Source organism: Falco peregrinus, chromosome 1, assembly GCF_023634155.1.
Source record: "Falco peregrinus isolate bFalPer1 chromosome 1, bFalPer1.pri, whole genome shotgun sequence".
Lineage (NCBI taxonomy): Eukaryota > Metazoa > Chordata > Aves > Falconiformes > Falconidae > Falco > Falco peregrinus.
In genome coordinates, this window is record NC_073721.1 from 107,569,826 (window position 1) to 107,630,773 (window position 60,948).

The 60,948-nt window shown below is 42.8% G+C and overlaps 3 protein-coding genes and 1 long non-coding RNA gene across 6 annotated transcripts; 2 read left to right on the forward strand and 2 right to left on the reverse strand.

Annotated features, from left to right (window-relative positions):
* Positions 1–14,488: 14,488 nt before the first annotated feature.
* CHRNB4 (cholinergic receptor nicotinic beta 4 subunit) lies at positions 14,489–29,163 on the forward strand. Its single transcript, XM_005240739.3, has 6 exons — positions 14,489–14,739; positions 18,401–18,546; positions 20,337–20,381; positions 20,502–20,611; positions 23,658–24,630; positions 26,697–29,163. Exons 1-6 carry the CDS (start codon positions 14,685–14,687, stop codon positions 26,835–26,837), a joined length of 1,470 nt encoding a protein of 489 aa, XP_005240796.1. The 5' UTR covers positions 14,489–14,684; the 3' UTR covers positions 26,838–29,163.
* On the reverse strand, positions 25,073–32,606 carry LOC114013045 (uncharacterized). The gene is made up of 3 exons (XR_003555887.2): positions 32,499–32,606; positions 30,970–31,100; positions 25,073–25,602 (listed from the first exon to the last, which is right to left on the reverse strand). It is a non-coding gene; the product is annotated as an uncharacterized LOC114013045 (long non-coding RNA).
* CHRNA3 (cholinergic receptor nicotinic alpha 3 subunit) lies at positions 32,174–42,287 on the forward strand. 2 transcript variants are annotated; one of them, XM_055791109.1, is made up of 6 exons: positions 32,174–32,714; positions 35,541–35,680; positions 35,760–35,804; positions 37,013–37,122; positions 38,349–39,360; positions 40,853–42,287. In XM_055791109.1, exons 1-6 carry the CDS (start codon positions 32,660–32,662, stop codon positions 40,979–40,981), a joined length of 1,491 nt encoding a protein of 496 aa, XP_055647084.1. In that variant the 5' UTR covers positions 32,174–32,659; the 3' UTR covers positions 40,982–42,287. The 2 variants fall into 2 exon arrangements, with proteins under 2 accessions (XP_055647084.1, XP_055647092.1); XM_055791117.1 differs by lacking the exon at positions 35,760–35,804.
* Positions 42,288–42,431: 144 nt separating this feature from the next.
* CHRNA5 (cholinergic receptor nicotinic alpha 5 subunit) lies at positions 42,432–60,653 on the reverse strand. 2 transcript variants are annotated; one of them, XM_055791137.1, is made up of 6 exons: positions 60,178–60,648; positions 50,965–51,116; positions 50,055–50,099; positions 48,644–48,753; positions 46,850–47,681; positions 42,432–44,468 (listed from the first exon to the last, which is right to left on the reverse strand). In XM_055791137.1, the coding sequence occupies exons 1-6, from the start codon at positions 60,293–60,295 to the stop codon at positions 44,307–44,309; spliced, it is 1,419 nt and encodes a 472-aa protein (XP_055647112.1). In that variant the 5' UTR covers positions 60,296–60,648; the 3' UTR covers positions 42,432–44,306. The 2 variants fall into 2 exon arrangements, with proteins under 2 accessions (XP_055647112.1, XP_055647117.1); XM_055791142.1 differs by lacking the exon at positions 42,432–44,468 and having other exon boundaries at positions 46,879–47,008; positions 47,388–47,681; positions 60,178–60,653.
* Positions 60,654–60,948: the final 295 nt, after the last annotated feature.

The window sequence follows — 60,948 nt, forward strand, 5'->3', positions numbered from 1 at the left end:
ATGTTTTGTCTGGCGAGAAAAGAGTTAACTGTTAACCATGAGATTGGAGATGTGCTTTCTCAAGGCCAATGTTAAACCATAATCTCATGTTACTATGACAACCTTTGTCTTCATCTAGACTTTAGTGTAAAAATAGTTTAGTTTTGTAATATACAGCTTCTTGCTACGGGACTGAGAGCATAACTGTTTGCTTAAACCAGCCTTGAAGTTGAGAATAAAAGGGCTGTGTTACTTGTCGGAATTTGCGAGCCTGGATGGAGCTGCGACTCCCCGGCCGCCCAGCACTGTTTTTGCTTTCCCACCTTAATAAATACTTAGTGAATTTATTTCGGACTCTAGTTATTTCAATTTCAACTATAACAAAAGTATTCTTTAGGGGGTGCTTAAAATTCCTGTACATAAAATGGTTGATAAAATTCAGGTTAAGCTGCCTCTTGCTCTATTTTCTTTTTAAAACATTTATGTTGAAGCCATTTTAAATTCTTTGTCCTGACACATCTAGCCTTTATAAAGAAACAATCATTATAAGCGCACTGGGAAGTTTTTCCTCCTTTCTCAGCCAGTGTAACTGGTCTGTGGAGAAACTGTTTTCCAGCACCTTGACTTCCAGCTGCTTTCATTTCAAGTTCTAAGACTGTTTAACTCTGTGTTTCAGTGACAGCAGCCCAAGCACATCATCTTCTAAAAGTGCAAGGATTAAAGGAATTCATGTCACCAAGAACTGGGAGGATGAATGTGGTTCTCTGGACACACCACAGCTCGAATGGCAAAGGATTCGCCCTTCTCTCAGCTGCTCACATTCAACAACTGTCTCCAGGTGAAAACAGCCTCCCACAGACAGTTGTTACAAAAATTAATCGTGCTTTGAAGTAACTGAAACCTTAACAAAATGTTATTTAGGTAGAACAACCAGTCACGACCAGTCAGGGCACATCTGTAGGAAACAAGGTAGGGGCAGGCAGAAATACCCACCCCCACTCTGAATTTCCAGTGGCTGCAGGTGCTTCACACCAGGCAGGTCTCCTGCTCCCGGTATCGGGAAATGGCCATTTGAAGTAGAGGAACTGGAAAGAAAGGAATACAAATACTTTAGAAGCTCTGGGAAAGCCAAGCAGTGGCAGTCAGAGACTGGAAGCATTCCACCTCAGAACATCTCCAGTTCTGTGACTGGGATGTTTACAACATATACAAAATCAAAGCATTTTGTCTGGAATGATGACAAAGTATTTTTTTAAAATTTTCAGCAAGAAAAATCCTCAAAAAATGAGTTCAACATTGATCTAGCCCGATCTGTCTGTTTTCATGCCAATCCCGCTAAATTGATTACTCCTATTGCCTCAAATGGGACAGTACAAAGCAAATCGCAGACACTGGTCGAGCCTAGTGAAAATGGGATTGCTTTTGTTCTCTTGCACACTGGCACGCTTTAGACTGCCACAAAAAACGAGCAGATGGAAATGTAGATTGCACTGGGTAGAACTCAGAATAGATTTTTGGCTATCCAAGACATAGCTGTCTCTGGAAACTCAGTTACGTATAAGAAGTTGTAAGGTTCCAGTTGAATTCTAAACATATAGCACCTTTACTGACAAGCAAATGTATCACATGTTTATATTTAGCTCATGTTCACATCCAGAGGGACTGCTGCTGTATGGTATGTGACAACAGGGAAACTATTGTTTTTGACCACACACTGAGATAGACATGTCACAAAACCAATCTGACAGAGATTTTATGGACAGCTATAGAGGACTCTCACTCACATACACAAGTTAATTATTTAGGATACAAAAAACCCCAGGTCACATACTAAGCCAGATACTTTGTTAATTACCTTCTTTGTACTACTTACCAAGCAAATAAATGACCCAGTGAGTCAGACCTGTTGCTCACTGAATCAAAGGTATCACCTATTCAGATACATTATCTCTTCAATAGAAACATGGTTTCTGAAACTAGAGGCAATATATTGTCTTATATGTTGTATAACATGAGCTATGCTATAGCCATGCTAGCTGAAGACATCCCGGGACAGAAAGGCAGCATTATGAGCCAGTAACCGAAAGAACAAAGGTGATGCTTTAATAAACAAGCAAGGATCAAATAAAATCCAGAAGGAAGCAATCCACTGAGCATGTAGCGAGACCAAGACCCAACACTGTGGACATCAGAGCTGTGAGCAGCTTGACAAATTACAGAAAGAACTACGAGAATGATTTATGGCCTGGGAAAAGAACCTGCTTTATAAATGAGACACCAAGCAAGCTAATCTATTTTGCTTATGCAAAATGAAGCTAGAGTCTAAACTTAGCTAATAAGGGAGATTTCAGAGTGCAAATGGACCTTTGACAAGGACATAAAGACACAGAGTGGCTAAAACATAGAAACAAGGTGCAAACTTCAAACGATTTAATTAACTGTCAAACCTTGCTACCTAGGGATAGAGTTATTCTTCATCATCTGAAGTCAAGATGTTAAAAACTGTGGAAGTTTTAAAATTATGTTCTAGATTAACCTGAAGTTATGCATGAGAGGTAAGAATCCTGTGGTCTGTAGTAGGGAGGACACTAGATGACGCGTTCTGTTTTTAGTCTACATATCTACAGATGTCACACGAGTACATAATTGTTAAATTCTTACAGAGTGAATCTTTCTGTGCCTACATTAACACATACAGGAACCAAGAACATAGATAATTCCATCTGCTGTGTATTAACATACTGAACTCTACAGCAAACAGCACGCAGTGGGTAGCAAACCTGTCATCTATTTATTGGAAGACTATTCTGAAACTAGACCCAGCCCTTTGCTAGGATTGAGGAAGAAGTCAAAGCAGCTCATTTCTTAAATACTGGGAAGGCTTGGATGTGATATAAATCCATCCCACCCTCTAAGGAAGCAGCACAGAAATGTGACTGAATTTTTAAGAACTGATAACTAGATTCTAATCCTCATTTTACCACCAATTTCTCACACAATTGGTCTAAAGTTCATTCTGTCAGTTTACTTTTTTTCCTGACCTATAAAACAGGACTAGTGGTGCTGCGACTGAGTTACGGCAGTCAGAAAATAACACAACACAAAGTAGCAAGCAGCAAAAAGCTTTACCATTGGTCAAACTCCACTGCCCACCCGGTCCCTCCATCCTCCGGAGAGCAGACCACACTCCTTGGCTCTGCTTCATCCAGGTTTTCCTCCCCTACTCCTCAGAGCTATTTAACCACTTTGCTGCAGGCTCACAGCTGCACATCATCAAAGCAAGGCCACAGCTGCATATTATCAATGTCAATCAACCCACTGTCTTCGTTCCCCTACATAGTGGTACTTCAAGTGCCTAGCAAAGTAGGTTGATATCTGACTCAGATGTGCTATGTGAGTATTAAACAGGGAGCCATCAGGTCTGTACAAGGAAAAGCTGTAGAGCGAAAGATGCTGTGTTGGTTAATGAAGCCAAGGCTTCATTAGCTTCAAGGTACCATTAGCTCTAAACTGGATGATGAAAGGTGGAGGCAGGAGCCTTGCAACAAGGCCCCCGAAACAGCCATCCTGGGTTTACACAGCTCTGCTTTTCAGGACTAAAAAGCCTAATCAAAGCATGTTGTTACTTACTCAGCTTGCACAAGGCACTGGCAGCAGGGAAGAGATGGCCTGTTCCCAAACACATATGGCTGTTTTGTAATCAAGCCTAAGCACAACATCCACCGCTCTACAGCACTTTTAAAAGCTTCATAGTGCCATTATTGGATATAGCACAGCAAAGCCAGTAACCAGACATGCATGTGAAATGTATTAAATACAACAAACAGATACACAGTATCAAAATAAAGAGCAGCTCCTACCCCAAATCCCACAGTCTACAACCTGAAAAATATCCTAGAGTGAAAGGAAACTACACAACTGGTGGGAAAAGCTGCCCTCCTGGTACTCCTACAACAGTGGTGAATGGAGGAGAAGAGCACAGCTGCAGGACAGAGGTCTCAGCAGTACACCAGGAGACAGCACCCTGTCCTGCTCTGGGGCTTCAGCAGATGGATCTGAACTGGGTGGGTGTTCTGAGGGCCATATTAAGCTGATCCACGCTGAACCCCAGCGCCAGCACCCTTCCTCTGGATACACACAGCACCCATACAGCAGCATCAGCACACAGGGCCATGCTGACTACCTGCTGGGAAAAAAACACAGATACAATAAGTGCATGTGGAAGGTAAAGGTAAGGTCACAGAAGCTGCTGGATAGAGGTCCCCCAGAGAGCTCTAGGGAACCACATGGGCCTGAAAATGGGGAGACAGTGGCAACCCACAGCCATTGCAGCGGTGTGCTGCAGGCAGGGCATCCCATGGCCACTGCAACAGTGTGCTGCAGGCAGGGCATCCCATGGCCATTGCAGTGGTGCAGCGGTGTGCTGCAGGCAGGGCATCCCATGGCCAGTGAAGTGGTGTGCTGCAGGCAGGGCATCCCACGGCCATTGCAGCGGTGCAGCGGTGTGCTGCAGGCAGGGCATCCCATGGCCAGTGCAGCGGTGCAGCGGTGTGCTGCAGGCAGGGCATCCCATGGCCAGTGAAGTGGTGTGCTGCAGGCAGGGCATCCCACGGCCATTGCAGCGGTGCAGCGGTGTGCTGCAGGCAGGGCATCCCATGGCCAGTGCAGCGGTGCAGCGGTGTGCTGCAGGCAGGGCATCCCATGGCCAGTGAAGTGGTGTGCTGCAGGCAGGGCATCCCATGGCCAGTGCAGCGGTGCAGCGGTGTGCTGCAGGCAGGGCATCCCATGGCCAGTGAAGTGGTGTGCTGCAGGCAGGGCATCCCATGGCCAGTGCAGCGGTGCAGCGGTGCTGCAGGCAGGGCAGCCGCGCTGGCCTGGCTGGTTAAGGAACTGCAAATAGCCCCCAATAGCCCACCGGATCAACCCGGGCTGTCACAGTGGCTGGCTGCTGGAGAGGAGGACCTTGCCTGTTGTTCAGTGTCAGCACCTCGATACACACCCACCCACCCACGAAATGTCAATCATTGGTGGGGGGTTTCTTGCTTGGAAAAACAAACAGCTCCTGAGTTCTCATAAGCACAACTGCCACAAAGGAGAATAAACCTCAGACGTGGTTACAAAACTGAGGCCCTCCTAACGATTTCCCTTCAGTCATAACTGATTACATCCACACAACAGAATCCCAAGACATTGCTAATGACAGTAGACTCTGTCAGTATGTGAGATGCTATGAGACTTTGCGAATTAAACCCCATTATTGTCCTAAATTATAGATAAATTTCTCCCTTTCCATGGTGATATGCAACATATTTTTTCTTCAGGGCAGTCAGATGATGTCAGCACAAATTACTGCTTTCCACACAGTGCAGATGATAGAACCGGAGGCATTAAAGAAGCTTACAGAAACCAAATCTGAAGAGACAGAAGGAACTGCTTCCTTTGACTTGGAAATAACAAATGTTTTTGCTGTGGCATGTTGGGTAAGGCGAAAGAAAAATAACTTAACTTAGGACACCGATGGAGCTTCAAAAGATTCATGTACTTAAAAATCAAAATTCAGGTTTGGATTATTGCTCTATATTACAAAAAATCCAATAAAGTGCCTATCTTTAGATGCTCATATTCCTCCATTAAATATATACTGATGTGTAATACTGAGATAATAGGTTATTGTCTAGCAAACTAGGGAATTCTATTTTCAGCTTGGAAAAAAATGAATGTAAGATGTAATTTACAGTGTTTTCCTAAACAGTTTCTTATTCTTTTAGTGTTTCCTAGTAGATCACAGCTGAAGGTAGGGCAAAGGAAACGCTAGTGGTTACAAGTTTGAGAAAGGTTCACAAATTCTACAGGGGGCAAGGTTTGCAGGAGGTAATAGCATCTTTTACTGGATCGAGTGATATGATCAGAAAAATCCCCAGGTTGTCAAGCATATGGATCTATACAACTTTTTGTTACTTGATGTGCAAATCTGCAAGTCCAACAACGGGGAATTACTTCATTATCCTGCAGTTTTCCTTTCTCATCGTTACCGCTCTCTGTACTAGACGTCAAGCTCTTGGTTGCCATCTGCTGTTCCCTGTTTACACCTCACCATTTTTATTAGCGGGGCCAAGTCATGACAAGCGAGTTTTAAAGAACTGTTAAGAACAGACACAAATGCTGCTTCACACACAACCTGCCAGAGACAGGTGACCAAAAAATCCTCCGGAAGGCTTTCTTAGTGACGTGCTGCCCAGCGACCCATATGGAGAATATGTGACCTCCCCTCAAACCCAAATGCAGAGCAGGAGCAGAAGTCTAGGTTTAATAGTAGCAGATCCACTAGATTTGCTACAGACCATTTCGTGACTACAGCACTGGCATGAAACCATCTGTGAGTCTGTTTTCCTGACTGCCAGGTCTGTGCTCGATGCCATGGTGACTGGCAGCATCCCCTGCTGCCACGCACTCCTTGATGGCAGCGTCACTAGGACAAGATACCGCCTGGATTTCCACTTCAGCCCCAGCACCACGACCTTCTCCACCCAAGATGGAGTTCCTGTCTCCCAGCTGGCTGCACTGGTACCAGACTCCTGGCACTGGTAGCAGGCTCCTGGGCTTGCAAGTCTCCCACTGCCTGCTGCTTCCCAAGCGAAGCGGATATAAAAGCGCCAGATCAAAACTATTCCGTTTGGAGCCTCCGTCTAGGCAAAAATTAAGGCTGTGCCTGCGTCTGCACCTGTGAGACCTTTTCCTCCAGGGTTTTCAGTTCCATCCCGCTCAGCATGACAGCAGGAACAGCCCTGACTTGTATCCAAATGCCTTTTAAGTGACCTTGAGGAAAGTCACTCCCACTGGAGATTTTATCCTTTTTGCACTCCCATATTTACAGAACCACATGCCCTGTACAACTGTCCTGGCCACATTCCTTTATATTTAACATGCTTAATTTTTTAAAGAGTTTAGAGAGATTAAATACATCCGTGTTATATGTTAAATACTTTCCAAACAAAAGCCAGCTTTGTCAGGGCCTCTGAAACTAAAATCACGGCGAACATTGAGCTCTGTCCTACCAACAACAGGATCATAGAGCTTCTATTTCAAACTTCCACACTTCCACTGGCAACTGCCCGGGGTTGTCCAATTGATTCTTCTCAGAGCCAACCCACTGTCTGCACTTCCAGAGTTTCAGCATGTGCCAGGGAACAGAAAGAGCAGCCACCTCTGCTCCCTCGTGTCAGTCTGTGTAGACTTCACAGTCATTCTCACTACTCTGTGTAACCACCAGAAGGTTAGGGGAACCCGAAGAACTCCACACAGGAGGGTCTCACAGGAGTCATACGACTGGGCTTCCTGCTGGGCTAAAGCTGATTCCAGGCAAGGATCCTGCTCTCGCTGACACCAGCCATAACAAAGTCAACTTCCAGCAGAACGTTGTTAAACCTGAAACCGGATTTTTATTTTCCATTATGTCTCTTCAAAGCAATTTAAATAAGAAAGAAATCTCACGAACAACCTCCTGTGCTGCACTGGGAGGCTGGGTACTTTAAAACTGCAGAAGCCTGAAAACTGGAAGTTGGAAGTCCAGCCAGTCCCCAATCCTTCATGGGTTTCTTCCAACTCTTAATGTGATCTTAACAATTCTCACTTTGAGGTAGTGATAATGCAGTTATTGCATAAGCTGTATTCATCACTCTAGCCACATCTGGACCTTTGTCTTCAAGGAGAAGAAAAAAGAAAAGAAAAAAAAGGATTACAAAGTTTAAAAGATATTAATGATTATCAGTCCTGATGGAGCAGTGTTACGAGGCTAGCTGCCTAACAGAAAAACCCATATCTGTTCCATTTGCTTGTTGAGGAACAAGCAAAAGCCTCTTTGGTAGGGGATGGTACTTATCTAAACGCAGCCCTGGAGACTCATGGTAGAGCTGAGAGCAAAGCCCATGTCTTCTGGCTCTCAGTTGTATATCCTAAAGTCCTCTTTTTCTCTGCACTTTTCAAATTCCTCATTTTGAAATGCAGCAGTTCCTAACAAAAAGGTTCGTCTCAAACAGTACAATTGTCCTCCATTCTTCTGCTCCGCCACTCGAAGGGATGTGCAGATACAGATGGTCTGACTGCCTCCATCCTAAGTGTGAGAGAGAAACTTTTGGACTCGGCTACAAACAGTTGTGGGTTTGGGTTTTTTCTGGCAGACAAGTGATCTCAGTAACAGAAGAATAGCCCACACATGCCAATGGCCCATCCTATGAGCCCCCGCGTACAAAACAGCCATCACCACCCCGGCATGGGCACCGCACAGTGAAAGCAAGGACGGAGGCAGCAGTGTGCAGATCTGCCTCAGTCAAGAGCGAAAGCCAGAAATCGAGCACAACTCTTCACTATTTTGCAGTCACGTGTGCTGCACCACAGCAGTTCTGTGTTTCCCAGATGACCATGTATGCACAAGGAACTTACCCATTGCTATTAGCATCCTGCAGTATATAGAGGCATCTGGAAAAGAAAAATCATTTTACTGCCAAAAATTCAGTGATCCTTCTAATACAACTCTGTCCGGTACAAAATTGGCCAACCTCATAGGCAAACCTCACATCACACTACAGTCTGAGCAAGGTCTGCATGTCTGGCCCTGCAACATTAAATTCCACATACAGCTTGCAAATATCATGTGTGATTTATTCATAGCATCTACTCTGAGTAGACAGTAGAACTTTTCTCAATAGCTTACCAATTACTGCAGAAAGCACAGTAGTAGTAAATGCTATTAAAATGTCAATCTGCATAGTTGAATGTGTATTTGCCTTAGCACAGGCTTTACTATCTTTACTCTTAGGATAGTCATGTTTTGTTTCACAGGAATGTTACACGCTTTGCAATTTTTGGCACCCCTAGTAAACTATTCTTTGCTGTAGGATTTTGCTATAGGATGTTCCAGATGTTTTGGTAGAAAGGTTTTTCCAAAAAAGCTGAAAATAAATTGTTAACAACCGACTTTTACGTTTAGTTTGATAAAGCAACATAAAGTGATCAGGATTACAAGGGACAATTCTACTGAGTCTGGAATACACGTTGTAAATACTAAAAACTTAAGACTAGACCTTTGCCAAGGATGTGCCAACATAGATAAATATAAAAAATAGATCTTTCTACTCCTGGAATTTACATTTGATTTTTTTTACTTCAAAAAGTAAGAGCACACAAAAAATGCTTATGCTACGTATAGAAACACACTGGCATTGGCAAAGATGTGTTCTTAAACATGTACATATTTAGCCCCTTTTTATTAACTTCATACAAAACGAGGCATTGCAAAAATGGCTATGACTTCATTTACACTATTTTCAAAGAAAATACAACTGTTTGCCAGTTAGATATTGGGCAGTCAACAGGTTGCTCTGCCACAAATCTCAAAGCATGTAAGAGGAAGAGAAAGAAACTGATAAATATAAAAGCATCAGCTCCAAAACAGCGTAACTACTCCCAGCTGCTGCTTCTGCGGTGCTTTGAAGAACTCTCTGGATCTTTACACTTGTGCATTTTGGAGGTTAAAGATGCTGATGATAATCAGTGAGTGTTAGAGGCTTTAATATTACTGCCTTAAATATTCTACAAACATAACGCACCTGCCAGCTCACAAAACAGGATGACAAATTTCAGAAATTAACCAGAAAAGGAAATGTTGTTTTTCCAGGAGTGACTGTGTCTGCCATCAGACATATTCCAGAGCAGAAAGGTGGCTTTTCATTGATCCATAATCATTCAGATTTTGACAATGAAAACTGGAATCGCATCCGTTGTTACCAACTCATTTGTACACATTGTCACAGTGCTATTAGTGGCGATTCTCTGGAACATTTTGTGGGTTTGGAGCAGATTCTAATGTGATGACATATCAGGCACCAACATACGGTATCATCATTTGAAAACTTCAAGGACTGTTATTTTCCTGATCATCTGGTAGCATCCACATCTCTGTTTCCCACTGTCATTTGCAGAAGTGTGATGGTGGTATACCTTGCCTGAAGACATCTGATTACAAATACCTGTACATATTGGTTAGAACCCATTTGGCAAGGCAAATTCAATTACAGAAGTGCTGTAGAAAATGGACTTTGAGACATAATTACCCAAATAGACATGGCTCATCACTGTAGAGCAAGCCTCTGGGTGAAAACCAGTTCTCCAAAGTAAAACATCTACTAATCCAAAAAAGCTTGCTAAATTCTAAAGCTTTAGATTACAACAGACTAAATATCCCATATACCCTTGCCCTTCCCACTGATTTCTACCAACAGCTGTTTTGTGTGAGGACCTAGCTGGGCTCATCCAGCTGGGAACTACAGTGCCGCAGGTTTGTTTTGGCTTGCAGACTTCCCATCTGCACAAACTCCAGAACTGGTCAATGAAGCTGCAGCAGGACAGCTTAACCCAAAAACATTGTCACCAGGATGGCTGAGGTATCGCACCTCCCTAATGGGACTGTAAATGCATGGGTAAGGGAAAACAAATCCAGGACTGCAGAATGTTAGCACAGCTGTTTTAATGAGCTCATTTAGACTGCGGTGAGTAAGGAAAACTATGATTTTGCCTGCAGGGAGCCACGCTGGATATTTGCAGAAGTTACTTGCAAGAAGGTCCATGTTTCAACCAACCAGAGAGCAAAGTATGCCTGGCTGCTGCTGGGCTGAGCCAGGACCGTGGCAGATACCACTGAAGTTCACTCACACCTGAGGTGCTAGAAAAACAAAATTTGCCATTCGTTGACATTTACTGCAGCAATTTGCAACCAGAAAGTGACAGCTGTTCTGCTAGTGCGACAATGTGAGTCCTGTGTGTTCTGTGAGGCCAGTATTTAACAAGCTGAAGTCCCTTATCAATTCAGTTTAGCCGTGAGCTCAGCACTGAACTTCATTTCAGTGTCACAACTACTGGAAACTAATTGTGGCTTTCCACCTGGAAGCATTTATTTTTGCAACCTGTCTCATTAAGGAGCCCAGCTGCACCCCAGGTTGCTTCCACTTTGGAAGCTCCAGCACTTCTGACTGGTTCTTTCCTAATGCAAGCAGCAGCTTGAAAACACCATAAAAAATCCATGAAAGGGGACTGCCAGTTTTCCTGGGCACTTGGACATCTTGCATTTCCTATGCATCGAAGAGCCCTGACACCCTAAGGCATGCAAAGCATTACAGTACCAGGAACAAACCCCCAGCCAGCGCAGTGGATGGCTCTGCCACGCTATTCCCATGCTTGCACAATGCATTAACATGCAAACCTGGAATATCACATACTCTAAGTTCTACTAAATAAGCTTTGCATTTCAGGATCTAAACTTAATGAACAAATGGAATCCTGCAGCATCACTGTGGGGAAAATGATCGCATAGCTCAAGTGATCAAGGAATACCTTCAGTGATCTGTGAAAATGAATGAACGCAAGTGAATGGCAAAGGAAGGAATATGGCTAGAGAGAGGAAAACCAGCTATGGTAATTCTGCCTGCGCACCTCAGCTTCAGCAGCAAAACCAGTGCAATCAGTGAATGGTCTGTGACCCTTTGGCTCTGTGATGGCCCACTTCAGTGAAGTGATGCCAATTTGTTTTGTTACTCCTTGAGCTGCTACTCAACTCTAAGGCATCAAGCAGCGTAGGTGGTACAAATGCAGACCTCAAGGCCCATGTACCTGTTACTCCTGTACCCGCTGCAAAAGCACAGAGGCTGGGTTGGCGGACGGAATATTTGCCTTTGAGGAGAAATAGGTCAGATATCAGAAAGTAAAAATTGAGAAACAGATGCAGTCTTTCTTCCCCAGCAGACCGGTCCTTTGCTCAAACATAGACCCTTAGTAACTGAAGGCAGAGCTCCTTGAGAGCAACTTCCCCTACATTACGACAGACAACACTGCCCAGCAGGCTCAAGTGTGTAAGAAGGTCTCTGACCATGCACGCTTCTGACAAGGTACCAGCCAAGCACACTGTAGCAAGAAGTGGAGGGCTCAGCAGAAGCACTTTGCTTGGGACACACCTCCTAGAGTTGGTGACTGTTAGAAGAGGGTAATTTTCTGTGGGAAGGCTCCATTTCTACATGCTGTTGATTAAATTCTGGAGGAAACAAAGAAATAGCATTATATTTTCACGCAGTTTGTCTGTTCACAGGTACTCGCTAGGATTGCACTGGCTGTTTTCATCCAAGTAGATGTCCCCACAATGACTGTTCCGTTTGTCTCAAGAAACCATTCTCCTCCCCCTTAATTGCCACATTATTTTGAGGTAAGAATTTTAGCTCATATTTAGAATCATAGAATAGTTTGAATTTGAATGGACCTTTAAAGGCCATCTAGCCTAACTCTCCTGCAATAAGCAGGGATATCTACAACTAGATCAGGTTGCTCAGAGCCCCGTCGAACCTGACTTTCCGGGAATGGGGCATCTACAGCCTCACTGGGCAACCTGTTCCAGTGTGCCACCACCTCATCGTAAAAAATGTCTTCCTTATATATAGTCTGAATATATGCTCTTCTAATTTAAAACCATTATCCCTTGTCCTATCACTACAGGCCCTATTTAAAAATTTGTCCCCATCTTTCTTGTAAGTTTAAAACCCTTTATGTATTGAAAGGCCACATTAAGGTCTCCCAGGAGCCTTCTCTTCTCCAGGCTGAACAACCCAAATTTAAATCAATTCCAACTAACAAAGAGCAAATAAGAGAGAAAACGAAGTGATGAAAGCACAAACCCCCCAGACTTAAAATAACAGGCAGGAGCTAGCACAGGGGATCTCTGATACCAGGCTGGACATAATCATTTAGATCAGCAAGAAAAACAGCACATTTATGTCAGAGCAGCTAACAATAAGGCAACAGGGTGTTGTAACAATTGTTTGAGTATACAGTAATCATCAACCATCAATTCCTAGATAGTCCACAGAACTTTTTACCATCTAAGATATTTGAATAGCCTTAATATGCAATAAATCCACCTCTGAATAAAGTGATCACGTGTGTGTCTGTGTATATATATATATATATATATATGTAAGGTTAGTAGTTATAAGAGATTAAAGTTCTATTCTTTTTAAAGTTAAAAAAAAACCTGAGAGATTATAACTGAGGGTGTTAAACATATATTAAAAGAAATTGTTTGAGATGGCAGGTGAAGGAAGGTGAGAAAGGACAAGCCATCCTTCTCATGGTAGAAGGCTGTGAGCTTTTTAAAGAACAACAGGGAATCCTCAGCGGAGGTTATGGCATAGTTGACATACCTTGAGTTTTCAGATTAAGGGAAGGCAATTGCACAAGTCGCTACATCAAGGCTGAGTTGTAACAGTTCGCTTTATCCAAGCCGAAGTCTATTACTTTTTGGCTCATTTCTTTAGGGTAAGAGGATGGATTCAGTGAGACAAACGGAAAAGCACCACTGTTTAGAGGAGTTACATAGATTGCAGATAGTAGAATTACCAAAAATTTTAGAAGAGTCTCTTTATGTATTGGGCTACTTCTGATGGCAGCTCCTTGAAAGGCAACAAAGTTATAACATACTGGCCTATTTCGTGAAAAAAGAAGGTGGCCAAAATGTTTAGGGAGAAGGCAATGAGTTGTCCAGCGTTACACTGACAGCTTGCCTAAAACCAGCAGTAGGTGACCTTCTCCAAACCACCCCAGCCAGGCAGCAAGCGCGCTAGATGCAGAGGTCTGGTATGTTATCCTGGTAAACCAGGAACACCTGCGTCCCAGCAAATGGTGTTAGACTGCTGGGAGATGAGACCAGCAGAACTTCATCCTGTGGCCAGCTGAAGCAGAAAGGAACCTCAACATGGAGATAAAACAGTATTTAGAAAATTAGCACCTTTTCTTCTATCCAGGGACTTCAGCCTGTCCTATAGGGCTTGCAAAGGACATATAAGATCTTCTTTCCCCTTCCTTCTACACAAATCTTCCCGTAGCACAACCCAAGACACATCACATGCTATATTCTGCTGAACCCTTCAGCTGTAAAAGATGACATCCATAGAATTTCTCTAAAGCTCTCTGGAGTGTCTTTATAGCTATTGCTGCTTCTCAACAGGTTGCTTTAGCTTTCTTTCAAAAATCCTGTCAAATGCTAATGCAACTAATTCTCTGTTCCTCTCCTGCTGCTCCCAAAAAGGCTTTTGGAGTACTAGTTTAGAGAGATCACATGTGCGTGCCTTGGAGTGAAAAAGGCTTGGCAGTAGACAATCTACTTTTGACACAGGATGTTACCCGCTGCTAGGGCTATAACTTATTGACACATCTTTCACTAATAGGTCTTATGGCACAAGGTTATATCCAGCTCTTTCCACACAGCTATTCCCACCCACTGCACTTATTAGTCCACTTACTAGAAAGCCTTCTAAATGTTACCTAGTAGCAAGAATTAAGCAGTTGTGTTTTGCAGATCATGTTCCTTAGCTTGCTCTTTCATTTCCTTTTATTCAACGTGATCACATTATGTTCCCTCTTCTTATGTGCTTTTCCCTCTTCACAAAGCTCTTTAAACAGCTGCAAAGGGGGAGGGACCACTACGCTCACGAAAACTCCACTTTGCAGAATGCTTCTGCCAGGTCCTACTGTCTGTCTCTTTCCAGGCATGTAATGCCTCCAAGATTCAGGTTTGCATTTCCATCTCTTCCTTGTGCACCCCTGACAACAGAGCCTAGTGCCAGCTGCATTAACGGAAGAGCAGTAATCCTCCTCTCCCCGTTACTGCCATGAGGAATACGTACACCCTCTTTCTCTTTGTAGTGGGCTCCTTCTATCTGAACGGTAAGTGATCTTTTCTTTCAGATACAGCTTGCAGGACAGCAATAGCTTTTGGGGCTAGGAGGCAGGACTGTGATAGAAGCTCTCGGGCGATTTGTAACCATCGCCTCAGCAGGCTGCAGACTTTCAGAGGATGCATGAAATTGATAATTTCACTGTTGTTTCTGGCTCGTTTGGTATCAGCAAATCCACTAGGATGGATATGGGCAGACAGTAAGTTGGACGTAAAATGGCAGAACAGTAGGAGATGACAATGATAATCACTAAACAATACCCCTTTAGATGCTCCCAGGATCATCTGTGATGGGAAATGCAGGTATTGTGCTGAGAGTGAAAAAACAACAACAAAAAAATGAACCATGATGTGAATCATAAATAAGACAGATCTCATCCCTCTATAATTATTGGATCAAGTTTATTTATTTTGTTTGATTAGTATGTGAATAGTTTTAACTAAATTGAAATATGTAATTATATGCTAAAAAAGCAGAAAGGTACATTAAGAACATTTTCTTTCGTCCACCACAATTTCTTGCATGTGTTTTATACCAACACGCACAGCCCGGCAGCAGCACAGAATAGTGTATTTACCGTGGGAGCTTCTTCCCACAGGGAGACTCCACAGAAGTGTTCAGAGTGGAACTGGCTGAAATTGAACCGAGACAAAAATCACATCTTTCCCACAATTACGTACTCACCCCACAGCTGTTCTGTTTCTTTCATCACTGAAAGGCAACTTTAGAAAACATCTGCTTTGTAACAAACGAAGAGTGAGGGCCTACTTTAGATTCCTAGATTACACACTCTTAAACCCATTAGTGTTTCCTTTTTATTTGCATTAATTACAGTGTAGAAATTAAAACTGTCTTTAAAATACTGTAAATTCACCACTACTTCCATTGGAACAATAAGTGCTCCAAATTATCATGCATTGCTCTAAGAGGTTACATAAATTTTTTTACTCAAGAGTATGCTAAGAAGTAACAACATCATGAAGTAATTTCAGAGAAGATAATGGGATTGTCTTATTGCTGCTTCTCACTTGCTTTTTACTAACTACAGATGGGAATTTGTATGTCACCACTGTCCACGTAAGTTATTTGTGAGAGAGCAAAGAATAAAAATGACAACATATGCTACAATATATTATTTCTATAACAAATGCTATTATTCATTAAAATAACTGAAGTCAGGGAAACAGAGGAAACATGCCTTATGTCAAATTTTGCAATGCAGACAGCAGTAACAGCGTGCTTGCCTATATTTGTCAACATTGCTCCTTATTCTGTTCTGTGGAAATCACTCCAACCTATTTGTCATTACACTGAAAACAAACAACATAACACAGGATGACTAGTTATTTCATTTCATGTATTTAAATAAGACCATGTAAAAGGGAAAGTCTGCACAGGGGAGCAAACGAAGTTTGTGGTTTTGTTTCTCCCGCTGTGAAACTGGAAGCATCTGGATACAATTTTATTTTTTTTTTAATGGTTATACTCCTGCAGAGAAAGCAAACTTATTGCAGAATGTGCATGGCAAGTCATGTGGCAATTTGCTCTCCTTGTCGTGGAGCAGATGTGTAGCATGTTCAGTGAAGCTAAAACAATTTCTCTGGCTCAGGATCCACCCCAATGTGTTTTCTCTATTACTGCTTTCAGTACACAAAAATACTCCACCCCCAAATTTGGACTGCTTCATCATTCTTGTTAAAATAATTTGTCTAGAAGCATCAGTCTATGCTCTGCAACATTCCTGGTGGTTAGTGCTATTTGGAAAAAAAAAAACAGTTTACAAGGGGAACTGTGCACTTCTGTTTCTTCCAACTTGGAGAGGAGAAAGGCGTTTCAAATGCATGGCTGCTGACATCATCAAATGCACGTAAGGATGAACTTGAATGCCTGGCAATTTTGTTCTCATTAGGTGCCACCTGGTTAATATATAGATTTGTAACGGAAAATAGATTACAAACATTTTACAAGAATCACTCAGTTTTGTGCCTTATTGACAGAGGTAGTGGGTTTAGCAGCCTCTAAGGCAATGCACTGCTGACATCTACTGGTGCTCGAGACAGGCACCTGGGGGAGGAGGGAGCAGCCCCTTCCGTCTTTATTTCTCATTATTAAGTTACTTAAAGGTTGGAATTTTATAAAGGGGTGGCGATTTTATAAAGAATTATTCATTACAGGAACCCCTTCCCTAAGAACAGATAATAATTTCTTAAAGGGAGCAATTATTTAAAAATAATTTTTGATAATTAAGTCGTGGTTTGTCATTCACCTGCATAAAGTTTATTGACAGAGTCGGTCCCTCGACATCCGAGCTGCTCTCGGCAGGCACGCAGGGCCCACCATACATTTGGGGTTGCAGACCAGACAAATACGATTGCTAAAACCAGATTTAAGAGAACAGGATTATTACAAACTCAAAATTATCTTTCTGCAAATATTCTGTGGTTTCTGCTTCTTACTCCCTGTTTAGCAAATACTCCATATGCCTTTCTCTGGATCTCACGGATACACTGTAACATTAAAAAAAACCAGAAGAAATTAATGTACCACAAATTGCATGGCCAGTGGGTTTTACTGTGTGGAACTGCTCTCGGGAATAATGAAGCAAGTATGCTGTAGGGACACTGTCCTCATTTCTGCAATATCTAGGGTAAAGTGCCCTTTCCTATGGAAGAACCATTCTATCGATTGGGTTACAATCTGTTTTCGTTAACACCTGTGTCCATCACTTTCAGCTGTATAACACAACACAGAATTACTTGACATACAGCAGAATCTCTCCAGGTCAATTCTGTTAGCAGGATGTTACCAGGACCTCAGGCATCATTATTATTATGCGGCCAACAGTGGTTTGAAAAGCCCATGAGAATGGCTTTACAATGGCCATGCAAGAACATGGGAACAGATGCAGTCACCTTTGGGGCTGTGCCGTAAGCCGTTCTGCTCCATGGAGGATGTTCAGGCTTGTTCGATAGCATCCTGCTGATACTATACTTTGCAGTCACTGAGCTCCAGCTTTGGCTATCTAACATTTGCCGTATTTGTGCTAGTTCATAAATTGGGTTTTGTTTCCACATGCAATAAGGCTTATATACTGCACCAGGTTTTTAAATAAAATAATTCTAAACCAGAAACATCACCAGCTACCAAAGAGCACCCAATCATTAAAGAGCCCCTGTGACTCCTGCAGCTCAGCCCTGGGTTTTCCCTGCACAGATCAGTCTTTCAGTTTGTACTTGTGCCTGCAACCACTCTCCTATGACACTAAAGCGAGAAGTCCCAGCCAGGCTCCCTGCATTTGGACCGTTGAAACATTCTCCCTCTGTTATTAAGAGGGTGCTTTGCTCCCAGTTTCTGTTTCAGAACGTACTCTCAAAAGTATCTAATAATCTGAGCTTCATATTTTACTGTGAAAAACCCCAAGGGGTTCTGACTGATCTGCTTTGATCTATGCTCTGTGAAAGCCAGTCATCTTCAGCAGAACAGATATCGGTGCAAGCACCATACCCTTCTGTTCACACAAGCCTACAGTCTTTAGAAAGTCAAAACCCCTCATTATTTCATTAAAATAATCTGATGCACAGAAATTCTGTGATCCCTCCATCATGTGACTTGGTCTCCCTTCCATAATCCTGTTACGTGATGTTTTACAGGAAGCACTGCAGCAGATGCTGAGGAAAAGCTAATGAACCACCTACTGAGTCCTGACAGGTACAATAAGTTAATTCGACCAGCTGTCAACTCATCCCAGTTGGTATCTATAGAACTGCAGGTTTCCCTGGCACAGCTCATCAGTGTGGTAAGTTCAAATTAGGCTGCGCCTTTTAATTCATTACTACCCACACAGCATTCTAAGTCATATTGGTATTACTATATCCCTGTTATTTTGTAGTTTACATAATACTGCTTAGTAGGCAGGGCACATACATGCAATTTACTGGTTTTATACTTCAGAATGCAGCTACAACAGGGAGATCAATCTATGCCTAAGCAATAAAGGACAGCAGCCAGATCTTCATCCAATAAAATTGCGTTGATCAAAAAATTTAAAATCGTCCCACTGATTCCAGCACAGCTACAGTAAGTTACACCAGGTCAGGATCTACCCTTGACACGCACACAGTGCTAAACCATCTCCTGCTGTTTGCATCAAAGAAACGTGGCTGAATGGCCTGAAAACAAGCAACAAAGCCAGCTCAAAATTTCACAGTATATCAGGCACATCAGCAAAGACTACAAAAATATTGTAAAGAAAAGGACACATTAGTTCCAGCTGGAATAGTTTAATGTGGTTAAAACAATCCTCATGTAAACAACTCCTCATCTTCAATAAAAATTAACTCCAGTGGGTCTGACAGCCATTCCCACTCACAAGGTTAGCACACGTGTAACAGTCCTTCCAAGGTACAAACACACACCTCAGTGCCAAGGGAGGTTTAGCGTTCACTGCAGTGGGAACAAGACCCAGCTTCTTACTGGGAATAATTTCCTGAATCAGGGCTTTCAAGTCTGCTGCTCTCTCCCTGGATGAAAGAGGAGTTACAGGTAACTGCCCCCCAGCCAGAGCGTGGGTGGCTGCGACTGACTGCTGCAGACTTGAGGAGACCTATGTAACTTGTGCTCTGGAACTCAAGAGGAAAAGCGAGAGAGACTGATGTAACGGAAGGGAACAACAAAGAGATGAGCCTCCATACATGTGCAGGCTGATGGATTGATGGATACAGGTTATACTGTCACATATGGCAGATGTCTCTGGGACAAGCGGTGGGCTCCCTCTCTCCAGGACCATTCCACCTGGACACAGACATGCCTCCTCACACAACGCACCGCTACTACCAGCACAACGTCCTCCTGGGCTGCAGATTCTGGGCATAAAAAGTGAGGTGGTTTTGCTCTGACAGGCCCCGGCAATCAACAACCTCCACAGAGTAGATGAACAGGCAAGGATAGAGAACGGCACAGCTCAGTCTCCATCCCTCCGTGTCCTCACTCTGCCAGCAGAAAGCAAAACCAGGCATTCCACAGGCTCAAACAATCTCAAACACCTTCAGGATCAGAGAATTAATTTGGTTTCCTGCAGAATTCCTCCTGACTCTGAGCTCCTACCTTGTTGCCTCCAGTGGAGCCCCTGCCCCACGCTCTGCTGCAGAGACCCCTGCACCGCTGCCCAGCACAGCAGCTCCGTGAGGCAGAGCCTGCCAGCTGCCAGCCACCGCAGCCTTACACAAACCGCACACAACTTCATCTGGCCCTTCCTGGTGCTCAGATGTGTCTTCTGTTTCAAATCAAATCCACAGGGCGGGGAGGGGAATACCAGCTCAGCAGGGTGATGGTCATCGCTCCCAAATAGCCACACTCACTCCTGTCACAACAATACCGCTCGCGGCCCTGCACTTGTGGTGTTATTGTTCATCACCATGTGCACAGACTGGCCATCTTACCAGCCGGTAAATCAGACTGTCCCAAAACAAACTAGAGGAAATCATGCTGTGCAGTTGGAAATACTCTCCAAAGCCCACAGAATAAATTTTACTACTGCAATGAAGTGAAACATTTTAGAGGACAACTTTTCTCTCTTTTTCCCTGCAGAACGAACGGGAGCAGTTCATGACTACAAACGTCTGGCTGAACCAGGTAACCAAACCCATGCATGCCTTGCAACCCACCACCGTGACAGCCTTCATCCAGCGCGGTGACTGTTCTGTCACTGCTGGTCTGGACACTTCCATCACTACTGTCCAATTCTTCTCGTAGGAGTGGACTGATTATCGTTTGGCTTGGAAGCCCTCTGACTATGAAGGCATAAATATGCTGAGGATACCTGCAAAACACATCTGGTTGCCAGACATTGTACTTTACAATAAGTAAGTAAAACTTCTGTAGTTTAAGCAGACGGTCAACAAAATTTTAACCTTGTATCAAGAAACAAGTATCAGAACCAATGAAGTAGGTCTGATAAAATTCTAAACCTGAATTTTACAACTTTTAGCTATTGTATCTGGCTGGGGAACTGGCCTCCGTGATAACTGTAGTAAAGCAGGGCTTTGGTTAACGAAATTCCAGCAGACCTGGACCATGTCTGCAGCGTGAGCCGTTACACCACCAGAGGATCCATGACAAGGCTCACAATTAAAACACAGATCTATATCAAATTAGACTGTATGAAAAGCATGAACTGTAAGTACAAGCATAGCCCTACACTGGCCATGTTTGCAAGATGACAAGACGTTTGGAATTCTATCAGACACCTTAGGTTCTGAGCTACCTTTTTGTGTCCTACCTCCCCCCACCTCCCTTCCACCACAGACCCCAGGGCATAAATCTGTTACAAAGTTCACATGTATCGGAACTCCATGGATTAATACTTATTTACAAAAACAAATCATGTTCTATTTTCATAAAGCATTAAAAAATCAATTTAAGAATATGTAATAAATCTGTCAACATTTGACCCTGTTGCGTTACAGTACTGAGAAACATAAAAGCTTGGTGCTAGACCAAAATTCATAATCGTTCTTTCAAACAAGTAACTGCCAACTTTATTTTGCTTTAAGTGTCTATCAAAGCTTTGAAGTGGATGGCATCAAGTCTTTGAGAAAAAAAAATAATCCAAATTTAAATATAGTTTCATGATACTTTGAAAACCAATGAATTCATGAACACGTGATGCTTTATGAACATATACAGATGGGAAACCTAGGAAGTTTATATATAACTGAGTTAAGTCCCTGGAATCCTACTACTGGAAATCAGATTTGAGAAATACTTAAAACTACTGCATTAGTCACAAAATAATTCAGCCAGTGGATTAGGATGTACTCTCTCTGGTCAAATCTTGTCCTGGTAAATTTTGCCCCTGCCCTCAGCTTCTTTCTGTCCTTACTTCCCAAATGATACCATCTCATGGATTGTTAGAATGGAAAGAAACAGTTTTAAAAGGCTTCTTACATGTAGGGGAGCAAGCTTTTTGCCCCACCATATTGGATTTTTACATTAGTCCAAAGCTTCAAATCAAAATTGTAGATAAAGGACAACCCCCTGTAACTTTCTGCTGCTGGAGCACTGTTTCATAGGCATCAGTCAGTTCCAGAAGGTGCTAAGGAAAACACAAAGAGCATCCTCACACCCAGAAGCTTTGTCCATATGTAGCGGGCACACAGGACTGCAGAGGGCACGGAGCACCAGCAGCCCAGCTTCTGCCCCACCACTGAGCCAGGGGCAGCCAGCTGAAGAACCTACATATTCTCAGCCCGGGAGTCTACATACATTGTACGGCATAGAGTCCAGATATACATTGTATGGCATAATGGTATACCTAACTCAGGGAAGTACAGAAACGCGAGAAAGGATATACAATTTCTTCACTAAAAAATAGCAATTTTGTTGGCAATGAACGAATGGCCCTTGTACGCTGCAGCCGCTTGGTTCCACAGCTGCTTGCTGCACTGCCTCCATGAATTAGCTACGAGGGGCCGAGCGCTGCGCCAGGCACCAGTGCTGGCACCAGGAGCCCCTTCCAGAGCCAAGTGCAGCTGCTGGGGAGAACAGCTACACATGCGTCAAGCCTTGGGTACGTGTAGCACTTCCCTACTTACAAAAAAAAATAATACCAACCCTAGCACTGAAACAGCTCTGTTTCCCATGATGTCTCGTCAACAAACAAGTGATTCCTTAGATTTTTAGTAACGCTTAAGGAGCACATTTCTACGCAGGTAACAGGGTCCCACCTAACCACAGTCGGCTGAACTTCACTCATTTACACTTGCAGTGCGTTTGGTCTTACATTTCTGCAGATAACATACTGTCTTTAGGTTATGTGCATTCCTTTACATACAGACTTGTTCATCAAAAGGAGGCATGTGGGATGTACCTAATCCAGACTCTCTGCAGTCTAACAAAGTGGCTAACCCAGTCTTTAACAGAAGTGACTGATCAACATAGGAACAAACCTTTGAGTATCCTTATCTGTCAAGCACGACAGTCACTAGTAGTTGTTCCTTCCGGCTGTCACACCTCCCTTTGGTAGTCTGACTGGCCAAGTTTATAAGGTGTTGCACAGCACACCTGAGAAGATGCAGTGAACACACTTAGAAACACTAAATTCAGTATTTATCAGCAATAGACCACTTTTCTATAGGTTAAACAGCCCTAAGTTGTTCACCCAGAAACAATGGACAGAAGACAGTGACAACTGACGGATGATGATCTTCTCCCTGAATGACAGGGCCCATCACCACACCAAAGACTCTCCTGGTGGAAGTTTGGCAGCTAGAGGAGACAGAAAGCCAAGATCATTTGTGGGCACTAAGAACATTGTGGCTTGTCTGTTCTGGTTTTGCAATAAGTAAATATTAACTGGACTGACACAATAGAATATAAACCATATAATTACATTTCCTCTGCCTACACTATCCCTGCATTTATAACTAACAGTGCTCATCCTTATTTCCTCATCCAAGTCATTTAGGAGTGTCGCTGTGTGCTCTTAGCAGTGGCTGTGGTCCAGATCAAAGACACTTCCCTTTTCATGTGGGATGATCTCATTTTTCCTCAGCCTTCAGAGATGTAGTAAGCCTTAATTACTTTAACAAACATTTACAAAATGCTTTGAGTTCTTTGGATGAAACAGATATGCATGTTTATTATTTAATACTAATTTTAAAATTTTCTTTTAAGTGTTGGACCAAATATCAATTCTCTGATTGGGAGCAATGCATACATTAATCTCCCTATCAAGCTATAAACTCCCCGCAACACAGATTTCAAAATCAAAATACTACTAAACTTTGATCCTAGAAACAACTGAGGCCCACAAGACCAAGAATGTCAAAGCTCTTCTGTTTTAAGCCATGTTTTTCCTCTTAGTGCTTTATTATCTTCTCTCCTTTCTCTTTCCCCCCGTTTCACTAGTGCGGATGGCACATACGAAGTTTCGCTATACACAAATGCAATTGTAAAGAATAACGGAAGCATTCGCTGGTTGCCACCAGCCATTTACAAGAGTGCCTGCAAGATTGAAGTTAAGCATTTCCCATTTGATCAACAAAACTGCACGTTAAAGTTCCGGTCTTGGACATATGATCATACAGAAATTGATATGGTGCTTAAAACTTCCATGGCAAGCATGGATGACTTTACGCCAAGTGGAGAGTGGGACATTGTGGCACTCCCAGGAAGAAGGACTGTAAATCCTTTGGACCCCAATTATGTTGATGTGACATACGACTTCATTATTAAGAGGAAACCTCTTTTTTATACTATCAATCTTATCATTCCCTGTGTGCTAATTACATCCTTGGCCATCCTGGTGTTCTACTTACCTTCAGACTGTGGTGAAAAAATGACCTTATGCATATCTGTATTGCTTGCCTTGACTGTGTTCTTGCTGCTGATCTCCAAAATTGTCCCTCCAACATCTCTAGATGTTCCACTGATTGGGAAGTATCTCATGTTTACGATGGTACTGGTGACCTTCTCAATAGTTACCAGCGTCTGTGTACTCAATGTCCACCACAGATCTCCAAGTACTCACACTATGCCTCCTTGGGTCAAGCTGGTTTTCCTTGAAAGACTCCCAGCCTACCTGTTCATGAAGCGTCCAGAAAATAATTCTCCACGGCAAAAGCCGTGCAACTGCAAAAAGACAAAAGCAGAGCATCCTTGTATGGAGCCAGCCGACTTCTACAAGAACTCTACCTATTTTTTGAATACAGCCTCTGCCAAAAAATATGATACGAAAATCACTGAGACTCTTGACAATGTCAGCAGTCATCGAGATTTTAGGTTAAGAACAGGCACAAAATTTTCTCCTGAAGTCCAAGAAGCAATTGATGGAGTCAGTTTTATAGCAGAGCACATGAAAAGTGATGACAACGACCAGAGTGTAAGTAAAAATGAGAAATCATCCCAGTCTTTCCAAACTTCATCTCCCAATCCTCCTCTGCTCTTCACGCTGTTCTTCAGAAAGCCTGTTTGAACTTCCCAGCTATCTGAAGTTTTTAGAGAGGTTCTGGCTACAGCTTATAAGAGGAAGTAATTTTTGCCGTTAAAAGAACTTAATGAATAGAAATTTAATAAACACCGATATTCTCCTGGAAAGTAACGTGCCTATTTCTACAAAGGGAGAATGCTGATTGCCCACTAAATCATAAAATACCCTTGAAAAACCTGTGTTGTCACATTCAAGTAGTATTTAGCGGGGCGGGGGGGGGGGGGGGGCGCAATAGTTCTCAGTTCCAGGTCAGAAAAAGAATATTTTTCTCCACTGTGTGTGACTCAACCCATGGCGAGGCCGTGCTAACACGGACAACCTACCTGTACCTCAAGCGTTCATTTACCTAACAGGGCATAGAAGGAGGATTTAGGAAAATTGGTAAAATGCCTTTGCAAACACCCTCTCCAGGCTATATATCCATCCATACATGGCAAACACAATGGGTAGGATCGAAATCCTAATGCCAGCAGAGCTGACACTTTTTCATTTTAGTTAAATCAGCCTCGTTACTGGCTATGGGAAGTACTTTATCCAGGTCACATTCAAGCAGTGCTGCTGCTGCCCTTTTCTCTTGCCCTGCTCACAGCTAGCATACTAAGGCTGATATAAATAAACTGTGAATAATGCTCAGAAAAACTCAGATGGTTCAGAGTTTTGTTAAGATGGTTAGGAAAAATCATCCTCATACCTACCAGTGTCCTCTTTCTGACCCAGATCCCAGTCAGGCTCCAGGTTTTCTATTTCTTTTGTGCTCTCCCTCCTTCAGCCGAACAGATTAAATAACGTCTGATTTCTGATCTTGCAGATGTCCCTCGAGGAGCATGCTGCTGAGTAGTTTATGTTTTATACTAACTGAAATTACTGTCAATATAAATAAAGAAGATCAGCTATTAACATTAGACATGAGATATTAAACATTGAGACTGCCTGAACAGAAGCAGACTTCATAGAGCAGAAAAAGAATTTCTAATAAGTCAGAAATTCTTGCAAGAATGTGTTGTACACTAAAGGAGCTACAAAGCTTCCACTTGATATTAAGTACAATTTTCAAAAGTATTTTATACATTAAAAATTAACTGAATGCTTTTCACTCAGAGCCCTCTGATGTTACATATCACTTTCTAGATTCCTAATTTTAATCTCTGCTCTCTTCCTTCATTATCATGGTCTGATAAGAACTGTTCATGTGCATTTCCTATAGTCTGACTTCAGAAGCACACAATTCCCATTATCAGCAGTGGAAATTAAAAAGTGTGCACTGAAGGAAAAATACGTACTGTTCTAATATAAGACATGAGGTAACTGACAAGCATAGTAAAGTCATTGAGGTAAGGATGTCCTGTGTGGAACTAGAATCAATGAGAAAGCAAAAAATAATCATTCCTGAGATGCAAACAAAGTTTGATATAGTTCCCCTTTACAATAACAGCCGGATAGTCACTTCAGTCTGAGAACAGAATCTCAGGCCATGACTTTCACAGACAACACGTGCAAGGCAAAAATGAACTTTAATAAAAGCAACAGTATTAATATGCATTAAAACCCTTGATTAAGTTGACTGCTGATAAGAAAAGAACTCTGAAGCTAACCTTGTTTAACAGCAGTGAACACCACCTATTTCTGCCCACTGAAATTAACAGCATCTGCAAACTAAAATTAAAGAAAAAAATCCTTAATTGGATTATACTGTGCATCCTGCTGGACTGGCTTCTGCCAGGTAGCCAAGCTCAGTACCTGATGCATCAAAGATGGCTGAAAAATATTTGCAGTATTTTTCTCCACTGCCCAGAATGGTTGTAGGAGAAAAATCCCTTCCCAAGTCTAATGTCAGTTTATCCCCTGAACCTTGAGATTTGTTTCCTTTCATTTCCATAAACAAAAGTTCAGCATTAGCAAGAGGAAGAGCAGAAGAACAAGACAAATTGCTAATATCTTTAATTGGCTTTTTCTTCCAGGTCATTGAAGATTGGAAGTATGTTGCCATGGTAGTGGACAGGCTGTTTCTCTGGATATTCGTCCTGGTTTGTGTCCTGGGGACTGTTGGTTTATTTCTGCAGCCACTTTTCCAAAACCACACTGCTGCCGTGAACCCTTAGTTGTCATTTAAAATTGTCAATACCTACATAGATGTTGCGTCTCATTCTGCTCTAAGTTCCCCTCTGCTAAATCCAACAGAGATGCCAACCGAGTTGCTCTTACATCAGATTTAGAGTGGGGGAATGGAAAGTAGAACTTGACTTATTGTGATAGGGGGAAAAAAATCCAGATCAAACAGAAAACTATTATTTTTTCTGAGTTCAGGACTTCTGGTGATATCTTGGCCCTTTTTTTCTTCAATTATTTGAGGTCTGAACAGTTCAGAGAAAGGTTTTTACCATACAGTATGCCATCCTGGCACACACGGATTATTATTTTAAAAAGTATTTTACATACATTGGCTCAGAAAGGACATTTTCTTTCCTTAGAATACTGCAATCTCCCTATTACAAAGAAGGTATTGTTCTGACATTTACTTCCTTCAAATGCATCAAAACTATTTGTGTCAGATTTATAAAGAACTTTACAGGTGGAATCACTGTTTTGCTGTTTGAGTATGATATTTAAAACTGAACTGAGAAACTGAGACATAGTGCTGAAGTAACCACTAACGGGTTTCTCACCTTGCCATGTCTGATAAGCTGCTTGATCAGCAGAGGCCAAATTAAAATATTATAAACAAACATGTATATACTCTGTTCAGTGATGAGATATAAATAAAATGTAAAATTTTCCTTTATATAGGCTTAGTCCTGAAATGTTCCTGCAACTTTGACGGCTCATGTAGTTGGGCTCATGTAGGTGTTCGTGAATCTAAGGCTAAGAGCACAGGAAAGCATCTAGAGAAGGCAACTGCGGAAGGCAGCTGGAATGAGAAGACACCCGAGAGCAAAGACCTGCATGTTTTGCTGGGGAGATTTTAATGTGGATTTAAGTATAATCCTCAGCAAACCAGCTAGGCAAGCGCATAACACACGTAGTCTTAACAGCCTTTGGCAAAAGAAAGTTCCAGGCCCCAGACTCCTGTCACAGGACGGCCCCACCACGCTGTGCTCCAGGTACCTTGTAACCTGCAGAAGGAGAAGCGGGCTGTGTTCCTGGCGTTTTTCCAGCTAAACCAATCTCAGATTTTCCTTGGGGTGCTGTCAGGACACAGAACAGTTTTACCACTGTCGATAGGTACAACTGATGACGAGCGATCACACTGTGTAAATCCAGTGCTGCTAGTGAAGGGGATTTGAGGCTCCTCTGTCCCAGGGGAGGACGAGCTAACACCTAAACCTGTGTCCTCCAACAAGCCACAGGCAAAGACAGCTCTGGCTCTACCTGCCCTCATCAAACCTGAGCTACACTACCTAGATCACCATTCCCAGGCAGCTACAGACGACTACGTAGATTTAGACATGCCGAAACAGCTACACCAGCCCCTTTCCAATCGTACAGAACAACTCCAGGACCTTTGCTGACTCCTGTGCTCACTGCCCCCGTGCCCAGGCGCTGAGCTCCCCAGCACTGCTGCCACACACCCACCCTGAGCGCCCAAAGGGCTCTGCGGGGTCCTGAGTACTGCAGCACGGCCTGGTGCTGGCGCCTGCGGCAGATACAACAAAAAAGCATCCGAAGTGGAGCGGGTGAGGCTATGTGAGCAGCAGCAGTATCTCCTTTAAGTCACACGCCAGAAGAAAGAATGGTTTTAACAGTTATCCTCCCCTCCGTTCCCCTTCCTCTACGCACTGTAACGGTGTCCATCACTGAGGACAGGCGAGAAGGTGAGGGATGACTGTAGGACAGGCCTATTAATGCAGGTGTGCCCATGACCACAGCAGCTCCTCTCCCAGCGGGCAGCAATGCTCTGGTCATCTCTCCAAACATCAACCGTTCTGGACATTTCCTATGGTGACTGGTGGGTGGCACAAAGTTTAAAAGGGTCAAACCTGCTTTCCCCACCTCAAATGCCATCTTCTCTTCCTCAGACCTAGAGAGCAGAGCTATTTCTCTGTGGGCAACGAAACAACAGCTGTGAGAGGGGACGGGGCACAGGTAGCCCCCTGGGAGCTGTGTTAAGATCAGATCTTAGTCAACTCAGGTGATGATGAGGAGACTATTTTCCCACCTTTGTCTGCGGTATTGATGTGCCCTCTCTAAAAAGTCAACACTGCTGGTCTTCGTGGTTTGCTGCGCGGAAACCCAGCAGGAACAGTCCCAGATAAACTCACCCGGACACGGGCGGTGCACATGTGTGGTGGTGGCACTTGTACATGTTCTGACAGGAGACGGGACTGGTCAGGGTTTAAGAGTTTTGTAATAGAGGGAATGGGGAGGGAGCCAGCAGAGGCTTTCCCTCGCTAGTAGGGAAGCAAAGCACGCTGCCGTTGAAAAACAGCTTTAGTGAAAAATGCATTTTGAATGACCGCTTTTCTTCTTTTTTTAATGAAAAGCATTACTGTAAAAACCCTGACAAGTGGAAATGTTGTAGTTTAGTTTGTTTGATGAACTGTGACCGTATCATATTCACCGGGGGCAGGGGGGGTAGGGGCTCTGCCCCGGGGGCGTGGTGAGGGGGGGAGAGGGGCTCATCCTCGGGGGGGGGGGGGATGGGGCGCACCCCCGGGGGCGGGGGGAGGCGGGGGCACCCAGCCAAGGCCACCCGGCAGCCGCGGCCCCCGCAGCCCCCCCCGCCTGCTGCCGACCCCGCGCGGGGCAGGGCCCCCCCCCCCCCGCTCCCGTCACCCAGCACCAGCAGCGCTCTCGGCTCTGTCCTGCGCTCACCCTCCTGCCAACCGGCCCCCCGCCCCCTCCTCACCCCCCCCGGGTGCAGCTGAAACGGGCCCCAGCGCCCCCGCTGCCCGGGCTGAAGCCGTACCGCCCGGCGCTGCAGCCTCCGCCGAACCCCCGGCACGGACCGCGGCTCCCAGAGGGTCGGCAGCTCCGGCAGCAGCGACCACCGAGCACGGGCGGCCGGAGCCCTCGGCCTTGACAGACCCAGAAGCTTCCCGAAGGCACCCGCCGGCCCCAGGGAGAGCCCGCGGAGCTGGAGCCCCTCACCACCAGGGTGGGCTCGGGGCTTCCCATGGCTGTGGCCACCTCATTCCTTTCTTAATCACAAGTGAAACAATATACTCCTGCCTAGCTGTGTTCTTGGAAACCACTGCTGCGTTTTTTTAAAAAAGTTTCCAGAAATAATTAAATCCATGGAATAGTTCAGAATGGAAAATTTCACACCAAGTCCTAAAATTTTGAAAAATCTGACCTCCTAGAACTGTGCTTTCAAAATGGGAAATGCTATTTTCGCCTAACCCTCAGCAGCTCCACCTACGTAATACATAGAACTGTTCCCAGTTTAACTCGTCAAAGATCTGTAGGGTTTTCCGCTTTGATTTTTTGGCAAAATTTCGAAAATAGATTTCTGGAGAAAAGGAAACACTAAAAATGTCATCTTGCAGGCTGATACGAATATGATAAGGTCACAGTTCATCAAACAAAATACACTTCAACATTTCCACTTGTCAGGGTTTTTACAGTAATGCTTTGCATTAAAAAAAGAAGAAAAGCGGTCATTCAAAATGCATTTTTCACTAAAGCTGTTTTTCAACGGCAGCGTGCTTTGCTTCCCTACTAGCGAGGGAAAGCCTCTGCTGGCTCCCTCCCCGTTCCCTCTATTACAAAACTCTTAAACCCTGACCAGTCCCGTCTCCTGTCAGAACATGTACAAGTGCCGCCACCACACATGTGCACCGCCCGTGTCCGGGTGAGTTTATCTGGGACTGTTCCTGCTGGGTTTCCGCGCAGCAAACCACGAAGACCAGCAGTGTTGACTTTTTAGAGAGGGCGCATCAATACCGCAGACAAAGGTGGGAAAATAGTCTCCTCATCATCACCTGAGTTGACTAAGATCTGATCTTAACAAATCTTAACAAAAGAAAAACACCCCTAAAATTGGCATGTTAAAAAGCAAAGGCTATGTAGTTTGTTACTGCAGATCTCCTTGGGTAGATCAGTTTCCCCCATCCATACAAAATCTTCTTCTATGTCGTTCTGCAATGCAGTCATGGTGACGTGTTCTTATCATATCACTCTCCCTAGCCATAAAAATAATCCTACCACAAACCTGAGCTGATTTCACCAGGAGCTCTAGCATGTGTTGTTAGTAAAATTTCAGTAACTAGGCAAATTAAGCTAAAATACCTGTACCTCTTGATGCAGCGGCTCTTTGCAGCCTCTGTAGATTAGATGTTTCTAAATTATTCAGGCTTCAGCATGGACTTTTGGGGATCATGGGTTATGAGCTGATCTTTGAAGCTTTAGCTCATTTCTAGTTGGGACTAAAAAGAAACAAACAAAAATCTCATTTATAATGCTGCTTATACGTGGAAACCAAGACAGCAAGAAAGGGAAAACGTCTAGTCTCAATGGCCTGGAAAGGCAAAAAAAAAAAAGTATCCACAAAGGGTTAAAAACTAAAAGACCAAGCGGCTGAGTTCTCTGGAAAAAATAAATAAAATCAAATGGACAGTAAAGCCCATTTCCTCCAAGCTAACAGAATTACCGAAATTATCATAAGAGCATGTGTCTGGGGATGGAGTGAGTGATGGTCTGAGAGGCAGAGCAAACAGGATAAACAAGCTCTTCGCCCAGAGCAGCTGAGCTGAACCCAGCCTGGGGTTTTTTCTCCCAGTGCTGCCTCTTATTACCGTGCCAAGTGGGGTCACGGCTTATCCCTCCCTAGCAGGGAGCGAGGCACCTCTCAGGTGCAGCTTCCTGTCCCACAGGGCTTCTCTCTCGTCATTTCTAAAGCCAAGGGGGGAATCCCACGTTTTTGTCCTTCCTCCTCCTCCCCCCTCCGCACAGACTGCCCAGATGTGTGCAACCACCACCACATGGTGAGCCCTGCAGCACCCGGGCGTTCAAGCAGGCGGCACAAAGGGCCACAGAAGTTCACAAGGAAGCTGACGGGCACCTGGGGAACGAGCCACTTTGCAAATCATGGTTTCACAACTGAACTCCAAACACAACTCCCTGTTCTCTCCCACCTCCTTGCCCCTGAACAATAAGGTTTTGCGGGATCAGCCTGGGATCCTATGCTCTTAACCCCCTTCCCAAATTTCACCTTCCCAGTCCATGGAAGTAGGACCAGTCCAAAGACAGTTATTCTCAACAGTTTGGTCAAGTTCGATCTCCAACACAACCCCCTGGCTCTTGCCAGGTTGCAGCTGCCACGTGTATCACTCTGGGCTTAGATCCTGTCAACAGTTGCACGTGCCTTTGATTACTCCTGGGAATAGCACATCCTTTTTATACAGTCAAGCACCTAGCACACGTGCTTGCAAGATGAGACACAGGCAGGAATAAAAACCTCAACATTAACAGCATAATTGGAAATTCAGGTCCCATGATCTCAGTTCACTGCTAAATCAGGCATCCCTAATGCCAATATCCATTTCAGCATAATTCAATTATAAGATTTTTATTAATTAAACTTCTGCTAGTAGGTTGGCATGAGCGTCTGATAGAGAAGGATCCTGAATAGCAGTTGACTAGAAAAATCTCCAGTGTTGTCAGATTACCGGGTTCGCTTATGCACCAGTGTAAGGACTCCTGCCTATAATCCTTGCCAGAAGATTGCTCTTTGCCTACAACAACATCTGTTTTCTCTGCAATTTATCTGCTCTTTGCAGTGCTCTGACAGCCTGGGTAGCTGGGAAGGGGGCAGCACAGCAAACCTGATGGGCGCTCACTGCGCAGAACGGTGCTCAGGGTCCTCTGCTCCCAGGCATTTCGCACGTCGGAGGAGTGGAGCTTCTGTACTTCCCATCCTCGTACAATCCTGGCAGCCAAGCTCATCTCCAGCAGCCTCTGCGGACAGGCAGTAACTCGTAACGCCATGGAGAGCACGCACACTCTCTTTCTAACTGCTGCTGTTTGCTTTCTCTGTCAAGGTGAGTGATCCTTCATTTGTTTATTCTTTGTTGGTGAAGGGGGGTGGGGGGTCGAAAAGGTAATGGCTTTGGCACAAATTATTTTTCAGAAGTGCTGAAGCTCACTCCAAACTAATGGAAAAATCATACAGAATCCTAGTACAGCTCTTTTTGTTACATAGCTCGTTGTTGGTTTGGGTTTTTTTGGGTTTTGTTTTGTTTTTTTTTAATTTCTCCTTGTAAAGTAGGTAACTAGTCCTGATTCAATGTGCCAAACAGGAAACCCAAAGCCATTTTAAAATTGAGAAAGCCCCTTACATGTAAAGGTGTGGTTTTACATATTGTAGAAAAGACCACAAGAAGTGACAATATTAAACAGCTTATTTAACTTATTTAAAGTCCTGCAAACAGTGTACCTTCTCTCTGCAGGTGTGCAAAACACCAAAACACTTAAATAATAAAAAAAATTAATGCACTTCTCTGGATAAAGTGGATGCTACTGTATCAATTAGAGTGCTGGTGACATATAAAAAGGCTTGCAATTTGGGTTTGACTATAATAAGAGATTCATTAAGATCTAGCTTTAAAATTATTTACCTAAAAGATCTGGGAGTATTTATTCCAGGAAATCTTGATCTGATACAAGATATCAATAAATAATAAGGGCGAGGCTAGCAGTTAAGAAGTGTAAAAGAAATGTATTCATTTTTTAGTTAGCAAGTTGGCTTGAATGATTTCACTAACCTGAAAATAAGATTTCCCTCCAAGCAAACAAGGGGATGGGGCGGGGTGGGGAAGTGACCAAAAACCCCCCAAACCAACCAACTTTTGGCTGAACGCAATTTCACAGGAGGGGGACCCTTTGTCTTAGGGAGCTCTTACAAAGATCAGAAAGTAACACCTGCTTTGTAAAACACTACAGATCAGTCACCTGCAGATGCTTCTGCCTCCCACCTCTCTCAGCTGGACAACAACTGTCTGGCAAAAAACCAAGCACGTCCTGGCAAATGTCTGTAGGTTTGTATTTATTTCAAAGGAACTGTAGAGTATGTTCAACAGACTTCAGGTCTGTGCCTTTGCCAGAGTCGCATAGTGTCATCCGTAAGTGACAAAACAGGTCTTTTTTTTCTGTCTTTCAGTTGGAGTGCTTGAGGATGCAGAGTCCAGAAGAGAGTTTAAGAGAGTCCCCTAAAATTAAAAGGCTTTTAAAGAGCCCAGCTGTCAGGACGGTTATTGCCTAGCTAGCTCCGAGAGCAGAAAGGCAGCGGGAAATACGGCTCCCACGCCTCACCCCAACAGCTGAAAGACCTTGTTTCAGAATTTCAGTTTGCAGCTTTTCAGTTGGCCACAGGGCACCTCAAACATCAATTCTCAGTGGCTAAACTGGCAACAGGAATGTATTAGAAGAAAAAATCACTTTGAATAACAAATGGGTAATTAGCACATTCCTTTCAATGGGCTGAGAAATCTTTTAATATAATAAGTTAATCATTTTTTTAATCCTATTTAAAGTATTTTAACAGGCAGGCTGTTATCATCACTATAATCACAATATCGTGACTCAGGCTGGAAAGCACAGTTCTCATTTCCTGGGAATCCTATCGCAAACACATAGCAAAGAGATCCTGGGAATCCTATCGCAAACACCCAGCAGCCTACAGGCACCCTGGCCAGCCGGGTTCTGCTTCCCCTTCCCCTGCTCCGCGCCCCTGCCGCTTCGGCAGGCCTGGGCACCGGGCCCGCGGTGGGAAAGCAGTTTTCCACCTCCAGTTCCCCAGGAACTCCCCAAAACTCTTTTCCGAGCCCATTTTCAGAGATGTGTGTGCGAAAAGCTCTGTCACAGCATCGCCCTTCTTCTCCCAGCCTGAGCAAACGCCGGGCACGGCACACTGCTACTGCTGCTGCCACTGCTACCCGCTGCGCCAGGGCGCTCCCCGGGCATCGCGGGGATGCTGAGCCGCTGACAGCCCGGGGACACGGCGTGGCCAGCACACCGCCCCCCCTGCCCCCCCCCGGCCCAGCGCACCGCCCCCCTGCTCCCCCTGCCCAGCGCACCGCCCCAGCTCACTGCTCCCCTGCCCCCCCCCTGCCCAGCGCACCGCCCCAGCTCACTGCTCCCCTGCCCCCCCGGCCCAGCGCACCGCCCCAGCGCACTGCCCCCCTGCCCCCCCTGCCCAGCGCACCGCCCCAGCTCACTGCTCCCCTGGCCCCCCTGCCCAGCGCACCGCCCCAGCTCACTGCTCCCCCTGCCCCCCCTGCCCAGCGCACCGCCCCAGCTCACTGGTCCCCTGGCACCCCTGCCCAGCGCACCGCCCCAGCTCACTGCTCCCCTGCCCCCCCCCGGCCCAGCGCACCGCCCCAGCGCACTGCCCCCCCTGCCCCCCCGGCCCAGCGCACCGCCCCAGCTCACTGCTCCCCTGCCCCCCCCGGCCCAGCGCACCGCCCCAGCTCACTGCTCCCCTGCCCCCCCTGCCCAGCGCACCGCCCCAGCTCACTGCCCCCCTGCCCCCCCTGCCCAGCGCACCGCCCCAGCTCACTGCTCCCCTGGCCCCCCTGCCCAGCGCACCGCCCCAGCTCACTGGTCCCCTGGCACCCCTGCCCAGCGCACCGCCCCAGCTCACTGCTCCCCTGCCCCCCCCGGCCCAGCGCACCGCCCCAGCTCACTGCTCCCCTGCCCCCCCCTGCCCAGCGCACCGCCCCAGCTCACTGCTCCCCTGGCCCCCCTGCCCAGCGCACCGCCCCAGCTCACTGCCCCCCCCGGCCCAGCGCCCCCCGGCCCAGCCCCGCGCGGTGCCGCTGCCCCGGGACGGCGCCTGCCCCCGCCCGCTCACCCGCCGCTCTCCGCAGGCTGCGGCGGCTCCGAGGCCGAGCACCGGCTGTACGCGGCCCTCTTCGAGAGCTACAACCAGTTCGTCCGTCCCGTCAAGAACGTCTCGGACCCCGTCATCATCCAGTTCGAGGTGTCCATGTCGCAGCTGGTGAAGGTGGTGAGTACCGGCTCCGCGGGGCGCCCGTGACCGCGCGCCGGCGCCCCTCACCCCCCCCCCCCCCCCCTCTCTTTTCCAGGACGAAGTCAACCAGATAATGGAAACCAACTTGTGGCTGAAGCACGTAAGTAGCGTTCACCGACAGACGCCCCCTCACCGGCACCCGCTCACCGAGACCCCCTCACCGACAGACACCCGCTCACCTCCTCCGCTGCGCGGGAGGCGCTCGGGGCGAGCGGGGATACCCAACCCTCAAGGGCCGCGCCAGGGCGGGGAGAGCGCGGTGCCCCCCGCCGAGGGCCCGCAGACGGCGGGGGGCACCGGGCCGGCCGGGCGCCCTCGGCGGGGGGCAGGGGAGCCCCCCCCCTCCCCCGGGACCCCAGCAGCGGCGTCCCCTCCCCGCCGCTCTCCAGCCGGTGCGTAGCGGCGACGGCCTCCCCGGCGCGCTGCTGCCCCCCAGCGGCGGCCGCGCAGCGCTGAGTGGCGACGCCCGCCAGGCTGCCCCGGCAGCCGCCCCCGCGCGGGCACCGCCGCCGCCCCCCCCCCCCCCCCGCAGCACGGGCACCGTCGCCCGCGGCCCTGCACGGGGCTGGGGTGCTGAGCACTGAGGCGGGCCGGGCAAGGGCAGCAGCCGTGGCACCCCCCGTTACCCGCCGCCGCTGCTAAGGGCCCTGGTGCGCTGCGGGCTCCCGGCGGCGCGCGGGGGGCACCTCAGAGCGCGCTCAGCACCCCTCGGTGCTGTTCAGCGAAAGGGAGAACAAACGACAAACGCTGACTTCACTTAAACGGGGCTTTATGGGTTAAAAATGCAACTACTCACCCTTGTGGTCAGCTTAATAACCAGCTCAGTTCCTGCTGTCGGCTTTATAGTCAACAGTGTTAAACTGGGGCTTGAGCAGCCCTGAGCGAAGCCTGTTACTTACTGAGCAACGACACCTGCACCCTTCCTAACCCAGCGCCTTTGCTCAACACTCACACCTGGCACCACAGCCTCCCATGAATTTGTTTTCACCACCTCACAGATACCTGGTATTCTCAGACCAAAGTCATTACTACAGGCCTACACTCTCTTTCACCTTGTTTCAGCTCCTGAGTGGACGTTGCTGGGACATGGAATTGCATGTGTCAGTCATACCTAGATCAACAGGCCCACCCCTACCTCCATGTGAATACACACCAGACATAATGTGTTTGCTAAAGAAACACCTAATCGCTGTAGTATCCAAAATAAAACAACCCTAGAAGTGATACGACAGCATGTGGTTTGAGTCTAGTCCATTGAATTTCCATTTCTTCACAAACTTAATATACACTTATTTCTTCCATAATCAGATCTGGAATGATTACAAGCTTCGGTGGAATCCAGCAGACTACGGCGGTGCTGAATTCATCCGAGTACCATCTGGCCAGATCTGGAAACCAGATATTGTTTTATATAACAAGTAAGACTCTTGCATGTTTATCTTCTTAATTCGGGAAGAAAGGGAGTGATGTTATGAAGTAGAAAAAAAAAAAATCAGCCTCAGGTGCACCGAGTTAAGTGGAAAAGCTTGCTTTTCAACACGCCTGTGTCCCACATCGCCGTGTTGCTGCACCCACCTCCATGCTACACCAGCATCCCTGGGCAGGAGCCAGCTCCTAACCTGGAGCGGCAAGTGAGCAGGCCAAAGTGAACTTTGCTTTTCCCCTTCACAAGCCCCCACTTTTACTATTATTTTTATCACTGTCTACAAGGGAGGTGGCAAGAAGTTCACTTAGAGTGGAGAGTTCTTGTCTGGGAGTCAGACCATTAACTGAAAAAACCCTGCCAATTCTAACTTTTTAAGTTGAACTAACAATCTGACATCTTTACGATAACAGCATTGACATATAGAAGCCACAGGTAAAGTTCACTTTGGATGTCAGTTTCTGAGACTGTGAGGCGCCAAACCGTAACTAAATGCATCCCTTATCTATGGAGGGAGGCAGCTCTCAGAGAAAATGAACTTTCCTACACAGAACCAAAACTTAGGTCTGTGGAACAACAGCCACGACGTTCCTTTTCTAAGGGTGGCCTCAAAACTTTATAGTAACTTTTTAGTTTTACTTTGTTACGGAAACAAGTTAAATTGTCACGTGGATCTTATGTGATCTGTGTGATCACAATAGCGGTCCAGGACTTAAAACACACCTCACCTTACGCAAAGATACACTCCAACCCTAATCCCTCTTTCCATAGTTACTACCTGCACTGTCCACAGAAGAGGTAGAAATACCAGTGCTGCAGGTATCCTCTTATCGGCCCTTGGGTTCTGATGGGCTGGATCTAGAACAGAATAGAATAAAATAAATAGTTCAGTGGGAAGGGACCTACAATAATCGTCCAGTTGGACTGCCATCTGCAGTGTCCTGTTGCAGTTTTGACTGTTGATTGCACTGAGCCACGCTATTAGAAGGGAGACTATTTCCTTTCAAATTCCCGATGGTAAATTTATACAGCTCTTTATTTCAGTTTAACTATGGAAATTTATGACAGCTGCTAACTCAGTCCCACACATGAAATTCAGCTCCATGTCAACATGCAATTGCTGACTTTCCCAAAACAGATAAGTTGATGTATAGATCTGAATGTGTAAAACTACCCGTAGTAGTTGCATTCTAATTTTTGTTATTTTTATTTGATTTACAGTGCAGTTGGGGATTTCCAGGTTGATGACAAGACAAAGGCCCTGTTAAAATACACGGGTGACGTGACCTGGATACCTCCGGCTATATTTAAAAGCTCATGTAAAATAGATGTAACCTACTTCCCATTTGACTATCAGAACTGCACCATGAAGTTTGGTTCCTGGTCTTACGATAAAGCCAAAATTGACTTAGTTTTAATTGGCTCTACAATGAACCTGAAAGATTACTGGGAGAGTGGAGAATGGGCTATTATTAAAGCTCCTGGGTATAAACATGACATTAAATACAACTGCTGCGAAGAAATTTATCCAGACATCACGTATTCTCTTTACATTAGGCGTTTACCTTTATTTTACACTATTAATATGATTATTCCATGTCTACTGATTTCTTTTCTGACTGTATTAGTTTTCTATTTGCCTTCAGACTGTGGTGAGAAGGTGACACTCTGCATATCGGTCCTTCTATCTTTAACAGTGTTCCTTCTTGTTATCACAGAAACCATACCTTCTACTTCCCTGGTAATTCCACTTATTGGGGAATACCTCCTTTTCACCATGATATTTGTAACTCTATCTATTGTTATTACAGTATTTGTACTTAACGTGCACTACAGAACACCCAAGACACATACAATGCCTGCGTGGGTGAGAACCATTTTCTTGAACTTGCTTCCCAGGATCATGTTTATGACAAGGCCTGCCAGTGATGAGGAGAATAATCAGAAGCCAAAACCATTTTTCACTTCTGAGTTTTCAAACTTAAATTGCTTCAACAGTTCTGAAACCAAATGCTGCAAAGATGGCTTTGTATGTCAAGATATGGCATGCAGCTGTTGTCACTATCAACGAGTGAAGTTCTCCGATTTCAGTGGCAATCTCACAAGAAGTTCAAGCTCTGAGTCTGTAGATCCTCTGTATTCATTTTCAGTTCTGTCACCAGAAATGAGAGATGCTATTGAAAGTGTAAAGTACATTGCAGAAAATATGAAAATGCAGAATGAAGCCAAAGAGGTAAGAACATATTTTACTATTACTCAAACTGCAGACACCATTTGTCATTAGTGTGTTTGTTTTGTTAGAAAAAGAAATTTCATCCCACTCCACGCCCCACCCAAAAAGAAAAAAAAAAAAACAACACAGACCATTATTTTTATACAAGTAAATTACCCAAGCTGTATCACAAATATGTGCAATTCTGAATGTAGATAATTTTGGAGAGGAGCTCTATAGCACAATATTCTCTTTATTGACAACACATATACCGAGTGAAGCATGTTAAGGTAACCATTACTAGGAAAATATACCGGAGCATCCATCCTACAAGGATCTTCCAAGTTATAATCCTAGTAGTGGAATGTGCTGACTCTGGCATTTAGAAAGTTACACTCTCCCTTCCACAACTTACCGTCAATAACAAATAAGAATAAATGTCCTTCACAGTGATGATGTTGCTTATTCTGCTGCTGCTGCAAAGTGCTGTAGCTAAATGAGACAACAGCTGCAAGACTGGGACCATCATCTTTCATCAAACTGCATCTTAATGCAATAAAAAAAATAAAGTTTTCTTTTTATCATGGTCCTCAAAAGAGCAGTAGTCACACCACCACAATCGTCACTGAACTTAAATCCTCTGCAGTATGGCACTTAAAGTTAAAATGAAGTTATTTTGTTTATGCTGAAATCAGAACTTTATTTATTATTAGTTGGTATAGAAAATACAGGGTTGTTCTGGATTTAAGGCTGCCTTAATGAATAAGTTCTAAGCTAAAAAGCACAAAATTTCAAAACCAACAAATGCATTATTTATCGGCCTTTGTAAAGAAAAATGAAGTAAAAATTCAAATTGTAATCTCAAGAGTAACTAAAATGATCACCTAATGTTACTATTAATATATAATGTATATACTACTTCAGCATCACAATTGTTATAATGCCCACTGTAAAAAAGGAAAAAGTTAGAAAAATCTGTTTTTTGGAAACTTGGTTCCCTCTCTACACGGAGGGCAAGGAGGTGAATTTTATACCACGCATGAGAACAATCAAATTTCAGTACTACACAAGAAATGTACCAAATAATTATATACCAATTAACTTTCGTTCATCTTTTTACATACTGCCTAAAGAGCAGTAGGAGCAGACTGTTTCAGTAAAGTTTTCTGGACAAACCTGATCTGACCTAAGAACATAAAACATAAAGCTAAGAACACTGTCTCTTTTGGCATATGGAAGCAGAGTGGTATCTTGTGAAGTTCAGTGTCTTGGTGAACAACTTTTGTTTTTAGTAGTAGCTTTTGGGTTTGCCACAAATAGCATATTTAAATAAAGCTTCTTCAAGATTAATTCATTTGTCAATGAAAACAGATATAGAAGTTGTGCACGTATGAAAGACATCTACACATGAGAAAAAACCCAAACTGTGCTTCCTATATAAAATGGTACTAATTGCCAATGCAAGTTATTCAGCTAATAAACATGCCTACTTGCTATTCGATTTATTTTTCAGATTCAAGATGACTGGAAATATGTTGCCATGGTAATCGATCGTATTTTTCTATGGGTTTTCATCCTGGTATGTATTCTAGGAACAGCAGGATTGTTTTTACAACCTTTGATGGCTGGAGATGAAATGTAAAGATGAAATACTATGTTGTGAAATCAAATAAAACTTCTGCCAACCAACTCTGCACCCCCACCCCAGTACCTCATGTCTCTTCTATGTGTAGTAGAATAAGGGTCTCTTGGCCTCAACTTTGCTTGACTGAGAAGGCTTTGTTAAAAATGGGGGGTGTGCATGAAATTTTAACCTTTACGACAGCTAATTTCAAAGTAATATAAGCTATGCTTGACAGCTACTTTTTGCAGTAACTGGACAAGATGTGGGTAGTACGTTGAACTTCACAGGAATAGTTTAAGAAGGTGTTGATAAAGGAACTGAAAGTTACACGAATATTTAGAAAGTCAAGACAGGTTGAATGCTATGGGCTACTAGATTTGTTTCCACGAGTCTGGTGCCAAGTCTCTTTAGACCATGACAGGGTGTTCTGGGGTAAGTTCGTACTGAGTTGAATGAATGCCCTCGTGAGGACGAAATGGTTTAGGAAGCATATATACTGAATTGGGACAATGTAGACATTGCCACCTGGTGTATAAAGTGACTCAAACAGTGGAAGGAAAGGACCAGGCAGGTTTATTACAAGAGGAAAACAAACAGGTAAATAACAGATGATGGTAATAAAACAGCCATAATGTAAACCCCATGCATCTCCCTATTTCAGTGTATGAGAAAACGGTCAGAAAAAACAAGCTATTCAAAAGTAATGATGTTTAAAACTGTGTACAAGTAAAACACACACTAAGATCCAGCCTGCAGGTTATGCAAAGGATCAAAACACTTTGATAGGACAGGTTGTATACAGAAACATCCTGCTATAGTTTGTGGTTTATGACAAGGGAAGGCATGTAGATACAAAATAGTTCTAGCAAGTATGCTAAAAATTGCTGCTTCTTAGACATACTTCTTTTTTCCCCCGATCAGTAACTGCAGATAATTTAAGAGCATGAATAAAGAATGCAAAAAAACACTGTAGTGAGAAAATATTTTGTAACTATTCTCTCTGTACCAAACTAGAAACTTTTTGGAAATACAGCATATCAAGTGATGTAACATTTATGAAAATAAAGAGAATCAAGCTGTTGAAAGTCATGCTTTTTTTTTTTTTTTCATTTATTTTGACTGAGTGACAAAAACCCATGTAAGGTAGCATTAGCTACAGTTCAACACATTCAGAAACAAGTTACATAAGTAAAGGTCCATGCTTCTGAGTCTATTAAAAATATTTTGTTTCAGACACATTTGGTAAGCTGAAAACCCCAAGGATTCTTCTATCAGTTACCTGTATTTATCAAGATCAGATTGTAGAAGTGACTAAAAGAAATTCATGCATTTGCAAAAATTGTGAGTTACTAGTATAAAGACTGGGACTCCACTGGCCAATACGCTGCCAATCACTTTATGCTATAATTGGGCATTCTACAGATATCATTTAGCAAGGGGAAAGAGATGAGGTGGGGAGTTTGTTTAGATATATATATATATAACCCATAGTCTTACTTGTGTTGCTTTCTGTTCTGTTAAGAGTAAACTTCAGTAATTCAAACCCAAGGAGGACTATAAAAAGGAATTTTGCATTTGAAGAGGAAATTTATCTAAAGTATTTCTGCAGCTTCCACACAGAGAAACTCACTGATGCATTGTATAATCAATAATACCGAGAAAGTTAAAATTATTATATTAATGGATTAAAACAGATAATCTTTGCAAATTCACCTTTAAAATGTATTATGATAGGAACAGAGGGAACATGGATATCCAATACCAGATATAATTGTATAACTGAAGAAGAGTGACTCCCTTCACAATCAGAATTATTTATAAATCGGTATACAAAAAAAAAAAAAGGCTTGTCTGGCATCATTTCCATGCCTATGAGCCTTAAAAAGCTACACAAAACCAAGAATGTCCTACAGGTGAAAAACAAGTTGAAGTAAATGTTCAATTATATGTAAGTGTTCCAAATTCGTAACTACAATGAAAGCTTACAGTATCAAAGATACCACAACTTACATTCAACTTCTCATCTAAACATATTATTATTAATGTAGTAATTCAAGCAAATAAAAACTTGCTCTAACTTGGCATTACTATATTAGCCCTGCAGGATGCAACTATATTAGTAAGTACACTGACAAAACTTTGGTATAGGAAAACAGTCATCCATTTTAGAGTGTCTTCCACAAATAAAGCTTTTAAGAAAGGTGGCATTAGAATGAACGTAAAGATTTAAAACCAGTATTTAAGAATATATTTTAATGGAATAATTAAGAAGTTGCAAGTTAGTTTTCAACACTGTCAGAAAAAAGCATGGTAAGCTGTAAGCCCTCACTGCTTGAAGTTACACACAGTTCTATAAGCGAGAGAACCTATCAATGGTAGCTTTCTAACTTCGGTTTAAAAAACGTAAGAAAAAGTAATCATCTGTATTTAGTTACACAGCAAAATAATTTTTAACCCATTTCCTTCAGAAAGGCATTCCCCAAATTCCTTCTACCGTGCTTAAAAACTTAATTCTGAGAAACACACAGAGACAGGAAACTATTAACATTTGCAGCTAATATACTGTATCAAATTCTTCATCAAAAATAAAGAAATCTGAATGTTCTGGCCCATTAGAACACTCGTGAAACTTGGGAACTCCTTTGCCTTCCTTTCCATAGCTGATTCAGAGCTATGTGTCCTGTAGGCATTTTAAGGCTTACTGCATTAGATGTTCATGTTAGTATGATAGAATTCACAAGGTTTTAAATTTAGCAGCAAACTCCACTGCAAATTTATAAAGGCAAAACATAGCCAAATCACTGTTTTTACTTATATATTAAATATATGGGAACTTTAACTGGTATTTTTACTATTATTTTAAATTTACTCTGTAGAAACTTTATACTTTTACAACAATTCAAGAGAGCTGATAAAAATTCTCCTTTGCATACTACAGTAAATTGAAATAAGCAACACTACTAAGTAAATATTTGCTCATATTTAATACTCAACAATTTATATAGTAACTTAATAATTGGAATACAGTGATCATCATTAAAAATTTTAAATCCTTCTATTTCACAGTAGGTGTCAGCATGCACTTGTTTGATATATCATACATGCAAGTGCTTGAGAAGGTCCTTTTAATTCTGACCTGATTGAGAAGTAACTTAGTAGATTGGCAATAAAGCAAATTGACTTCTATGTGTCCTAGGGATGCCATGCTTCAATATAAAATTAATTTCCTGGGTTTGGATTTTTTTTACTCTATCAAAAACGTGCCTCAAAGAACATGCATGGAAATAGAGCTACTGCAAAACTTTTTAGAGCCATATTAGCAGGAGATGAATGAAAAAATATTTTATGCATTTGTACTGCCTATATGCGTAGGTACTATTATACTTGCCCATTTATGAATAACAGGAATAAATAATACAAGTGATCCAATTATTGAAACCAGAAGAAAAGTCCATAAGAACATTCGATCAAGCACCTGAGCAATAAATTTCCAGTCTTCAACAACCTAAAAAACAAAGAGCATAAGAACTGGTCAGTATGCAGAGAACAGGTAAAAACACAATACCAAACCCTGCAATTCTCAGTCACTTTACAGTATGTTTTTTTCCAATCAGGTCCATTTGGTAACCCACTTTAATATCTTTTTTATAATTGCACCATGAGCTAAAACAGGAACAAACTTCCCTCTATAAAGATTGGTAAGCTATATAGGCCAATATTACATATGAATGCAGAAACTGACCCTGATAAACGTGGAACACCCTCAGCTACCGGGAGATAAAATTGGTATGAATTTTCTAATATACTGCAGCACTGAGAATTCACGCCACAGCCTCATCATATAGTGGAATTCCCAGGCAGGGGCTAGAAATAAAAGTTGTGAAAAAAAACCCCAACCAAACAAAACCCAGAAACTAACACCCAACAAGAAAACACCCAAACCAAAATAAAATTTTTTAAAAAATGACAGTAGGCAGCAGCTGTTGTGTTACATACAAGAACTGAAAGCTGTGAAGTTACTGCTGCACAGAATCACACACTAGGGAGAAAACTCAGTACTTTCAAGACTATTTCTCTTTTCAATAGGATTATTCATATCTGTACACAGTTTTGCAAGGATAGTAAATATAATTGTGCAAGCAAGCTAAAACCCTGCCAGACAATTGCCTTCAGTTTGAACTGGAGCTATCCACATTTCCCAAGCCTACTGCTTCCTAAAAGGTAAGGCTATAGCAGCACTAGCTGTGTAGTTTTTATTAACAACTTTTGCAATTAAAGCTTGCATTCTCTGGAGCCCAAATAATAAAAATAAAAGTGAATTCCCAGTCAGCTGTATATTAATTTCTGATGTTTAAAGTCACAACAACATTACACCTGAAAAACAAAATACTTATCACCTCCCCTGTCACTACAAGCAAACAGAGTAAGTTCAAGAGAAAGAAAACCAACCTTTCATTTACAGGAAGTTATGTATTTAATGGCAAACTATTCTATTTGTGGTGTTTATACAATGCAGGGTATTAGACGCTGTTATAACAGTACCATAGATGCATTTATTCAAAATCTAGGCTGGATCCCTTGTGATAATCTGAATTGAGTCCTGAGAAGGTACATTAAAAGAGTTAGCTTACTCCTAGGCTGACATGTGAAAACACGCTCTCAGCAACCAGCAACTTCTGAAGACAGTCATTTCCGTATAAATTGAAAGGATCTCAGTCCTTGCCATCAGAAACAGATAGCACTATCATGAGACCACACAACAAATTTCTGTATTTCTACACTAGCCTGACATTAGCATTTAAGTCTCTGGTGTACCAATGGTGCTATTTTAAAAAGTATGGAAAGAAAACAGATTCATAATGCTCTTATCCAAATTGTGTAAGCATCCATTAAAGATAGTTCAGACTGCAAATGTACAGACTGAAAAAAAGCCTTTGACATCTTTTGATATAACTTAGACACAAATAATAAGGGTAGAAGAGAATACTCAAGAAGTCATCTAGTCCATGTTTGTCCTCAGCACAAAATGACCAACATAGGGCTATAGCTAGTACTTGAAGTAATATAAGTTAGGGCATTAAAAACTGGTTTTACTTGGAATTGAAAGCTGAAAAATAAGGATTAGCAGTATTTATTCTGAAAACGTAAAGCCAAATGCATTTTTCAGCTAGCCTTCAGGTACAAGATTAAAATGAAAAATAGCTTCTTTTCTTATCATGAAAATACGATCTAGCAGCACTGTAGGGAGAAGTGTTCTTGTAACAGACAAGTATCTCTGACAATGTGTAATCAACAACATGAACTTAGTTCTAGAAGAAAACAAAAATCTTTTGAAGAACCCAGGGACCAAAGGTCTGTATTGCATCAGCCCAATATCTATAAGAATTCTCAGTATCGTACCATACTTGTACTTGTTGAGGTCTGCAGCGGGTCTGCAGATAAGTTAGTTGACCTCAAAGACTTAGCCGTGTACCTTTTAGACGGCCACAAATTGTCAGGTATGTAAACAGGGTGTGAAGAATCGGAACTTAGAACCGCAGCATACGGGCACCTACAGCAACAGCAAATAGCAAGCAAGAAGGACACAAAAACCTATCAGGGTCTAACACCTGCACTGTCTAAGATATATACATAGTTTGTATAAACAATAAAGGCCATTTTGTCTGAACCCAGCCATGCAGACATAGTGTTTCTTTTAAGTCCACCTCGACTTGCGTCACCACATGTACTTCTTTCCAGTGGAAATACATTACACAACTTTCAGTGACGTATAAAAACTGGAAATCCCATAGCACATATTTAATACACAAGTGCATAGTAAACCATTACTGGGTTTTCCAATGTCCAGTTCTACAAAATCAGTGTAATATGACCAATACACCCTACCTCGCGAACTTCATTCTCCTTCATCACATGTCTTGTAATGTATCGGATGGAATCTAGAGCTGCTTCCAAGGTGTTCCTAGATGATTCTGATCCATTCACATTTCCTGTTTCCTCCTTCTGAGCAAAGTATCTATCCACATGGCTTCTCATGCAAAGCAGCTTGGGAAGTTTGTGAAGAAATATCTTGCGAACCCAAGGTGCCATAGCATTATGTGTAGACGAAGAGCGATGATGAATATTGATAGCAAAGACAGTTATCACAATAGACAATGTCACAAATATCATAGTGAACACCAAGTACTCTCCTATAAGTGGGATAACTTTAGAAGATGATGGAATAATCTCTTCAATAACAAGAAGAAAAACAGTCAAAGATACCAGTACTGAAGTGCAAAGTGAAATTTTTTCACCTTCATTTGAAGGAAGATAGAAGACAAGGACAGTTAGAAATGAAAGCCCAATACAAGGAATAATGAGAAACAACGTGTAGAAAAGTGGCAGACGTCTAATTATAAATGAATATGTAACAAAAGGATACCAGCAGCACCCATCAGTCCTATTTCCTTTGCTCCCTGTTGCAGTCACTATTTCCCATTCTCCATTATCAAAAAAGTCTCTTTTGTCAACATCGTAGTCTTCAAGAACTATATCAACCTGTGAGCCATCGTAAGTCCAGGAACCAAATTTCATAGAGCAATTTTGGAGGTCAAAGGGGAAAAAGGTTACATCAATAGTACAAGAACTTTTGTAGTTTGCTGGTGGAGTCCAAGCAATGGTGCCATCATACTTTACTACAGTTTTCGTAGATGTTCCCTCAAAACGTCCATCTGCACTGAAAGAAAAAGAGATATATGCATGCAATTATGATGGGGGGGTGAGGGGTATGAGTTTTTAAATAGGAAAAGATGTTTTGTTATTGTCATTTCAGCGTTTTTATCCCTTCTCCCCTTCATAGCCAGAATTTTGGATTGTGTTCATAGTCAACGGTTTGGGGTTTTTCAGTCTGAATATCACACAGGTAAACAGCTCTGGAAGAGCGAAGAATATTTTCAAGTCATGAAGAGATCTGTGCAACTTTCTGTGGTCCCAAGGACCGTGAAAATTGTGACCCTTAACTGCATGACCAAACTCTGCTGTTTCTATACAATATAAATACTTGTCAATTTGGCCAATTTGTAATTAATGAAGAAAAAAAGTCACTAAACAGGTAGAGTAATACTTGTGTGCCACCTCCAAGCCTGACTTTACAATCACTGCAAAAACCTTTTTTCCTGACTCAGCAACTCAGGATATGTAAAAACATTGTACATGCACCTGAGTTGAGCAGAAAGGTTAATTCAAAAGTTGTTGCTTCTGAGATCTGTTAATTCTAAAAAAAAAAATTCAAAAAAAAATCACAAAAAAAGCCACAAAAAATTACCAGAAAAACCTTACAGTTGAGTGTACTTCATTTTAAATCCATGCTGAATCAGACTTAAACCAGCATGAAGTAGTTACTTCCTTCCCTTTACCATACACTATCAGTTTGTACCCAGCACTATGCAAGACACTGTTTTCCAATTAAAAAAAAAGTTTACACGATGAAGTGGAAAAACTTTTCAAAAATACTAGAAATTCCACACAGAAGCAAAGCAAAGCATGTAAGCAGTTAACATGACAACAAAATGCATTTCCATTCAGAGGCAAATTCTTCCACACATTCTTAGCTCTACTAAATGTACATGCATATCTATCCAATAAGCCTCCTAGAAGCTGCTTGGATGGTAATTTTATATGAAAAGATTAAAATCTTACTTGTCATACAACACAATATCTGGAATCCAAATAGAATCCGATGGGACACGAATAGATGTTATTCCAGCATAGTCTTCAGGATTCCACCTTAATTTTACATCTATCCATTCCTGTGGATACATGAGATGTATTATTGTGAAGTTGATTTAAACAGGGCAAAAATGGATGAAAATAGATAAAAAGGCAATTAAAAAAATAAACTGGCTTTTAAGATTTGCATACAATAGTGAATTTGCTGAACAGACATCTATTTACCTCATCCAGTATCTGTTTCCTAAAAGCCACTTGACAGTATTTCTGTACAGAAGTTCAGATATTAAAATCATTTTCCAGAGTTTGTATACATAAGAGCTATTATGACATCTAGACAATTAAATTTGAAAAAAACTTGTTCTGAATTAATATCAATGACTTCAGAAGCAATGTAAACATTTTCATCGCAAAAAAATAAAATCATGTTGCAACTAACAAAACAGTCATTCCTACTTAGGCACAGCAGTACTTTGGTAATTTTATAATTGAACTAAAAGCTCAAGAGGAAAAATTCAAGTTTCTGAGAATTCAACATCACACAGAATTTTAAATCCCTATTTAGGTCAGTTCTTATTTTATTTGAACTGGCTCAATGGCACCAAGTTCTGCAGAAACTGTTAAGAGGGCACAAAGTGTTATCATCGATGTATTGCCAGCTCATACTTGCAGAGTAGTATCAAAGTTTTCCTGGAAAGAAAAACCTTGCCTGAAACTACAGTAACTGGAAAAGAAGGGAATGGGAAGCAAAAGGAAAAAAACACAAAGGAAGTAGCCCAAACTAAAATAATTTAGTAAGCTAGCAAGTATAACCAGGGTCTGCAAACAGTCTTCTAAGTTAAATCAAAAACGATTTGTGTGTAGCATTTCTCAAATTAATAGCGAACACTAAGTTCAGCACTGGACTCTGATTATTATAAAGCTTGAGGCTTTTTCCTGCCCATAAAGAAATACTCTTAAGAGGAAAAAGTACCTCTTAATAGTAAGCATATACAACTTTAAAACTGAAATTCTTAAGTGAAGATGACATGCCCACGCTTTTCTTAATGGTTTTTGAAAGAAAACTTACATATCAAAGCAGTAACTTTTATGGCTGGATACATGCATCTTGGTATATTAAACGGCCGTGCAATGCCATATCAGATTTCTTTTAATTAGGTAAATGTCTTCAATTTACATTTTTGTTTGGTTAGTTTTTGGGTTTTAACAGTTTTATAACAATCCTTTAAAACATTTCCAGGGACATTTTTTAAAAATACTATGTAAAAAAAACCCCATGCAACAATTAAGTTTTTTTGAATATATAATTAGAAAATTTTCTTCCAACTTTTGGCTTGCGGTTATGAAGCTTTAGAATTTTTCATCAACATTTTACACATACCTGTTTCAACCAGACATTGGTTGTCATCAATTGATTTTTCTCATCCTATAAAAATAAAGCACATTTTATTTAAAAAAAATCTGCACAGTATATTCATAGTAACTAGCTACTTCAGCTCAGAAGTCTGTAATTTAAAATACAAACCACACTTCTGAAAGCACTCCAGTCACTGATAAATATGTTTATATGAGAACTTTGTAAACATAGTTATGACCTTTAATTATTTAACTGTCAAAAGTTGTATTTTTCCTCTTCTGTGTCTCTTTCCGCCCTTCCATTTTTTTAATTTGACTGTAATTTATGCAGTCTTACTGTTTTTCTACTGAAACAAATGAACAGCCAACATGTGGAAGAAAAACTCCTCTTATAGCTTTAAACAGTGAATTCAAATTGAAAATAATATTCTGAAGTATCAGGAGAAAAGAAAATATCTGGTGTAGCTCTTTTACATCACAGGTAATGCCCAGAGATAATGTTCACTACTGTGGAAGTGACACATTTGAAGGCCTACAGGAGGTTTTTGCTGCTGAAGAGGGGGAAGAGCAGTATTTGCAAATGCTCTTAAATTTTATAAAAATGAGATTGATAAAGTTTAAAAATATGTGGGTTTTCCATCGAATAAATAAATAAAAACACAATTCCCTAGAATTCAGACTTTCACTCACTTTTTTTTTTTTTTTTTCTGGCTGAAAGCACCACTAAACATAAGAGCCATTTGTTTTCTCAACCTCTCTGCAATCGCTTCTTCATGCCCCAATCTACAATGCATTTTTTTTATTACACTGATAACAATTTTGGAGGGTTAATCAAGCACGTTTAAGTTAAAATATGCTACTATTTCATATGACATTATGTTCCAGAATTTTAAGAATTAGGGAAAATAATAAACAAACTTGTTTACTATACATACCACATCTACTAGCTGAGAGATTGCAAGGCCAAACTTTATTTTTATTGTGTCATTTAAGCGTTCCACTGGACGAACCCATCTTTGATAGTCTTCAAATAGATGTTTAAACAAACGATCTTCACTTTTAGCAATAAAAGAAGGTTCAGATATACCTATGCAAAACAAAAAAGTAATTTATTAACATTGATTTAAATAAACTGTGCACATCTGCATTCCACTGTCCAAAGAGCTACAGCTATGTTTATGCAGAGTTAAATTTCTCATCTTATCCCCTTTTTTCTGGAGGCATGTACAAGATCTTGGAAGAAGACTTTTATAAAATAAACTGGTTTTATTAACATCTTCATACATTTATCACAGTTTAAAAAAATTTATTCCTCAAGAACATTAAAATAATTTCAGTTACAATAAAGGCAAAACACACTTGTATCATTTACCTGGTGCCATGCCATTACAGAACTCCTCTAAAACTGAAAGCTTGTCTATGAAGGACTGAAGTTCTATTATTCTGGAACAAGGTGGTACTTTTTCAAAGCCTACATCTACACTATATAGGTCTCTAGTACATTGCACAATTTGTGCTCCAGTTTGAAACAGTAGTCTTGTCATGTTTTAGACATTATTTCTTCTAAAGTCTGGTCACATGTACAATGAATGAACCTTGCAGTGCTCGTAGAGCAGTTTTTCCCCCACATTGTTTTGTATCTTAAGCACGTGCCAATCCATTTACGAGTCTGTCCTCTACCTATTCTAATGCTACACTGACTGGAAGGCACCTTTCTAATTAGGCAAGAGCATACATTCAGTTACTATTTTTTCATAGTTCTCAAGGCATCATTTCAACACCTGGAGACCAACTGGTGATCTGGAACAGCCAAAAAACTTGTAAAGCTTACAAAGAAGTGAAAACTAAATGACTTATCTTGTTTCCTGAGAGGATGGAATACAATGCAGAGCTCTGGGGGAAAAAAAGTACTGTAGATACAGAAACTTCAGGCAGTGAGCAGCACAGACTTTAAAAGAGAGATGCAAGTTGTTGTTCTAGAGCACCTCATCAAGCAATGGCTATCCTTCATCTTTGAGATTCCACAAAATCGATGTTATACCAATGTGGTCTCACGGAAGTGTACCAGGAGAAACACTTCTACTCAAAAAAAAGGCAAAGTTTAAGGTTTCGCCATCATGAGAACCCATGCAAAAAATTATATTCTCTAAATAACATGAGAAGGACAAACCTGGGGAAGATACGGAGAGAGGGGAGGAAAACCAGCAAGGTTGGTGTCTAGTTAAGTAACTCAAATAAAAATAGCTTTCAAGGCAGTGTGAAAGACCTGAAGAAGGCCACTGCCTCAAGAAGCAGCACAAAGCTAGACACATCACCTTGAAGGGAATGGCTCCAAAAGGGTCTCCAATTCCCAGACGTCAGAACAATCACCAGAAGACGTGAATATATGCTCTAGACAAAGATTTTTGCTGCTGAGATTTAACCTGCTGAAAAAAGTCCTAACAATTATTACAGTCAGTTTAAGGAACAGAGTAAACCAAAGAAAGATGTGCACAACCATCTCTCTTCAATGCAGATTTAAAATATTATACCATTACATAAATGTACGGCATGACCTCTCTAGAAATGATGCACTCACTAACACCATCCATCTAAAAAAAGATGTATCAGAAACAGAAAAGCACCAGAGAATGTCATAAACAGATTAAAACCAGAGAGTCATCCATACAAGGAGAGATTTAAAAGATTAATGTTATTTTGTTTGGGGAGGTAAATTTAGTCAACATAACAGAAGTAGATAAAGGAGTGAACAATACACGCAGAAAAAACGCTGATAGCATTTAACCTTTCTCATAAAAGAAGGTAAAGGAAACAAAAGGATCAACTGAAGGCAATATAAACCATTTCTATTTAAAGTTCATTACCACCAATATTTGGTTAATCAGAAACTATTAGACACTGAAGAGAACTGAAATCTTAGAATTGCCTGGGATCGGTGAATTGTCAGGCAGACCAGGCAGCATCACACTTGCACAGGGTATCAGTTCTCATTTCAACACAACTTGCAGAATCTACCTGAGAATTTGATCAAGTTTGCATTTGTTATAGAGACTTGGCTAACGCCATTTAAGCCATTCATTTAGATGGACCCAACCTAGTTCTATGCAACCGCAACCACTGCAGCTTAGACAACCAAGACAGGCAACGTAAGTTTTTAAGTTCCCTCCCATTCAAAGTGTTTGTGACAGTAGCAGCTTTCTGCTGCACTGCAAAACGCTGCATTTGCAAATCCTCCAGACAAAACACCCAAAGCACTGCAGAGCTCAGAATTCTCTGCCTTCTGCACTGCAGATTTGAGGCAGTCCAGGAGAACTATTACAAACACCAACTAGATTTTCTCTGAAACATTATAGCAGGAGCAAAAGCAGCATGCAGCTTAAGGAATAGGATCAGCAAAGCAGGAGCAGCAGGACTCCTTTGCCTTCCAAATCTCACCATATACCAACATGCTGCTGAACAGTTCTTGTTGCAAGCTAGATCAGTGTTTGGGTTTTAAGACAGCTCCCCCTTGCATTTCAAAATACAAATCTATCTGTTTATGTGTTTCATTCACTCGCAAACCTACTGTTCTTTGCGATGTATTATTTGTACATGCTCTACAATGTAACATCTTTCTATTTCAAGATTGTTGACATGCGGGTTGTGTAACAGCAAAGAACTACTGGGCAACTTGCATTGTTGTACCACCAAGCATACCTCAGGTGGATACATGAAAATACACAGAAACTAAGAAGAGCTGCCAAAAATGGTCCTGCAACAGAACACTACACACACACACAATTTACATTTTAACTTAATATCTGTGAAGGTATTTCTTTTTATTGATACCTTAGGTTCAGTGTATCCTTATTAGCCAAGGAATTTTTCTTAGTTGTAGCTATACATAGATTTGCCAAGTCCTGCTTTTTACAGACATCCAAAAGAATGCTTCCTGAAGACACAACTTAATTTCTTTAGTTCTATATCCCTATTTCCTGAATTATGAATGGGTTTGTGTATATTTCAGCCTAATATTTCATAAACGCTTGACTTTTGTATTAGCATTAATTACATTTCCCTTTTACAGTTACAACTCAGCTGATTTTTTTTCTACAATTTGAGAATGACCTATGCAGCTGGGCATTCTCTCTCCATTAATTGACCTTGAAGCAATGCAGAGGCAAAGTTGCACTTTTACCATTTCTGTGTTCCTGTAAGATGACCTCCTGTACAGCGATACAGCATCTTCAGGGTACACGCTGTTTCCAGATTAAGCTTCTCTTAAAACACGGCATCTTCTCTGCTATGCTAAATGGAGACGTTCCTTTACCACTTTTACATACTGTATACTCACTGACTTATTAAGGTGACCATATTTACTAACCATATAGTTCAACTAATTTTTTTCTATCAGAGAAATATCCATGCTTTTAATATTTTTAGTTTATTCTGTTTATTAATAAGCTGGGGCATACTGATCTGTAAAAGGCAGCTTATACAAAGGAGAGCTCCATGAGAAGGCTGAAGATGGTAACAATACATTAAGATTCAGCAAAAAATAAAATAAATAACCATCCTTACCTTTCCATATTTTATTTAATAGAACCATTCAGCTCACTTGTTACAGAGACTGCATGTGTTTAATTTCTCTTTTCTGTGTGTCTGTATGATTTTAAGATTATAATAAAGGGTGTAATTCTTGGTTAATTATTGGCATCAGCACTAATAAAAAGCAGCATGAAGAAATGGTGGCAAGCAGAAAAAAGGTACAAAAGAGAGGAAAAGAGGCAAAATACAGTTAGTGGCTTAAGGCAGCACACTGGCTACGCTGGTTGGAGAAAAGTAGAAAGACATTAAAACACACAATTGGCAAGATTAGCAAACAACCGGCCCGGGGTATAACCCTCATACTAGATCAGATTGTAAGAGATTATGGAAGCATTCGCCCCTGCTACTAGCTCACTGTACTAAAAACTAAAATCTTGGAGGAACTGTAGCTTTTGAAGGGCAATTCTAAGCAAGCCTGTGGACATTGTTTCTTATTGTACCATTATGGGATGAAATTTCTTATTGTCTTAGTATGATTTAGCAGCAGTATTCTTTTTATAGGAACTATCAGTGAGATATTTAGGGTTACAGCTATACCTCATATCTTTTCATAAATTTTTGTTTGTTTTTTAAAAATGAACACCACAGTCCATGTTTCTCCAAAAAACGTTCTTTGAACTCTATATTCCTCTGCACTTCCTTAGATAAAGTGTCTAAGAACCACACTGGGATTGCAGGTATAACACTGGTCCTTATACTTTAAACAGTGTAGTTCAAAGCATTTTCTATTTGATATAATTGAGTGTTAATGATTTCAGGTTTTTTCTGGATTGCTACTTCAATCATTTTCAAAAGAGGTCCATGGGAGAAGGGCAAGGGTCACTTTTTAGAAGCCTAATGTTAAGATGTACACTCAGAAATAATATGTGTTACTAACACAGATTTATAATCATATAGCACTATAATGAAAAAGAACGTTACTAGGGACAATAAACAGGGCAAAGTACCCATACTTCGCAGTTAACAGCGGATCCTTTATTGGTGTGCTATCATAACACATAGACTGTTATCCACAAATTAACTACTATAAAGTACAATACAACTAATATTTTGCCTGAAAACCAGGAAGGTGAATGAATATATATAGTACACCCGTCTTCAGTACACTAGTATATTTATTAAGGTGATACTGCAACTTTTTTCTTTTTCTGTAACTAAAATATTTTACACAATTTATAACAAAGGAAGCACTTTGAAGTCTAGAAGCGCAACAGTAACTGTTCAAGGCTTACTCTAAAAATTGTTCAATGGTCATTTTGAGATTAAAAAAAAAAGTTTCCCATCTTTCCTACAAACCAACTTATTCTACAGCAAGCATCAGTGCTTTTCCTCCTTTATGTTTCCCATTTTTTCCCAAACAAATCTAGTCACATCACAATATTTTGGTAGCTGGTGACAGTTCTAACTGCAAGTCACATTTATATTGCAGCAGACAGTAAAAAGCAGAACAAGATGATGTTCAATATTAACCACACAGATATCTCTCTGTCTAAGCCTCCCTTTACATTTTAAAGAACTTCCCACCACTACTTCATTAAGCAGAAGAGATATGTAATATATTAGATTAAGTAAAAAAATGGAAGTTTTATTTCTGGACTGGCACCCCACTCCATTTAAAAAGGATCGTGAGTCATACTTTCTGTATGGTCTTCCATTCGTTTGCCTTCTTTTCCACCTATGCTTTGGCAATTGCCAGGAATCCAATCACTAACAGTCCAGCATTTAGAAAGATCAAAATCATGTTTACTGGAATGCCTGTAAGTAAAAGCAGGTTTACTAACTCTATTCAATTTACTGTACAAAAGTCAGAAAAGCCAGCTATTACATTCTGTACTTCCTACAAGCATCTTTTTCTCCCCGCTTAAAAAATAGAGCCAAAGCCCATCACTACACCTACACACATGAAAAAGGTGGCTATTCTTGATCATTTCTTGTTGGTGGGGTTTTGCAGATTTGTTTTGCTTTCTTTTGTTCAGAGGTTGTCTTGTGATTTCAGAGACTGAGAGTACAGAAGTGGCAGCCTTTTATTTCTATCACTGTGTATTAATACATGCCTGGCAGCTGCTAACTGCTGCAGGAACTCTTACGATTTTTCATTTATTCCAGGGCTTTCAAGTTACTGGAAGGATTTCTGCCTTCTCTCTTACCTAGCACATCAATCTCCTGCCAACCAGTAGAAAAATAAAATAGCAAAATAAAATTACATACTGCAGACATGAAATTGTTAAGGATTTCGAACTGCAATATTGCTTAGCACTTACCAATATGAACAGAGGCACAAGAGCTGCACATCAAAAGCAAGGAAGAGGTTTCTTACATCCACCTCAAACTTAAAAGATTAAAGCTTCCAGCTTGAAAATTGGAAAGTGGAATTAAACTATCCCCTAATAGCTTAGCATCAAGGGATAATTATGGCCCATATTAATGATTGCACTTACAAGTCTGATTAATAGCAGCATAATATACCGCCACAAAGTTTGTAACTAATCCAGAAATAGATAACAATAAACTACAAATTGACGGTCAGTCTTCAGATTAAGAGCTAACTGGAGCACAAACCATTCCTTTCTGAATACTGTGCTACAGGTGCTGTCGTAAATACACACACACAGTATGCCAAACAGCTTCCCAAACTCTACAGTGAAGCTATCGCCAGCAGCAGTCTCCTGAGCAACAGCCACCTCCAGCAGCAACGTTACGGGTCTGTGGCGTGGCACAGCATTTCCTTGTGAGTTCACTGACACTCAATTCCCTGCTCAGCTTTCAGCAGGCAGAAGAACTGTGATCCTTCCCCCTGCCCAACAGCTGGGGCACATAAAAAGGCTGCCTCATGTCAGGCCGCCTCAGGGTAAAAATTCTAGTCACTCTGAAGCCATGGGGACTTCTTATAACAGATCCAGGGTTTTGTCATGTCTTTTTATACCACTTTTAACTATTGCATCATTTCCACTGACTGTTGATCTGTTAGTAAGGACTGAAGATGGACCATGAAGATGCACGGAGGAATGCTGAATGCAAGCAGCAGGAAGTGTGTATACAAGTACGGATAGTGCAAGGAGTAAAAGGAAGAACAGGTATGTAGAATCTTAAAAGTAGAACCATTTAGTTGTATAGATTTAGAGGCTATGCATCATGCAAGTAAACCCAAATCCACAATTTATGTAAATAAGACCTTTATGCAAATAACCACATAGGGCCCAGGCTTCTCACAAAGTTGCTAGTGCAGCCACCCTGGGTTCTGCAAAAGTTGTGCACTGCCATTACCCTCTGCCACAGCAGCACTTTGCTCCTGCAGCTCAATTCCAGTCTTGGATACATTGGAACATACAATCCAGTGAAATTACAAAACCCATACAATGAAATCAGATACTCTGTTTAGAAATCAGCTACTCTGCTCAAAACTGGATGCAGCGTAGGAGACTTCAGAACATACACTACCATACAAAAATCAGGGTTTACTATCCTGAAAAGTGGGAAACAATGCAAGTACTTTCTTCCGCAGTTCCTTCTACAAATCAACACAGACATTTCTCCACAAATCAATGACCATGTTTTTCTTCCGAAGAATCTCTAAAGCAAGCACAAGATATTGTAAGAGAAAAATCTCAAGAAATCCATACAAGCAGGAAAGTTTGCAGCTTCCTTTTGGGCAGGGAGAAGGATCTGATCTATTAAACGGAATGGAAAACATTAGGGTGTATGAACTCCTGAGGAAACACTATCACAGGTCTGCTGCATGGCACAGACTAATACAGTGCTATAGGTCCTTGTTAATCTCAATTCACCTTCTGCATTTAAGACTCACCTGTTAGTTTAAGATTCAGAGCAAGGAATAAAACTTGCAATTTGACTGTATTTTAAATCAGCACATACTTTGTCTTGTCAAATCAGAGTTACCCAGGATAAAGGGTTAGCTCACCTCCAGATTACTAACTAAACACCAAATTGATTTACAAGCACTCTTAAAGTGTCATAAAAACAAAGTCATATCCATAAACCACTTCATTAAAGTGATTACTGTACCATATGTAAAGCAATATCTCTAAAATAATTGTAACTATATATATATACATGATACTCCAACTGAAGTTATAAATTCTCTTTGCCCTGTATTTTAATAACAGGAAGCTGTAATTTTTTTTTTTATCTTCTTATTAGCAAATTTCATTTTATTTTAGAGCAAACAAATTCTGAAATTAAAATTTTATCCTTACTACACATGACCAGTCCTCAGTGAAGTCAAAACTGTTGGCGTGCACCAAAGGGTAAAATTTGGCTTAACCTGACCGCAGGTAACTCCATACTGTCATATGTATGATATAAGGTAATATAATCTCACACAGTGATACCTTCTATCATGATGAAAAAGACTGCTTTTCCAAACAGTGAGAACAAGAATAATCTTTTAAATCACATTCAGCACTAACATATGGAGTATCTGTATATTGAATTCAAACCCAGGTATCAATACAATTTACTTTCCTTAAACCGTACTTAAAACCATTTTTTCGAATTTGAGGTGACATTAAAAAAAACAGGTCAGTTTTCTTTTTCATTAATTTCCTTTCTGCTTGTAAATACTGAGGTCACAACTTCAAGACATTCTGCAACACTCTTTGTAATGTATCCACAAGCGATAGAAAAGCAACGTTTAGAAAAAACTATTTCTAAATAATTCTTTGACAGAGCATTTGACTTTGTTCCTGTAATCTTTGTGTAATTTTATAAACGCTTTAGCTTCACATGCTATTTTACATCCTTCAACTCCGAAAGCCACATCCTGATTGAATTACGAGACCAACTCCCTTGAAGTCAAATAATGCATGACCAAACTGAAAAGAGTTTTGTTATAAATTCTTGCGAGGGGCATTTTTACGCGCAGCCAGGTCCATATGAAATATTGCAATTATCAGAGTGTATTCTGCAAGTTTACCTCCACACCAGCTGCAAACGCAAGCAGCACGCACCGCAAACCTGCAACCGTGCCTCGTCCGAGTACGTGAGCAGAGGGAAAGCCAAAAGCTGTCACACTTCGAGCCTTCGAAGCGTTATATACGCATTTAAAATGCGGAACAACCGCGGTGCACAGCCGGCCCGCACCCGGCCCAGGGCGCTTCCCCCAGCCCGGCCCGGCCCGGCCAGCGCGGGCTCCGCCGGCACCTTCCCGTTCCCCGGAAAACCAGCGGCAGCCCCGCGCCCCCGCCCCGCTCCACCGCGACGCCAGCCTTACTGCGGCCCCGTCCGGGAGAAAGTTGGCGGCGCGGCCAAACGCGGCGCGATGCGCGGCCCCCGCGGCCCCGGCCGCCCTCGCCCCCCCGGCCCGCCTCACTTCTCCTCACGGAGGGCGCTGCCCCCCCGCCGCGGGGCGGCCCGGCCCAGCAGGCCCCGCAGCCCCCTCGCCCCCCGCCCCGAGCTGGCCCGCGCAGCGGCAGGGCTACAGCGGGGTTCAGGGGGGCCCGCAGCCCCGCGCCCGCCGCGCCCTCCCGCGACACCCCCCAGCCCCCGCCGAGGTGCTGCCCGCTCAGCCCTCACCCCCACGGGGCCGCCCCGGGGCGCCTTACCCGCGGGAGGGGCGCGGGCGGCGGGGCCGGCCCCGGGCTGGCCGGGGAAGGGCGCGAAGAAGCAGGTGAGGAGGAGCAGGGGGCGGCCGCAGCGCAGCCAGGCTGCGAGCTCGGCCATGGCTGGGGCACGGCCCCGCTGCCTCGCAGCCCCGCGGCGAGGACGGGGCGCAGCCACGGGGCGCCGCCGCTACCGGGCGCCGCTGGCCCCGCCCCGCCGGGAAGCCGTGAGGGGGCGCGAGGGGCGGGAGCGGAGCCGCGCGGCGGGGGGCGGCGGCGGCGCGGGCCTGGGGGCGGCGCCCGTCCCGGGGTGTCCGGCCCCGCCGCTGCGCGGGAGGCGTGTGGGGGGCCCGGACAGCCCCGCCGCTGACGGCCGGCTGCGCGCCCCTGCGGCCCTGCCCCGGGCGGCCGGCAGCCGCGGCCTCCCCTCGGTCCCCGGTGTGAGCGGCGGGCGCCGGGGGCAGCAGGTGGCGGCGGCGGCCCGGAGGGCGAGCTGCGGCCGTCCCGCCGGTGGGTGCCGGAGGCGCCTCCCGCCGCTGTCGCGGGTGAAGAGGGGGCCGCCGGGGTGTGTGTGTGCTGCCGGCGGTGCTGCCGGGCTGGGGGGGGAATGCCGGGCCAGGGCTGCCGGGGGGGGGTGGTGGATTCCGTGGGGATCGCCCCGGGCCCAGCCGCCCACCGCCGCGCCTGGCCGGAGCGCGGCAGCGGGGGCCCCGCCGGGCGGGGGCCCAGCCGCGGTGATACTCAGCGGAAAGGAAAACGTTAACACGGTTTGGC

Bases quoted from the DNA above. Each gene is read 5' to 3' on its own strand.
- CHRNA5 (XM_055791137.1), bottom strand. From the start codon at position 60,295: ATGGCCGAGCTCGCAGCCTGGCTGCGCTGCGGCCGCCCCCTGCTCCTC. The intron at 48,754-50,054 runs GTATGTGTAAAA...ATGTATCCACAG, and splicing joins CCAATGTCTGGTTGAAACAG to GAATGGATAGATGTAAAATT. The intron at 47,682-48,643 runs GTAAGATTTTAA...TTTTTCTTTCAG, and splicing joins GATATTGTGTTGTATGACAA to TGCAGATGGACGTTTTGAGG.
- CHRNB4 (XM_005240739.3), top strand. From the start codon at position 14,685: ATGAGGAATACGTACACCCTCTTTCTCTTTGTAGTGGGCTCCTTCTAT. The intron at 18,547-20,336 runs GTAAGTTCAAAT...TTTTCCCTGCAG, and splicing joins TGGCACAGCTCATCAGTGTG to AACGAACGGGAGCAGTTCAT. The intron at 20,382-20,501 runs GTAACCAAACCC...TTCTTCTCGTAG, and splicing joins CAAACGTCTGGCTGAACCAG to GAGTGGACTGATTATCGTTT.
- CHRNA3 (XM_055791109.1), top strand. From the start codon at position 32,660: ATGGAGAGCACGCACACTCTCTTTCTAACTGCTGCTGTTTGCTTTCTC. The intron at 35,681-35,759 runs GTGAGTACCGGC...TCTCTTTTCCAG, and splicing joins TGTCGCAGCTGGTGAAGGTG to GACGAAGTCAACCAGATAAT. The intron at 39,361-40,852 runs GTAAGAACATAT...TTTATTTTTCAG, and splicing joins TGCAGAATGAAGCCAAAGAG to ATTCAAGATGACTGGAAATA.